Genomic DNA, 62,664 nt, shown 5'->3' on the forward strand with positions numbered 1-62,664 from the left:
AACTCGAGTAGGAAGCTGCTTCGAGAGAATTGTCCTCCTGTTTGTGTTTTCTACTGTTAACGTTAATTAAACTGTGAGAAATGTAGTGAACTCTGCTGGAAAATATAGAATCAGAAAAACGTGAGCAAGAAGCTGCTTAGAGAGAGAGGTCCCAGTCTGTGTTTCACAGGAAAGTGTTGACAGTCAAAAAAAACAAAACATGCTGCTGCTTTTCTTCTTGTAAACGGCCTGGTTTAGAAGGAAAGAAGGCTAGAGCATGTTGTGACTTTACACTTTTGAAACCAAATACCTATTAGTGCATTTATTTATTAATTAAAATTTATTTAATTACTATCACCTGAACCAATACACATGAAAGTTAGTATAAGTCAATACAGACTTATTTTGCATTGATCATTTAGCTTATCAATTAATTAGGTTCATATTCGTGAGAAATGTAGCCCTGACCCCCGTTCACCCAATCTGTTTGGTCTTATTAATGTCTCGTCCTCAGCAAAAAGTGTACATGCAGGTTATGCTGTTATATCGTCCCTACCAATGTTGAGACCAAACCTACACCCTTGCACCAGAATGTTATGGATGGTACTAAAAGTCTCCTGGAAATCACTCCTCACCACCTATAGGCCTCACATCCATGCTTGTCAACCATCATTAGGCAACTTGCACTTTCTGGACATGTGGTGAGACACAACGAAGCAGCTGATCGACTACTGTTATGAAAACCTGATACAGAAGGGTTGGCAGGTCTGGCACAACAATAACGAAAGTGCTAGAAGAAGACATGGGTCTAGAGGACAAAGAACTTTTGGCTGCAATGTTGGACAGTGAGAGCTGGAGGAAGAATTTTTTTTCATGTCACCGATTCCGTCGGATGCAACTGACTGTCTGATGTTGTCAAGGGTATTTTACCATCCCTTGACAACAAACACACTGTTGGGTAGTCTGTACATCTATTATTGTTAACAATATGGAGAATGAAATTGCTTCATTGAAATGGGGAAGACCAGACTCAACATCTCTCTAAAGACAAAAACCCGTTAGGGCTGTAAACATATGTTCTCTGTTTGGCCTCAAACCTCAACCTTTTTGAGCTGTTAGGTAACTCTTCTATAATTAGGCTACAGTACACTTACTCGACTAACATGAAATTTGTTCCCCAACAACAAAGACACATGACATAAGATGAACAAATACAGAATAAATGATGTCCTAAGAAAACATGGTTGATTTTACTTTCACAATGTCTGCCCACAGTAACAATCATCAAACACTTACATGTCCTCATTGCCTTTCTCTTTAATTTTAAGCCCTTTTTTGATATTTATTATCACTAGATCATAAAAATATATAAAAAGAAAACCATACAGCACTTCCAAAATTATGAAACAACACTCACGAGATAAATGAAACACAAAGCACTTTTGAAAACATTTGAAAATCATGTCAAGCACCTTTTCTGTCATCATTACAAATCTTAAAATCTCAAGATCTTCAACTTGCAGAGTTGCATTCTATGCTTGTAAAATTACATTTTTTTGGAATTTAAAAGGAAAATGATAAGAAACTTGCTTCTCCAAGAGGACTGATGGTCTCCCAAAGCCTCAGAGGCATAGGCGTTTCTAGCCCATTTTTGGGGGTGCTCAAGCACCCCCAAATTGAATCCCAGCACCCCTAAAGATTGACAGATTTTTGTTTTTGTTGTATCGCATGTCCTTTTCTTTTTAACAAACCAGAGAAGTATTAAAATCATACAGTACGTGGTTGATATGTAATGTTTTAACAACAAAAATACAACACCCAGCCTATCTTGCCTCAAAAATGGTTTGATCCAGCCCAACTTTCTCCCAACTCGGGCTCTGAGCCTCTACCTGCACAGAGCGAAGCGCTGTTTCACGGAGAAGCAAATGGGCAATAGTGGTGTGAGTACCTGGTTTAAACAAGGATATGTGGCACAATTCTTATCTTCTACCACTCAATACCAACACATTATTATCATTACAAGTCCTAATTTTTGCTGTATTTAATCATAGGTTACTGTTTATGTTGTTAGGTAGGAGTTAGCTTACGTTTTTTCTAGCTAGCAAACATTACAGGTGGTCAGTGTCTGTTTGAACTGGACTGAGAGAAGCTAGCTGTTGTGTCAGTGCATGTGTTAATATTCAAGCCAAGGTTCTACTGACAAGCTAACTGACTGGATGTCCATCAACATTATAACTCCTATTGTGTGTGTTTGTGTATGTTTATATGTATGTATGTATGTATGTATGTACAGACAGACAGCCTCATCATGGACATAAGATTATTGTCTTTTCGAAAAAAAGAGCCAGGTTCAGGTAAGAGTGTAAGATCAAATGGTCTATCTATCAAGGGTAATGTTGTAAGTTGGATCAATGTATCAGTGTTTATATCTGTTATCAGATATAAAACACATTGTTTGGTTATTTGCCTTTAGGTTGACAGTACAAAGAGAGAGAGGATGTTATTTGTTCATATTCTTATTGGTATTTTTTCATATTTATGTATTTATCCATCTAGTTGAATACAATCTATTTGTGTATGATTGTCAGTCCAAAGAGGGAGAGACGAAAAAGGGGAAGGAGAGAGTGTAAGGTCAGGAAGAACCAGGTAAGAACACAAACAGAATAGTGGCATGCAAAACAGCACCTGTTAAGATGACAAAAAAAACAACAACTTTCCATTCACAATATAATTTTACATATATGTCATGGAGGTTATGTGTTCTCCCCACAGTAAATGCTTTCCAGAAGCACACTTAACAGATATCAGTGGACTTCAATTTCATTACATTTTCCTAATTATCTGTATGCTTTACTATTTGCTTAATTTCACTATACGAGGAAGAGAAGAACAGGGAGAGACTCTGGAAGATGAGAGAGCAGCTGTGCATCGCATTTCAAATAAAAGTAAAAAATAAGTCCCAAGTTGTTGTTTTTTTACTCAGTATAGGGGGCTGGTTTACTCCAGAAACATGCATGCTGTTTATGTGTATGCTGAGGAGCTGCTGTATCTAAATGAGTCGTCTTTTCCCAGAAATTAGGGTTACAATATGTTTCTTTTAAGATTCCAGAGCATTCCTCCTTTGCTGTGACTCACCATTTAAATATCCTCTCAGACTGGATGGTTTGGTCACAGACTTTTTCTAAAAGTGTTATGCTTTTCTTTCACAAATGTGGGAATGAAATTGCGTTAAAATGTACAAAACACTGAAATTTATCTTGTCTGGCCGGGCACCTCTGGGTGCTCAGCACCCCTAAACCTCTGATCCTAGAATCGCCCCTGCTCAGAGGAACAGTTAAAGACACTTTTTCCAGTTAAATTAGTGACATTTACAAAGGGGTGACGTGAGAAAAATCCCTGGAAGAATAAACTGCAACATTGCAAAATCATTTATTCTCATCAACATTTGTTATTTCCTTGCTATTAACCTGCATCAATAAGCCTCGATGTGTTGCACAGAACTCTTTCAAGTAAGGTCTGGTATGACCCTGGAAAAAAACAGAAACTTCACTGGCGTATTTTCTTGGCACACTGAAAAACTATTTCAGAAATGCTTCAAGGAACTTCTCAAAGAGTTTACGGTTTCGGCTCGGATTCCGAAATTCCAGGATCTCAATCTGACAGAGCATCTGTGTGATGTTCTAGAAAACGTCTCAGTTCTTTTTAATGTCATGGCTGATGCGTCATATTTTTAAAGCCCATCGTGTGTTGTATTCAAATATTCATCTGTAAAATGCCAGTTACCAAAGCTGTAAATAAATGCAGAGCAGTTAGAAGTGCGGTTTTGCCTTTGAGGTGAATGAGGTAAAGTTTAACAAGGTATTTAATCAAGCAAATTAAATTGCTTCTTGCATCAATTTAGCATCTAGTTCCTGGTTTCATTGACCTTTAAAGCCAAGTTCTTCCTCATTGGCACTCAATGTCAGTTCCTGTAAGAGGCTTGTCTGGCTGTCATGTTGCTGAAACATGGGCAGCAGCTGTCATTGTGATTCACATGAATGCTATTCTGATTGACAGCTGCTGGTAGTAAATTAAGAAAGGCAGTAAACGCAGATGAGACAGATGACAAACACCGTAAACCATGTGACACATAAATCAACAGAAAATAAACTTTCATTGTGGAAGGGAAATGCACTCAACTCCATGGTGCACCTTTAAAGCCCAAACTAAGCAAATGGTAGATTAAATGATAGCCAATCTTTGTAGTTTTATCCAGCTCTTATGTAACCACATGTAGACATTTCAGACATCATGCAGACAGCGCAGATCTTTATCTGCAGAAACAGATTTCATTATCATCAAGAAAACATTTTTATGAACCGGACTGAGCCACCAAATCTCCTTATTGATCAGCTTTCTCATGTAAAAATTCAGTGATTTCTGCTCCTTTATATCCGCCTTCATGAATTCAGTTGATGAGAAAATACTGATCATCAGATGAGAGCTGGACTGCTCACTGACCCGCATATAACCAGGTAATCGCAGTGTTCAGTTTTCTCAGCCCTCCATGCCTGCAGATGGACACCTGATCGCCGTTAAGCTGATTGAACTCGGTGATACGTGCGCACGAACTTCCTTGTAGATTCAACAGGGTAAGCTTCACTGGAAGCTTTGTTGAAACTTTTACAATTTGCATTCAAAGACATTCAAAGCCCTGTAATGAATCCGTTTCAAAGAAGGGGGCGTGAAAAACACAAGCACGAAACAAAACCTCGACAAGATCCTGGTTAAGTTTCACCTGGTTTGTTCTGTCACCTGGAAAACTGTGAATACACAACAGGTCAAAAGTTTGGAAGCAAGATTAAATTTATATAAAACAAGGTTATAGTTTCATTGGTGGCATAAAGAGTCACTCATCAGAATACATTTTTACTTTGTCAAGTGTTTTTGTCTGTATTCTTGGTTCTTTACCCAGCTCTTTCTTTCTAGATATGTCCATGGTAGTTCCAGAGATATGGACATAGTTGAGATTTACTGGGATTTTTATATGAAAATTCTCAAAAGCCAAAGAGCTAAAGTGAATAATGCAAACTGTGAGTTGTGTTGTACTTTTGCACAAACCTTCTCAACTGTAAAACTAAGCCTTTCTTTACTTTTGTTAACATTTATTCAGCAATTTCCTGGTAACATCAATTATTCCTAAAGGTAAACTGAGGAAAATGGTGCATATCAATGAAAGCAAAGTCTGATCATGCAGTAAATACATCCCAAAATCCATAGAATTCATACTGGTTTTTAAGAAGGCATTCTGAAAAGAAACATGAAGTTGCTTCCAAGCGTTTGGCCTAGTTGAAAGAAAAACCTTTGAAAGTCTCTTTCACCTTTGTGTAACAAGCCCAAAAACATCATTCAAACTTTTTTTTTAATTAATCAGTTTTCTCTGAGATAAATCACAAGCACTTTGGAAAACAAACTATCGGAAAAAAATTCTGAAGGACCTGTCATGTCACTCCAGTTTGAGATTAACTGCAAATGTTGCCTACTGAGCTCCAAATACATCTAAAAAAAACTTAATTACATGTTTTTCTTTCTTACTGTGCAGCCAAAGACTTAGGATCATCTGATTAAAGCATTTTTGTCTTTAACTTTAGCTTAAAATTCACAGTTTCTTCTGCATTCATGCACCACATTTATAACTGGCTTTAATTTCATTCATTTTAAATTCATTCATTTTATTGGTCTTGTACGTTTCATTTCATTTTATTTCATTCTGTTGTCTCCTCTGTGAAAATACTGCCTTCAGTTCATCTGACAACTCTAAATCTCATTTCGCTGAAGAGTGCAGAATGTTTTGCTTTGTTTTGAACAGGATTTAGTACAAATGGTTCCTTTTTGGTAAATTTTTAAAATGGCGCAGATAGAAATGTTAAATTTTAAGCATGAAATTGCATATTTTTTAATGGAACCACAGTTTACACATTATACACTGAAGAAAATCCAACAACTCTTTCTGTTTTTAAAGTTTATGGTTGAATAACAGTTTAGTTTTTGCAGTTAAAAACGAAACAAAAGACACAGCACATCATGACTGACAGTGAACAACATTTCTCTTATTCATTCATGCACTAAATTTAGATTTCCTTTTGATTTTGCAGTGTTTCACGTATTTAAATGTTTTTGTCTTCAACATTACTGTGCTTTTATACGCACTTTCACATATTTGGAACTTTTATCTGTTTTCAATTTAAGAGCTGGTTCTATTATTAATATTCCATTAACTTTCTGTGACATAGTTTGCTTTCTAAGATTGAGGTTTAAGATAATGCACATACACACATATGGAATTTATTTCCTGTAGTTAATTTGACCTTGTTTTTACACAAGCTTGGCTCTTTTATGCGAAATGATCTCTTTTATCGTTCGGTTATGTGCAGGCCCACTACCGTTACTGTTCATGCTCTCATGTTGTTTGTTGTCAATGAGATTTTATTACTTCAATGCTGGATACCCTTTATCATGGAAAGCACATGGAAAACGTGAAAAGTGCTTTAGAAACAGTAATTTTACATGTAACATTAGACATGTTTACATATTAGGAGGCATCACTGTGAATGAAGTGTGTCACAGTTCTACTGCCAGACAATAAGTGTAACACTGGTAGAAGTTGTTCTCTGTAATGATTAGTGTAATTTTTGATACTTTGTATGTTTTGTTGCTCGTATTCTATTTTTTTAGAATTTGTTAATCAGGATTTTTGCTTGCTTGTTTTTACCCACATTAATGATGTCAGTAATTATTCTGAAGCATTTCTATAATTACATAAAAGAAATGCGATACTGACTTTGGTCGAACACTGAAAACTTGCACATGATCAGAAATTGGAGATTTCCCATATGTCATATCTGACATATGGGATTGAAATCTGGGGTAACAATTACAAAAGTTCTTTACATTCTTCATGCTCCAAAAACGAGCAATTAGAGTAATCAACAAGGCTGGATATTACGATCACTCGAATAAATTATTTATGCAATCGAATCTATTAAAACTTTTTGATTTAGTTGATTTGTATTCAGTACAACTATTATACAAAGCAAGTAGATCATTGTTCCCAGCTAAATTACAAAAACTATTTACATTAAGGGAAACGGTGTATAATCTGCGAGGATATCTTGAATTTAAAGTTCCGTTGGTGTGTTCAACTAGAAAATGTATGTGTGTGTCGGTGAAAGGGGTCAGGCTCTGGAATGGTATGAAGAAAGATTATAGGCAATGCCCTACTCTGCATAGTTTTAAAAAAAAGTATAAAGAGAGAATTTTTCTGCAATATTGTGTTGAGGAGGGGCATTAAAAGTTGTTTAGTTATATAATAACAGATCTGGATGTTGCTAATTGTCACTGTTGTCATTGTTAATTTTAGTTATAAACTGCATTGTATTGCATTTCTTTTTTTTCTTGTTTTTTCTGTTTTTTATATATGACTGCACTTTATAAAGCATCCTACACTGTATATGGGAAAAGGTGGTTTAATGTATGTACACTAATCAAGGTCAAGTTATTGACTGATGTTACAAGTCATTTTCGCCATTTGTAGGTGTTGTTATTGATTGATGACTTCACCTCTGGACTTCTTTCTTTTTCAAAAACTGGACTGGGAGGTGCTACGGGCAGCGGTTGGTTGTATGGGGGGTAGGCGTAGATAAGCTTTAGCTTCAGCCTACTCCTTTTTTTGAGCTAGATATGTATTGAAATGTTGTAAATCTTTAAACTGGCTAATGTAAATTGCTCAAATGAAATAAATCACATAATTCAGTTCAATTCAATTCAATTCAATTTACAGAGATGTGACCTCAATAAATTCTGCGCTGACAACAAGGATGTTGAACTGAGACGTGCAAATAACTCACTCAACAACTTCATTAGAAGTTGAAGGCCGACGTGTTTGTTGACAGGAGGAAGCAGCTTGAGAATTTTCAATCAAATGTCATGCTGATCAAACATGACCTAGATTTAAATCTGCAAACACAACATATGCTTTGTGGCTTCTAATGCTCTGGAAACTGCCTTTCAAATATTTTCACCATCTCCTTTTGTGTGGGTTGGTTTATTATTATCATATATTTTCTTCACGTGACAATAATTATGGAGAGGGTGCGACCTCAGTTATAAGAAGTGGAAGAAGATTAAGTTAAGAAGTCGGAGAATGTTTCCAACCCATGAAGGAGTGCTCAGTTTGTTGGAAAATGTCTGATTCAAGCTCAGCAAATTTGGAGATTTTTACTGGAAAGGATGGATATGAAAAATCTGACAAAAAACTAAAGCTGTCAGACAAATGTAGTGGAATGAAAAGTACAAAATCTGCCTCTGAGATTCAGTGCAGTGGAAGTATAACATAAGAGAAAATGGAAAAACTGAAGCAAAGTCCAAGTATCTCAAATTTGTACATAAGGACGATTACTGAGTAAATGTACTTTATGTTTCAGCAAGAAAAAATGATGTTGTATGCTGTATATATATTCTTTTCTGGTCTTTCCTGCTTTCCCTTATTTTTTCTAAAACAATTTGTGACTTTCTTGTGTAAATGTCTTTATTTATGTTACAAAAAGATCAATATCCAGACAAATGCAGACCTTGTAAATACTGAATGGGACATTTCCTCCATGTTCCTCCTGAATTCTATAACCAATCAGGAACTTAATGTACATCAAACATTAAAAATAATAAATGCAATCTTTTGTTGCACTTTTTTTTTTTTTTGACAAAATCATGAAGCTGTTGTGTGCTTTGAAGCTACATAAATCATAGCAGCTGTTGGTAAGTTAAGTTAAATGAAAGCCTTCCTCCTTAGACCTAAACCACAGAAGCACTTTCTCTTTGTTTCTTTGCTCCTGTCACATTTTCACTCACTGTGGTGTCATTTTTCACTGCGGCATGAAGTCCTGCACCTCTACGGAAATATATACATGCTCTATATATGGCAGTTATTCAGCTCTGCATCCTCTGCACGTCAACTCTAGGAAGATATTTCACCATGCTGAATGTATCTTCCAACAACATGCTCCTCGGTATGCCATTGTTTTTTAGTCAAACAGCTTTTTTGTTGATACAGTGTGTTTATTTCTCCTCTGTAAGGCAAATGTCTGAAATGGACATGCAGAATAAGATGATTTTGAAGAAATATTACATTTATAAGTTTGGATTTGGTTCATTATACTTAAATCATACATTCAAGAAGGCCCAACAATTCTTTCCTTTTTTACAGTTTTGGGTCAATAAATGATGTCATCTTGGTAATTTTCACAAACGAAACAAACCATTTAGATCTACAGTGGAGGTTCAGAAGGATTAATTAAGATTTAATTTTGCTCGATCATGTTGTATTCTTTGGATGTGTTGAGATAAAGCTTGCAGTTTGTCGACCTCACCTGTCACACAAGTTTTATTTCTGCTTTTATGTTGTGTGCAATTTAAAAACATTTGACTCTTTAGTGCCTTTGCTTATAAAGGAGGAATTCAAGATTCATAGCAGCATTAATGTCTACACCTCTGACTTCATGCATGTGATGTGAAGAATCAAAATCAAAATACCTGAACCTCAGTTGTCCAATGCTATTGTGTTGTACATCATAAAATAAGGGTGTCTTACTGTCAGGAATAGCACTTGACTCATGTAAAACCTAGGGAACATTCTGTTCATGAAAAGTTTCCTGCTTGAAGCTAATTATTCATTGCCATTCAGCAGATTTCACACTATGGCTGAAAAGATGCTGCAAAGTTTAAATCCATCAAAATAAAACTGCATTTTTGTAGATCAGAACCCTGTATTTTAAGCATTTTTTCTGCATTCAGTTCAGTGTTAAGTGATGGAAATAAATAAGTGCAATGATTGTGTTTATCTGTGTCTCTGTGCTGTCAGGAATGTTGAGTTTCATTATTATGCTGTGGCACAAGTTCAGATAAGGCATTTCCAGGAAAGAAATTTTTTTTTCTTTCAAACTCAAACCAGTTTTGCAGCCTCCCTATTGTTCTGCAGCATCGCATGCATGCCATTAAGGTTGGCAAAGGTGTCTGCAGGTGTATATAAGGATGCTGCAGGTGGATGTGAGCTGCAGAGGTTCTGGAGACAGAACTTGGGGCATCATGGTGTTCACAAAGGTCCTTCTGCTGCAGCTGCTCCTGGTCTCGGTGGTCTCAGCGTCGCATTACTGGGGGACGACCGCAACCTCCGCCTACAAAGGCATCAACTTCGATGGAACGTACAAGGTGAGACCCACAACTTTTAATGGCAGAATTACAGATGAAGTGCGAACATGATTTCCCTGGTGTAGTGTCGCATCTTATCAGAGATATTGGACTTTCCAAGTGGCTTAAAGAAATGATTTCCAAACTTGTTCAGAAAAAGATATGCTAGTTCAGAACATTAAAAGAATATAAAATAAACTTATTGAAGTTCTTTAGATGTGAGCGTGTTTGATATAGTGATTTCTTTTAATGGAATTGATTCAATTTTGTTGAATTCCATTTTTAAAAAAGTTCTTTTACAGTTATTATTTACATTATATTATATACTATTTGTACTTTAAAGGTTTATATTTTTTCTGTGATTTAAAAAAATGAATTTTTTGACTAAAACATAGTGTCTGACATCTGTTGTGCATCTTTGCATTAATTCAACTTCAGTTTGTGTTCACTTTCATTTTGCTTTTTTTTTTTTTTTTACTGTTTGCTGTGGGGGGTGGGGAGGATGTACATAACTTTCTGGTCTTTTTGTGTATTATAAGTTGTTTTACATTTATTTATGGTCAGGACTCATTTTTTATTCATTGTTTGCCTCTTTCTTATCTTTTTGTGTGTTTTGCAGTTATTTTACATCAATTATTTGCATCTATTTTCAAAGGTTTTTTTTCCTCTCTTTGTCCTTGTTGTCTGTCTCTTGGTGGTTGTTGGATTATATTGCAGCCAAATAACATTCACCATCACTTTACACGGAAGCTCTGGATCAGAACCTCCCGACTCTTTGGGTCTTTGGTCCAGTTCACTGATCTATCCATCCTAAATTTGATATTTTTCCACAGGTACGCTTTCGTTTCCGGGACACCTTCGATAGCTGTTTCAGCTCCCACACGTGGCGTTGCACCAGTGGCAACTGTGGCTACGTCTCTGGAAGTAATAAAACAACGATTGACAGCAGCAACAATGGACCACAATTTGACAGGCTGTTGTGTGAAACTGAAACAGTTGTCACAAGGAATGTTCCAAGCAACAAACCTTTTCAGCTGAGGTGGATAATCTTAACTTTAATAATCTAATTACCATTGAAGCTGTTCATAATGCATATCTTCTTACCTTCAAGTCATCATGTCATAAAGTTGTGGTTCTGCTAGATTTAATATTTAAAGAATCTTGTTTCCACGCATACCAGGGCAGATAGCTGTTGCTGGATTGCAACACGTAATAGGGTCAGAAGCTGGGATGTGCTCATCGGTGTGGATTTGGGGAATAGATCTGACACCAGAGAACCAAACAAATCACCTGATGTTACCATTCTGCCTTTCTTGAGGTAAGTTTCCTCAAATCTGCCTCTAACGTGCAGTAATGGAAAATTTCGATTGTAGAACAAATTTTCCTCTGCTCTTCATCTCTTCTGAGTCTGAATTACAATTAAAGTAGCTATTTGTGATTTTGCATATAAACTAATTGCATTCATTGTTGAGATGCTTTGCTTAAGTATTTCATTTTTCTGCTACTTTCTCCTTCCCCTAAATTGCAGTTCACAGGGAAATATTCTATTTTCTGCTTCACTACATTTGTCTACAATTAGCTTTTGCTTTGTTTTTATTTGTTGTCTTTTTGCATAGTTTGCATCACTTCTCCATTGGTTTGCTTCTCTTTATTTATTTGGGTCATCACTGTTGCTCTTTCCATTGATTTCTATCTCCTTTTTTAGGATGAAATCTCTACACAGTAGTTTATATAAGAAGCTTTAAAAAACAGATAATGGAATGGAACATTTTTTGGTGCATCTGCACTTTTACACCACTGCTCGCATTACTTCCTGCATTTGCTCTGCTCATTTTTCATTCTGATATGATGTGTTTCTAACTCATGTTTGTGTGTTTATTGAAGAATTCCTCAGAACTGCCCTCGGACATACAAGCTGATGACCTTCGATCCCGATGGTGACGATGTCAGATGCAGATATGGAAATCTGAGGAACGTAGAGTGCAGCAGATGTGACCGACCTGAAGGATTCCATTTAGACGAGGTCAGTTAAAAAAGTGAATCTCCTGTTACATTAATGCATTGATGCTTTGCCTGACTTAACCTCTAAATGTTGATACCGTTAGGACTCCTGCACGTTGCACTACAACTACTCCACTGCCAACCCCAGTGTTTATGGATTTGAGATGATGGTGGAGGACTACTCAAAGGGGCACATCGATCTATTCTACTCCGACGGATCCCGGTCCCACAGGCATCCATGGCCTAGGAGGAGGAATAAGAGAGCCATCACCTATCCTACCACAATGGCATGGCCCTGGTGGACCACAGCCAGACCCACCACAACTTCATGGCCCTGGTGGTACACAGCCAGACCCACCACAACTTCATGGCCCTGGTGGTACACAGCCAGACCCACCACAACTTCATGGCCCTGGTGGTACACAGCCAGACCCACCACTACCAGAACCACAACTGCATGGCCCTGGTGGATCACAACCAGACCCACCACAACCACAACTGCCTGGCCCACCACAACCCAAAGGCCCGTAACCCCATATGCTCCGACTCCACCCCTCAGCCAACTCCCTCTACAGTTCTCTTTTCTTGGCAAGTCAAATTTAACTTATACACATAAATACTACATTTTTTTTGTTTTTGCCTTTTTATTGTGATAGTCACAGTGAAGAGTGACAGGAGATGGGGAGAAGATATGCAGCAAAGGGCAGGACTCAAACCCGGGCCACTGCGTCAGAGACCAGCCTCTGTACATGGGTCACCTGCTTCCATCTGAACAAGAAAAGTTTGGAAAGACACATCTTATTTGTTCACATGACTACTGGCTTTGAGACGAAATAGATATTTTTAAAAGTGTATGTAGTCTTTACTCGACGAATGAATCAAAACAGAATAATTTGGTTTATCCTAAAACATGAATCCATACGGTGGGAGACACCCGTAGGAAGAAGTCAGTGGTGGAAGAAGTTAGATTTCAAGTGAAAGTGAAACTACAACTTTATATGAGAAATACATATGCAAAATAAATACTAAAAGATGGGAAACAACTGCAAAGACAACAAAAAATAACAGAAAAAGATGCAAACCAATGAAGAAGCAGTGAAAAAATATGTTATAGGAGCTTAAATGACTGCAAACACACAAAAAGACCAAAAAGAGATGCAAACCAGTGAAGCAAAATGAACACAGATTAATTCAAAACACCTCCAAATATCTAAATAAAACAGAAATAGATGCTAATTCGTACAAAAAGAGAATCAAAAGCAACACAAAAAGGCATAAATCACCAGAGGGAGCTAGAAACTAATGGAACAGAGAGACAAAAAGAGAGACCTGAAAGACATACCAAATCAATATAAATTCATGTACAATAACTGCAATGACACACAAGAAGGTCATAAACAGATGCAAACCTTTGAAAAACACATCCAAACCAATAAAAAAATGGCCAAATCAACACAAATTTATGTACAACAACTGCGAACACACTAAAAGACCATAAGAAGATGTAAAATGAATAGTAACAGATGTGAAATCACTGAAAAGACACATAAAAACACCACAATGAGATACAAAAGAAATGTAAATAGATGTAAAACAACTGCAAAGACACACAAGATGTAATAAAGAGATGCAAATCAATGAAAGAAATAAATGGACACAAATTGAATTAAAGTGACTCTAAACACCAGAAAGTTATGCAAAACTGTTTCTGTCAGTTTCTATCAGAGAAATATTGTACTTTCTAATACAGTATTTCTCTTTAAAAGATATAAAAGAATGCTCAAGTTAAGTACATACACCTCCAAATTGTTTTTTTCAGTAAATGCAGTTACTGTTTATTACTATAGGTGGTGCAGAAGAGAGCCAGGCAAGATTTAAACTTAGAACCTTTAAACAAACAGCAGCAAAGTTAGAGTTTCCTAAATTTATTCAAAAATCTACTTTAAATTACTATTTAAATGTACTGTTTTAATCCACCAGTGGACCCACCTGCACCATCATGTGTTGAAGGAGAGTACCTGCCCAAGTTTGTGCATCCAACACCTAGACATGAAGAGAGGATCCATGCAGAGATCGACTCATCCGTGGAGATCAGAGTCAAAGCTCAAGCTTCACTTTCAGTGTAAGTGAGATGAAGCCAAAAGTCATTTCAGTAAGAGAGCTAACATCAGTAATCATGAAAAATCCCTGTTTTCTTGTTCTTGTTTTCACACAGGATTCAAGGTATCATCATCAGCGGTCCTTCGAACGTCACCAAGCACAAGACCACCCACAACGAGTTCGTCATCAGATGGACGCCTACGGCCGACGACCTGGGGGAGTTCTTTCCAATCTGCTTTGCTGTTGAATCAGCAACAGGGTGAGCTCTGGCTTCAATTCTTTTAGGACACAACCAGTTTTGCCGTTTCTAAACCATGGTTTCCACCATTTCTGTGTTTTACAGGCCAGGTGTCACCAGACCTCCGGTCGCCACACATTCTCATTCTCACTCCCATTCTCACCCAACCCCAACTTCACGGTAAGTCATATTTCACTGCTGATTGCACGGCTCATGTTGTGTCTGAGGAATGAAAATAAGGAAAGAATATTGAACACATTAAGCTGCCAAGATCATCAGGAGGATAAAGAAAGAGGAAGAATTTTACTACACGATCACTGTAGCCAAAATAAACAGATGCAATCTCAATATCTGTACAGAATTGGGAGGAAAAAAGGCTCTCCTATGGAATTCATCTTGTGTGTTTTGTCTTCTCTTTTCAAATGAAATTAAATACTACAAATCTGTAATCATCCAAACTTGAATGTGTTATTCATTGCATTCCTTTTCTCAGTTAAAGTGCTAAATCAGTGCTCCTTAATGCCCTTTCAGGTCTGGCCTCTATCACTCTGAGATGAGGTGTGTCGTGGTGGAAGTCAAAAGACAGATAGGTGAGTCTACAGGGTGCTTTAATGTCAACATTTCCTTTATTTAACAGTCAAGTGTTGGTCATATTGACAACATTGCACATTGGAGAACAATTCTTTGAAGATGCTGTGTTTGGGTGAAAACTGCAGTTCTTCATACGTCCACTAGAGGCTGCCTCCAAAAATTAGGCAATTTCCTGAAGGAATTCTTGTGTCAGATACGGCTTAGAGAACAAAATTAGAACAACATTAGAATAAATGCAGTTCAGAAGTAGAAAAGCAATAAGATGTAAGTTCGATACATTATCAGTAATTAAATATAAGTTAGCTTAAATGAGACTAGAATAGAAAAGTAAGGAGTACTGCTGAAAACAATACCAAACTATGTTTCCAACATTTTTGAAGGAGTTCCCAGAAGTGCTGAGCACCCGTTGGCCTTTTTGCCTTCACTCTGTGGTCCAACTCATCCCAAACCATCTCAAATGGGTTTAGGTCAGGTGACTGTGGAGACCAGGTCATCTGACGCAGCACTCCATCACTCTCCTTCTTGGTCAAAGAGCCTGGAGGTGTGTTAGGGGTCATTGTCTTGTTGAAAAACAAATGACGGTTTCATTAAGTGCAAACTGGATGGGATGGTCTGTCGCTGCAGGATGCTGTGGATGCTGGTTCAGTGTGACTTCAATTTTGAATAAATCCCCAACAGTGTCACCAGCAAAGCACCCCCACACCATCACACCTCCTCCTCCATGCTTGATGGAGGGAACCATGCATGTAGAGACCGTCCATTCACCTTTTCTGCATCTCACAAAGACACAATGCTGGAAACAAAAATCTAAAATTTGGATTCATCAGATCAAAGTACAGGTTTCTACTGTTCTCATGGCCATTCCTTGTGTTTCTTGGCACAAACAGTTCTTGTTCTTCGTCCTCAGTAGTGGCTTTTATGCAGCAATTCTACCATGAAGGCCTGATTCACACAGTCTCCTCTGAACAGTTGATGTTGACTTTGTCTGCTACTTGAACTCTGTGAAAAAGTTATGTGGGCTTTCATCTGAGGTGCAGTTAACTTGCGATTTCTGAGGCTGCCTGGTCATAAAATGTAAATCATGAATACATATATATATATATATATATATATATATATATATATATATATATACACACACGTGGACAAAATTGTTGGTACCCCTCAGTTAAAGAAGGAAAAACCCACAATTCTCACTGAAATCACTTGAAACTCACAAAAGTAACAATAAATAAAAATTTATTGAAAATTAAATAATCAAAAACAGCCATTACTTTTGAATTGTTGATTAACATAATTATTTAAAAAAACAAACTAATGAAACAGGCCTGGACAAAAATGATGGTACCTCTATAAAAGATTGAAAACTATTTGACCAGAGTGACATGATTAACTCAGGTGTGTCATTTAATTGACATCACAGGTGTTTCCAAACTCATAATCAGTTAGTCTGCATATTTAAAGGGAGACAAGTAGTCACCCTGCTGTTTGGTGAAAAGGTGTGTACCACACTGAACATGGACAACAGAAAGCGAAGGAGAGAATTGTCCCAGGACATCCGAAAAAAAATTATAGACAAACATCTTAAAGGTAAAGGCTATAAGACCATCTCTAAACAGCTTGAAGTTCCTGTGACAACAGTGGCTCATATTATTCAGAAGTTCAAGACCCACGGGACAGTAGCCAACCTCCCTGGACGTGGCCGCAAGAGGAAAATTGATGACAAATTGAAGAGACGGATCGTTGGAATTGTATCCAGAGAGCCCAGAGCAACCTCCAAAGAAATTAAAGGTGAACTCCAAGGCCAAGGTACATCAGTGTCAGATCGCACCATTCGTCGTTGTTTGAGCCAAAGTGGACTTCATGGGAGACGACCAAGGAGGACACCACTGCTGAAAAAACTCATAAAAAAGCGAGACTGGAATTTGCAAAAATGCATGTTGACAAGCCACAAAGCTTCTGGGAGAATGTCCTTTGGACAGATGAGACCAAACTGGAGCTTTTTGGTAAGGCACATCAACTCTATGTTCATAGACTCAAAAACCAAGCATATGAAGAAAAGAACACTGTCCCTACAGTGAAACATGGAGGAGGCTCAGTAATGTTTTGGGGCTGCTTTGCTGCATCTGGCACAGGGTGTCTTGAAAGTGTGCAAGGTACGATGAAATCTGAAGACTATCAAGGCATTCTGGAGAGAAATGTGCTGCCTGGTGTCAGAAAGCTTGGTCTCAGTCGCAGGTCATGGGTCTTCCAACAGGACAACGATCCAAAACACACAGCCAAAAACACCCAAGAATGGCTGATAGAAAAGCGTTGGACTATTCTAAAGTGGCCTTCTATGAGCCCAGATCTGAATCCCATTGAACATATGTGGAAGGAGCTGAAACATGCCATTTGGAGAAGACACCCATCAAACCTGAGACAACTGGAGCTGTTTGCTCATGAGGAGTGGGCCAAAATACCTGTTGACAGCTGCAGAACGCTCATTGACTAATACAGAAATCGTTTAATTGCAGTGATTGCCTCAAAAGGTTGTGCAACAAAATATTAAGTTATGGGTACCATCATTTTTGTCCAGCCCTATTTCATTAGTTTGTTTTTTAAATAATTGTTAATCAACCATTCAAAAGTGATGGCTGATTTTGATTATTTAATTTTCAATAAATTTTTATTTATTGTTACTTTTGTGAGTTTCAAGTGATTTCAGTGAGAATTGTGGGTTTTTCCTTCTTTAACTGAGGGGTACCAACAATTTTGTCCACGTGTGTATATATATATATATATATCTGCTCCTACATAAAGCAATGCTTGTCACAGGTTTTATAGCACATACATGGTTTTGTTTGCATAATTGGTGTTTTTTATAATATATATCTCTCCTGTTAAAGTTAAATCCCATGTGATCTGCAATGAGTCCTCAATGACAATCCTGGTGGAGAAAGCTTCCTTCCCTCGACTCAGTGAGGATCATCTGCGGCTCAACGACCCCTCCAACACCATCTGCAATCTGACGTCTAACGGCACCCACGTCATCGGCCACATCGACCTCAACCAGTGTGGCACTCAGATCGAGGTAACCGGGGGTTGTCTGCTTGATCATTTCTTTATTTTTAACATTAAGCAGGAGACTTGATATCCTCCTGGATTTCAATTGCTAACATACTGGATGTTTCTGCACGTTCAGGACATGTCAAATCCAATTCCAAAATGTTATAATTGTTCTAAGACAGACATCAACAAAAATATGTGCAATAAGCACAACAGACGACAACGTAAAATTATAATATAAAATACAGGATAACAACCTGTAGGATCAACTTCTAACATATATGTCCCACATGTTGTTAATACTGAGGCTGAACATGGAATATTTTACTCTGCAGGAAGATGATGACTACCTCATTTTCAAGAATGAAATCACCACATATGAAGACCCGAGGAATGTGATCACCAGGAAGCACCTGCTGGAGGTGCAGTTCTACTGCCAGTACCCCAAACATGGCAACGTGTCGCAGAGCTTCTCGGTTCACAGGAAGAACGTCACCGTGTGGGAGAAGGGCATGGGCACATTCACCTATGGGTTTGAGTTCTACGAGGACAGCAGCTACCGAGCCATGATGAATCCAAACTCGTACCCTCTGGAGGTAGAGGTAGGGACCGAGCTTTACATGAAGATAGAGGCCACCTCTTCAATCAACAACACTGAGATGTTTGTGGAGTCCTGCAGGGCCGCACCGTACGACAACTCCAACTACCCCAATCCCTACAGCATCATTGCAAACGGGTAAGCATGACAACACACTGCAGTGGCAACAGAGGAAAACACAAAGTATTAGTAGGAATTTGTGAGAAGTTGTTGACTGTAGTTGAGGAAGGTCACTTGTATGATGTGTCAGAACTCATGACAATTTATATATAATGAATGTAAAACTTAAACTCATTGTCTGTCTCTGTCGTCCACTTGAGTGTTTCACCTTTTAGATAATAATAATAGTAAATTTTGATTCTTTAGCACCTTTCAGAACTGGAATGACAAGGTGCTTAACAAAGAAGAGAAACAAAAGAGTACCTATTCAATATGAAATGGACTTTCATTCACTAAACTCTTGACTAATTTCTTTTGGTTTTAATTTTGTGTTGTTTTTCTGTCCTCTAACTGATCAAAGGTCTTGAATATTTAGTATCTGCCAATATCTGTCACCATTTTCCAAGAAAATACACATTTCAAGTATTGCTGTCGTGCCTGGTTGCAACTCTGGGCGGAGCCTCTTGCTGTTTACATCTGTAGTGACCAGAGGAGGCGGGCACTCAGGCTCCACATAGTGCATGTTGCAAGCAGACGCATTATGGGGGTTAAACTAGCAACAATCCCCATGACAAAGACTTCTGTGATGCTTAAAGACCTCTGAGCAGCGCTCAAGGGTTTAAGACAAAATTGAATCAGCCAGAGCTGCATTTTAAAATCTTGATTTAACTTCAAGATGTATCCCTCATATCATGTCCATAGCCTCAAACAGTAAATCAACACAAGACAATTGTTAACTGTGCTCAGTGTTATCAGTTAATAAATTATTCATCTGGATAGTGTCCTGATGTAAATTATACTCTCTCTTTATGACAGAGATAAAAAAAAAAAAAAAAAACCTCTATACTGGCCAGTGTTGTGATACCTGGACTTACATTAGCAATGCCTCATCCTCTTGTTTTTCTCCAATTAGGTGTAAAGTGGACCCGACTGTTGACATCTATCCTCGTGCCCACAATAAGCAGTTCTTGTTCAGCATGGAGGCCTTCAAGTTCATCGGCTTGCATGACCAGGTGAAGAAAATGTAGCTACAAATGCATCTGCAAATGGGTTTAAATTCACAAGTTTCTGTGCATCTGAGGGGACTGACTTATGCAGGAAAATACTCTATTATTCTATTTTATTTTGTTTAAATTTATGTGAAACAAAAGACCTCTTCACACATTTCATGAGACAGGTGTGTCTAAAAGAAAATGAGCTCTTTAAATAGGTGCAAACAGTCTCATGCATACAGTTTATTGTTGCAACTAAATGTATATTTGTAAATTAGACAATCTGATTTTAAATGATTGTAAATGAAGCCTTACGGTCCTTTTAATTCCCAATTTAATTCCCTCGTTACATTCAGGTGTACATCAGCTGTTCAGTTATCATGTGTGAAGCTGGAAACCCCAACACCAGGTGCTCACAGGGATGCATAAACTCCACAAGCAGTCGTCGTCTCTACAAGAGAGAAGCAGCGATCCAGAGTGGAGCTCACTTCGTTTCCCAGGGTCCCCTGCGCCTGAAGAGGTCGGCCGAGAACAGCGACAGCTCAGGTATGGACACAGCGAATGTTTTCTTCACAGCAGCTACCTTGTCTGAGTAAAACATTGAAATGAAACTGTTCTTCTGTTGTTTTCAGCGATCGCCCTGAACCTGAACCTGGTGTTCATTGCTGGATGTGTCCTGGCTGCTGTTGGCATGATCTGTGGAGTGATCATGTACAAAACCAAGACGTCCAAGGTCAAGTACCAACCACTGCCTGCATCTGAGACCTTGTAAGACACCAGCAGAATTTATTCATTTCCTTTATGGGGGTTTTGTGTGTCTACTCATGTGCATTTTAAACCAATTAATTCAATTAACTTCTTGATAAATGTGTGCAATCTGTGTCTGGGCAAGTGAATCAACAGATATTTCTATGAAATGACACCAAAAGGATGATCAACTAGTGCTGCAGCTGCTGGTAATTGTTCTGTGTGTATTTAAACCTGCTTCTCCTAATGAATATCACTCTATGATTTAAATCAAATATCCTGAATGTTTTCTAAGTCATAACTGTCCCATTGTCAGAATTGGCTTCAAATGAATGGAAAAATCTTAAATCATTTATGATATACTTTTTAATGGATCAGTAAAAAAAAATACTCTTGCAATTGTCTGACAAAATGAGGTAAAAAATCACATCAGAGTTGTACTGGTTTCATATGTGACATGTATCCGCCTGAGATAAGGCGGAGAATGGATCAATAAATTTTTTCTTGCATCTGTTTCTTGCCTTTGTCCATTTTAGTTCTCATCTACTCTCAGACAAACAGGTCCTCATTCTAATCTAATAATGTATTATATTGTGTATTCTACTGTTTGTGTTTTAAATTATTACAGACATTAATTTACTACTGCACTGTAAAGAATAATAAGTAAATAAAAAGAAGATTTTTAAATGGAATGCCAAGAAAACAGTGGGGAATAACTATTAAAGATAAATGATGAAAACACATAAACTCAACATTTTTGTTGTAAAAACTAAAAGTAATTATACAAGATTTTTCTTTTCATTTAACAAGCAAATCTGTGTAATATTACTATGGCTGGGATTTTAACGTGTTTTTTCTGTAAATAATTACAGGAAAAAAATAACACGTTTTTAAAAAATAACACATTAAATTGCATCTTTCTCAGTTCCCTAAATTCTGGCACACTGGCAACACTGATGAACACTACAGCCCAGTAGGTGGCAGTAATGAACCTAAAGTCTGTTTAGCAACTATGAAGAAGATGCACAGAACCATAGACTGTATAATAAAAATGTAAATTTACAGAATGTTGTAAAGTGTTTTAGATGAGAATTGTCACAACCAAAGTCAAGTGCTTGTGAAGCACTTTAAACTATACCAAATGCTTTTGTAAAATACTATTTTAGTTATGATTGATTGATTACTTCTTGTGGCTGTACACTGCCTAACCATTTGTCAATATGTTTATAGGTTAACATAATAATTCTGCTCTTAAATGTGCTGAGGTTCAGCAGCAAGACAGTATTAAATGTCTGTAATATATAACAAAAAGAGCAGAATATACTATAAAAATACATAAAATTTGATTGAGTTTTGATTGGAAATGTTACAGAAAATCATTTCAGTTATAAAAGAGTTTTGGATAAACAACATTGCTGCACATTCAGTTTTAAAAGTATTGGAGGATACAGTGCACACCCCACTTTTCAGTTTTTTATTTGTTAAAAAAGTATAAAATATCCAATAAATTTCATTCCACTTCATGATTGTGTCCCAATTGTTGTTGATTCTTGACAAAAAATTACAATTTTATATCTTTATGTTTGAAGCCTGAAATGTGGCGAAAGGTTGAAAAGTTCAAGGGGGCTGAATACTTTCACAAGGCAATGTATGTCAATGTGGTGCAACTCCTCTTATTTTACAGCTGAATGTAGGCCACTCAGTGAAATGGAAAATTATTGAAATATTTACTAAAATCAATATTAGTTATTTGGAAGTTTGACACATCAGTCCCTTAGGTACGTTTTATCCGTTTGTTTCCTGGCTATAAAAGACACAAGCAGAAACAAAAAAATCAAGCCGTTTTTTCGTTTTTTCGTTTTGAGCAAAAAACAAAAAAACAGGAAACGGTTCGTTTTTTCGTTTTTTCGTTTTCACCCCAAAATGAAAATACGACTCAATATTCCGTTTCATTCATGGGCGGGGCTTCGGAGCCTGCCAGTGCACAATAAAGCTCCTGCCCATCACAATAAAGCTCTTGCGCTGGCATTCATAGACAGACTGACTTTCATTGTATTGCCTGCCCCCACTGCACTTCCCTAACTCTAAATCAAAGCAAGTCGTGTACACAGTAATGACAGTCATAACCAGTGGTGTAGTCTAGTTTTTTCTACTGGGTATACTCCAACCTCATAAACCAAAGCCAGGTCAGGTTCTCATATATGTGCGCGTGCACACACACACACACACACACACACACACACACACACACACACACACACACACACACACACACACACACACACACACACACACACACACACACACACACACACACACACACACACACACACACACACACACACACACACACAGCACCAGCTCCTTTATTTCAAACAACCAATTAGATACTTATAGAGATTATAGCGTCAGCAGCTCCTCCTCCTGCCATCAGGTAGACCTGATGTTTCCTCTTCATCAGGTAGAGCTGATGTTTCCTCTTCATCAGGCTCCCTTTCCTAAATGTTAACCTTAGCTCCAGCTGTAGTGTTCCCTAAAGTGGCAGTATTCACAGGACAAGCAACAGGCTTATTAAAACACTGAAATAGTTTCATTTAGCTTTGCTTTCTTTTTCTTATTTTTTCTCCACTGACTGATGTTGGGTCATTAGAAGTTCTAGACTCATGTCCCTCTTCTGCTAAGCCAGGGGTATTCAGCTAAAATTCAGAGAGGTCCAGTCAGCAAAGGTCCAGAACATCATAATGTCTAACTTGAGTTACTGTGATATATGCTGATGTAACCTGGTAGTTTTATTAGAGTCTGCCTGTAATCAAAAACTGACCGTCAAATAAATTCAGTACGGTTCAAAAACATTTTGACATTTATTAATAAATAACTTTTATGTAACTGTATATCTTAAAATAAAGTGCAGAACTTAAAAAAGCATGACTGAACAACCTGAATCAACTTCTATACATCTTTTATAATACCTAAATCTCATAAATGTAAACATTTGAACACTTTTACATTTTTGTCTCATATCACTCCCCTAATATCTCTGCAGCTTAATGGGAGAACTGAGCTGCTGCTTGTTTGAGCCGTTCTCAAAACATATTTTGATTATGTTCATAGTTGAGAAAGCTGCCTTACAGCTGTTTGCTGAGCCAAACATGTTCAGCATGTGACCACAGTCTGTCCTCTAGAGATGTATAAGGCACAAAAGATAGGACTCTCAGAGTCGATGCTTTGTAGTGAATCTGAAGAGCCGACTCCGAACGTATTTAATGGAGTATGGAGTTTAACACTGTCCTAGCAGAAAACATGTTACTGGATCCTAGATTAAAGAAGCTTGCCTTCAGTGACAACAGAGCTGTTGATGAGACACTTCAGAGAATATGAGCAGCAGCAGCAGTCTGACACCTCCACCATTAGAGGACCAAGTGGAGGAGGAACCTCAAACTTCTGCTGTGGAGGCTCTTTGATGGAAGAGCTACAGGAGATGATTCAGGAGAAATCCTCCAGCTGATGTGGTAATGGAGGATCATATCTAGAGGAAGCCCTCATCCAACCAGCAGACGACCCACTGAGCTGGAGCAGGACAAGGCCTCAGTCTGCCCCACCTGGTGAAGGTGATGGAGGAGAGACAACTTCTTCCATCTGAGAGAATCTTCTCAAAAACACGGCAGATATTCACTGAAAGAAGAAATGTATCAGCCCATCCAAGCTCAGCCATCTGATTTTTGTGAATGTCAGCCAGCTCTGAGGACATTTATACTGTTTGAATACTGAGTCTGGTTCTGGTTCTGTTCTGGTTCTGTGGGTTCATGTGCAGAGTTTTGTTCATTTATTTTTTGTGCAAAAAAGTTTGGTGGAAATAATAAACAAAAGCAAGAATACCTGTTTTTGTAACAGAGCAAATATACAAAATGAGTCAATTATAAGGCTTCTCATAAAAACACTGAGCGAAAAAGAGTTTGTCAAAACGATTCATATTTGCCAGGTTAGGCAAAAACGTGAGGCTACAAAGAATAATAAATTAGGAGCCATTTGAGAGCCGAAAGAACAGGCTTTTCTTTGGAAGCAGTGCCAAAAGCTCTCTGAAAAGAGCTGAACTTCCATCACTGCTGTCCTCTTTGTCCCTCATCTCTCAGCTGCTTTTTGAAGGCAGAGCTGCGATGCAATTCAGCGACGTCATTGGCTGAGTAGCGTCACGTGGGATGCCTGAACTCGTACATAATTGGTCTGTGCGTTTCTGAGCCGATAGACCAATGATAAACACTGGAAAGCTGCACCGGTAAAATAGAAGCGACCTGTCAAATTTACACCCGTATAGACGACGTCTGGGTCCGGATCCGGACCGCGGTCGGCCTTTAGTGAACCCTGTTCTCAGCCAGACACCTTCCCCTGTCCCATACAGCTTCACCGCTTCCTGACACAGAGAAAAATGAACGTTATGTCAAAAAAACATACTAATACATGTGTTTGCGCATTTTTAAGTGGTTATATGGAAATTCGGACCGTATGTTTTGTGTCTTGTGCTCTAGAGGACAGACTGTGGTCACATGCTGATCATGTTTGGCTCAACATACAGCTGTAAGGCAGCTTTCTCAACTATGAACATAATCAAAATATGTTTTGAGAACGGCTCAAACAAGCAGCAGCTCAGTTCTCCCATTAAGCTGCAGAGATATTAGGGGAGTGATATGAGACAGACAAAAATGTAAAAGTGTTCAAATGTTTACATTTATGAGATTTAGGTATTATAAAAGATGTATAGAAGTTGATTCAGGTTGTTCAGTCATGCTTTTTTTAAGTTCTGCACTTTATTTTAAGATATACAGTTATATATAAGTTATTTATTAATAAATGTCAAAATGTTTTTGAACCGTACTGAATTTATCTGACGGTCAGTTTTTGATTACAGGCAGACTCTAATAAAACTACCAGGTTACATCAGCATATATCACAGTAACTCAAGTTAGACATTATGATGTTCTGGACCTTTGCTGACTGGACCTCTCTGAATTTTAGCTGAATACCCCTGGCTTAGAAGAAGAGGGACATGAGTCTAGAACTTCTAATGACCCAACATCAGTCAGTGGAGAAAAAATAAGAAAAGAAAGCAAAGCTAAATGAAACTATTTCAGTGTTTTAATAAGCCTGTTGCTTGTCCTGTGAATACTGCCACTTTAGGGAACACTACAGCTGGAGCTAAGGTTAACGTTTAGGAAAGGGAGCCTGATGGCAGGAGGAGGAGCTGCTGACGCTATAATGTCTATAAGTATCTAATTGGTTGTTTGAAATAAAGGAGCTGCTGCTGCGTGTGTGTGTGTGTGTGTGTGTGTGTGTGTGTGTGTGTGCGCGCGCGCGCGTGGACATGTGAGTGCACGCGCACATATATGAGAACCTGACCTGGCTTTGGTTTATGAGGTTGGAGTATACCCAGTAGAAAAAACTAGACTACACCACTGGTTATGACTGTCATTACTGTGTACACGACTTGCTTTGATTTAGAGTTAGGGAAGTGCAGTGGGGGCAGGCAATACAATGAAAGTCAGTCTGTCTATGAATGCCAGCGCAAAAGCTTTATTGTGATGGGCAGGAGCTTTATTGTGCACTGGCAGGCTCCGAAGCCCCGCCCACCAATGAAACGGAATATTGAGTCGTATTTTCATTTTGGGGGTGAAAACGAAAAAACGAAAAAACGAACCGTTTCCTGTTTTGTTTGTTTTTTTGTTCAAAACGAAAAAACGAAAAAACGAACCGTTTCCTGTTTTTTTGTTTTTTGCTCAAAACGAAAAAACGAAAAAACGGCTTGATTTTTTGTTTCTGCTTGTGTGTTTTATAGCCAGGAATCAAACGGATAAAACGTACCTTGTCCCTTATTCCTCTACAATCCATTTCATATTATTTATCGAGATTCATTCAAATATATATTTGCAGATATTTAAATGAAAATATGAATTCACATTTGGATGTTTATTCAAATTTTACCTCTGGAAACAGATTTTGTAGGTAGGTGGACAAGGTACGTTTTATCCGTTTGATTCCCGGCTATAAAAGACACAAGCAGAAACAAAAAATCAAGCCGTTTTTTCATTTTTTCGTTTTGAGCAAAAACCAAAAAAAGCAGGAAACGGTTCGTTTTTTCGTTTTTTTCGTTTTGAACAAAAAACAAAAAAACAGGAAACGGTTCGTTTTTTCGTTTTTTCGTTTTCACCCCCAAAATGAAAATATGACTCCATATTTCGTTTCATTGGTGGGCGGGGCTTCGGAGCCTGCCAGTGCACAATAAAGCTCCTGCCCATCACAATAAAGCTCTTGCGCTGGCATTCATAGACAGACTGACTTTCATTGTATTGCCTGCCCCCACTGCACTTCCCCTAACTCTAAATCAAAGCAAGTCGTGTACACAGTAATGACAGTCATAACCAGTGGTGTAGTCTAGTTTTTTCTACTGGTTATACTCCAACCTCATAAACCAAAGCCAGGTCAGGTTCTCATATATGTGCGCGTGCACTCACATGTCCGCGCACACACACACACACACACACACACACACACACACACACACACACACACACACACACACACACACACACACACACACACACACACACACACACACACACACACACACACACACACACACACACACACACACACACACACACACACACACAGCAGCAGCAGCTCCTTTATTTCAAACTACCAATTAGATACTTATAGACATTATAGTCAGCAGCTCCTCCTCCTGCCATCAGGTAGACCTGATGTTTCCTCTTCATCAGGTAGAGCTGATGTTTCCTCTTCATCAGGTAGACCTGATGTTTCCTCTTCATCAGGTAGACCTGATGTTTCCTCTTCATCAGGCTCCCTTTCCTAAATGTTAACCTTAGCTCCAGCTGTAGTATTCCCTAAAGTGGCAATATTCACAGGACAAGCAACAGGCTTATTAAAACACTGAAATAGTTTCATTTAGCTTCGCTTTCTTATTCTTATTTTTTCTCCACTGACTGATGTTGGGTCATTAGAAGTTCTAGACTCATGTCCCTCTTCTTCTAAGCCAGGGGTATTCAGCTAAAATCCAGAGCGGTCCCGTCAGCAAAGGTCCAGAACATCATAATGTCTAACTTGAGTTACTGTGATATATGCTGATGTAACCTGGTAGTTTTATTAGAGTCTGCCTGTAATCAAAAACTGACCATCAAATAAATTCAGTACGGTTCAAAAACATTTTGACATTTATTAATAAATAACTTATATGTAACTGTATATCTTAGAATAAAGTGCAGAACTTAAAAAAGCATGACTGAACAACCTGAATCAACTTCTATACATCTTTAACAATAATTAAATCTCATAAATGTAAACATTTGAACACTTTTACATTTTTGTCTGTCTCATATCACTCCCCTAATATCTCTGCTGCTTAATGGGAGAACTGAGCTGCTGCTTGTTTGAGCCGTTCTCAAAACGTATTTTGATTATGTTCATAGTTGAGAAAGCTGCCTTACAGCTGTTTGCTGAGCCAAACATGGTCAGCATGTGACCACAGTCTGTCCTCTAGAGATGTATAAGGCACAAAAGATACGACTCTCAGAGCCGATGCTTTGTAGTGAATCTGAAGAGCCGACTCCTAACGTATTTAATGGAGTATGGAGTTTAAAACTGTCCTCATAGAAAACACGTTAATGGATCCTAGATTAAAGAAGCTTGCCTTCAGTGACAACAGAGCTGTTGATGAGACACTTCAGAGAATATGAGCAGCAGCAGTCTGACACCTCCACCATTAGAGGACCAAGTGGAGGAGGAACCTCAAACTTCTGCTGTGTGGAGGCTCTTTGATGGAAGAGCTACAGGAGATGATTCAGGAGAAATCCTACAGCTGATGTGGTAATGGAGGATCATATCTAGAGGAACCCCTCATCCAACCAGCAGACGACCCACTGAGCTGGAGCAGGACAAGGCCTCAGTCTGCCCCACCTGGTGAAGGTGATGGAGGAGAGACAACTTCTTCCATCTGAGAGAATCTTCTCAAAAACACAGCAGATATTCACTGAAAGAAGAAATGTATCAGCCCATCCAAGCTCAGCCATCAGATTTTTCTGAATGTCAGCCTGCTCTGAGGACATTTATACTGTTTGAATACTGAGTCTGGTTCTGTTTCTGTTCTGGTTCTGTGGGTTCATGTGCAGAGTTTTGTTCATTTATTTTTTGTGCCAAAAAGTTTGGTTGAAATAATAAACAAAAGCAAGAATACCTGTTTTTGTAACAGAGCAAATGTACAAAATGAGTCAATTATAAGGCTTCTCATAAAAACACTGAGCGAAAAAGAGTTTGTCAAAACACAAACGATTCATATTTGCCAGGTTAGGCAAAAACACGAGGCTACAAAGAATAATAAATTAGGAGCCGTTTGGGAGCCGAAAGAACCGGCTTTTCTTTGGAAGCAGTGCCAAAAGCTCTCTGAAAAGAGCTGAACTTCCATCACTACTGTCCTCTCTGTCCCTCATTTCTCAGCTGCTTTTTGAAGGCAGAGCCGCGATGCGATTCAGCGACGTCATTGGCTGAGTAGCGTCACGTGGGATGCCTGAACTCGTACATAATTGGTCTGTGCGTTTCTGAGCCGATAGACCAATGATAAACACTGGAAAGCTGCACCCTGCACCGGTAAAATAGAAGCGACCTGTCAAATTTACACCCGTATAGACGGCGTCTGGGTCCGGATCCGGACCGCGGTCGGCCTTTAGTGAGCCCTGTTCTCAGCCAGACACCTTCCCCTGTCCCATACAGCTTCACCGCTTCCTGACACAGAGAAAAGTGAACGTTATGTCAAAAAAACATACTAATACATGTGTTTGCGCATTTTTAAGTGGTTATATGGAAATTCGGGACCTTTTCTAGTGGGTATAAGGCGTATACCTGCGTGTTTACACCCCTGGGTATACGTATCTTTGCGCATTTTTAAGTGGGTAAACAGAAATTTGGAACATTTTCTAGTGGTGGGGTGTATACCTGCGTATCACGTAGACTACATCACTGATCATAGCTACATGTATGACGTTTGCAGCAAAAAAAATTAATAATAAAAAACGCGTGGAAATCATTTTAATTTTCAGAGTTAAGATGGATTAAATGCACTGTCAAACAGCGCTGAGTGGAGCGGCTGACCGGACCAAGACGGCGGATGTATTTCTCGCTGCACAATACCCCGAGCAGCGTTGACCTGACCTGGCTTTGGTTTATGAGGTTGGAGTATACACACTAGAAAAAACTAGACTACACCACTGGTTATGACTGTCATTACTGTGTACACGACTTGCTTTGATTTAGAGTTAGGGGAAGTGCAGTGGGGGCAGGCAATACAATGAAAGTCAGTCTGTCTATGAATGCCAGCGAGAGCTTTATTGTGATGGGCAGGAGCTTTATTGTGCACTGGCAGGCTCCGAAGCCCCGCCCACCAATGAAACGAAATATGGAGTCATATTTTCATTTTGGGGGTGAAAACGAAAAAACGAAAAAACGAACCGTTTCCTGTTTTTTTGTTTTTTGTTCAAAACGAAAAAACGAAAAAACGAACCGTTTCCTGCTTTTTTTGTTTTTTGCTCAAAACGAAAAAATGAAAAAACGGCTTGATTTTTTGTTTCTGCTTGTGTGTTTTATAGCCGGGAATCAAACGGATAAAACGTACCTTGTCCGTAGGTACCTTCAAATTTGCGACACAATAAAAATGAAATGAAAAAGGCGAAAAAAATACAATTTGAAATCAAATTTTGAAATTTTTGTTGTTTTTTTTGTTACACTTCAGCTCTATGCCGATTTATATGCGGCCATTGTACTGTACATATCAACATAAAATTATTCTGAACATTAAATTGTTCATTTTACTGTGGAGAACATTGCTCAGACAGCTCAAGTCAGGTCACTGTTATTTATACAGCACATTTACAACAAGAGCCGCTAAGCCAACGTGCTTTTCAGTACAGAAATAAGACTGCAGCTGTCAGTTTGATTAGTAAAATTAAGTATTAATGTTAAGACCCTAAAAAATTACTCATAATACAAATTCACCTGACTAAATTTACACTAAGATTAAAGCCCTACAATAATATTAATTGTGCAAATTTACTTGACAATACTAACTAGAAGAGCCCTCAGAAGAGGGCAGAACCACGCCCTCTGCTGGCGAAAACCCTGTCCTCCCTATACAACTGATGCAATATATATCAATTTTGATCATCGTACGTATCTCTCTCCCAGGCCCGGACTGGCAATTGGGAGAGGCGGGACTTTTCCCGGTGGCCTGCCTCCTTATTGGCCTGCCTGGACAGGCCAGCCACGGACTGGCAGACCAATGAAAAAAAGTTGATTGGCTTTTTGGCAGACAGGCCAGAGACAGCAGCGCTCGAAGCCTTACAGAGTACACGCCCACCCTCCTGTCACTCACACAAAGCACGTGCTCTGAGCTCTAAATAAGAAGGATAGGGATTGGTCAAAGTGACATTTTTTTAGAAGAAACGTGCCATGATTGGTTAGTTGCTTTATGGCCCGCCCCTTCATAGCGAGAACGGGGAAGCATGCACTGCAGAGCAGTGATTTGAGAGTGAGGCCAGAGAGTGGAAGGAGAGAAGATTATGGAGTACCCTGAGAAAAGGATGGCGGCCAATCTTCTCGGTGGGGGGAAGGGGGAAAAGCGGCGCGCGGCGGCGGGGGGTGGGGCGGCGATCGCGGAGCGGGAGGTCGCGGGATCGATCCCAGGCGACGGCCGGATTCCGCGCGGCCGGTTCGGCCGGCCCGGGCGAGTCGGGACCGACCGAAACGAAGCGGCGACGCGTACGGTACCGGTACCGTTACGTGCGAGCGGCGGCGGCGCCGCGTTCAAAACACTCTGCTGTTACACTGCACATGACGTTATGCTTTGTGCACAAACTGTTAAAACTAAATTAAAATCATACATAAATCACACATGTACTCTGTATATACTGATATACATGTACTGTGCTGCAAATGACATGTACTCTGTGTGTGTGCAGTAATATACATGTACTCTGTGTGTGTGCAGTAATATACATGTACTCTGTGTGTGTGCAGTAATATACATGTCCTCTGTGTGTGTGCAGTAATATACATGTACTCTGTGTGTGTGCAGTAATATACATGTCCTCTGTGTGTGTGCAGCAATGTGCATGTCCTCTGTGTGTGTGCAGCAATGTGCATGTACTCTGTGTGTGCAGTAATGCACATGTCCTCTGTGTGTGTGTGCAGCAATGCACATGTCCTCTGTGTGTGTGTGCAGCAATGCACATGTCCTCTGTGTGTGTGCGCGCAGTAATGCACATGTCCTCTGTGTGTGTGCAGCAATGCACATGTCCTCTGTGTGTGTGTGCAGCAATGCACATGTCCTCTGTGTGTGTGTGCAGCAATGCACATGTCCTCTGTGTGTGTGCGCGCAGTAATGCACATGTCCTCTGTGTGTGTGCGCGCAGTAATGCACATGTCCTCTGTGCGTGCAGCAATGTGCATGTACTCTGATTTATTACTCTATTAACTGACTGTTTCCCTCCAGGAGACTGTGCAGAACCAGAACCAGAACCTCTAGACTCCATCTGCCTCTCAATGAACATCAGCTTTTACTAGAACTCTTATTCCATGTCAGGAATTTAACTTTTACATTTATACAGTCTGATGTCCTCACCTTCTCCTCAGTTATAATACTTATTTTTAACTTTTACTACTACTGCTACCAGTACTATTAATACTACTTTAAATGTACCACTCCTCTCTCAGTAACCCACTTTACACAGACACCGTAAATGCTGCTGTTTATGTGTTTATATTGTGGTACTTTCTTTCTTTTCTCCTTTATTTGCAGTTCTTAGTTTATTTCTCTGATTACTGCACTCAGAGCTGAGACTCACCAGAGTCAGATTTGTCATTTGTGTGTGAAACTGGGCCTGCAGAGTTGATTCTGATTTCATTCATTTCTTTCTTCTATTATTCTATTTCTTCTTTCTTCTATTTCATGCTGTGTTTTTAATTTATTCCTGCTGGAACCAGAACTGGGACCTGTCTAACATGTTCTACGCTGACCTTCAGACCTCAGGATCCAACTGATAGATCCTGATGATCAGGTTGACCTCTGACCTTTGTGTTAACGTGTTTTACTGAGCTGCAAAAAGATGCAGAGTTTTCTTTCATTCATGATCATGTCAGACAGAGGAACCAAACAACAAACTGTCATAAATCAGAATCTGTCTTCAGCCTTCAACATCTGAACTGAAAGGCCAACAGGGTGGTTTTAATCCAGAAGGTTCCAGCAGCTTCATGGAGATCTGTATACCGGGACACAACCAGAAGGAATGCAGTGGTATCAACAAGAATTCAACTACTGGATGCATCAGTGATTTCTGGATGTTCTGATGGTTCTGATGGACCCAGCAGAACATCTGCTTGAAGTGCTTCATAATAAATACACATAAAATCAGTTCTAATGATAAAGCACAGCATATTTTTGACACCAGCAATTTAATTAAAGCAGAAGAAGACAGATCAATAGATCAGTGATTAGGTTTTTAGCTGCACATGAACTGATCCTGATCAGAAAGGATATAAGTATTAATATTAACAATAATATTAATGTCAAGTGGTGCATTAAGATGTAATCAGACGCTGAATTCAAGTGTTTAACAGCTTTAATCCATCTGGTTTAAACAATACAGTGTCTATGTATATTATTGTACATTGGCACATTCATAAAACTGCAATTAATATTAATTTATGAACTCCACTGCGATTTTTAACATTATTTTTGCATCTTTACTCCATTAATTCACCACAGCGGGTTAAAAACACACAGCAGGAAAGTCATTCTGACTGTTGTCTGTCATAAACTTTGATTCTGCGCGGTTATTTCCTTTAAAAGAGAGAAATAAATGAGTTTAAACGGGTAAAGTAGCGTCAGCGGGCCGATTTGAACTGCCGCGGTGGTGTTAGGGAAATCCCGAGTCATGTGACCAAATTGGAACAATCGGGGCTCTCCCATTGGTTGCCAAAAACTCGACAGAAGAATTCGGAACAAGCGAGCGACGTGATTGGCCGAGCGACCGCAGCATTACGGCACCATGACAGAGGAGAGGAGGACCGGGGGCCAGGAGGGAAATTGGAACAATTGGAACAGAGAAGATTGGGAATTCATAGGAGAAAGCTGGTGGCAAAAAACGAGAAAAGACGAAGAGAAAAGGTGGACATGAGAGGGAGATGGAGAAGAAAAAAAGGTTGCTCGAGGAGGAAGGGGCAAAGTGTTATAAAATAACACACATGTTTCATCAACCCCCGCCCAGGTCCAGCAGTGTACAGTTGAAAATAAATGATGCTGCTGCTTCAAGTAAGTTTACAAACGGTCGGTTCTTCTCACAAATGCATCATCAGACTTCAAAGGCCAAAATATAATATAAAATGATTGGTATAAGGCAGTGCTTTAATAACTGTGAGTCCTAATACTAACCCATACAAAAGTGAGTCACAGCAAGTGGCCAGTTGCCATAAGAAAAAAAAATGCATGCATGCATTTAGGGTTGAGTTAAGTTGCATTTATATATTTTAAATACAAGTCACAGCTGGTTCCTGACCCAGTGAGTGACATCAGGGAGGGCATGTGCCAAACTAAGTAATTGTATTTTTATTGAGAATATTGGATGTATACTGTACCTTTCTTGTTAATATTTTAAGGCTGTTTTTGTTGAGGCCATGTCTACTTTAAAATAAGTAACAGCACTTTATTTTTGGGGCCCAAGTCCAACCCATAAGTAAGTGACTACAGGGATGGATGTGCAAAACTAAATAATTGTATTTTTATTGAGGATTGAGGATGTATACTGTATTGCTTGTTGTCTACTTAAGATTGTTTCTCTCGAAGCCATGTTTATTTTAAATACTATCACTTTATTTTTTTTCTATATTATTATTTCCAATTCTTTTAGTTTGGCTATGTTTAGCTGAAATGTGCCACCTGCTGAACTTATTTATTTGGATCACAGCAGGGGGCCTGATCTCACTAAAGTTTGTGTGATTTTGATCCACCTTGTCTGCTTCATTTGATCATTATTGCAGTGTTTTTGAAAACTGATAAATACTTAGTGCAAAATTGATGACCATTAAACAATATTTGTAGAGAAATTAATCAAATAATTATTACACCTTTGTTCTTACATGGTGATGGAAATGTAATGCTAATTTTAATGCACAAAATATGGTGAGTCTGGCCCAGATAAGCTCCACAGGTGTCAGGTGGGTTGCAGGAAGCCTGAAAATGTTTGAGACCCCCTCTTCAGGTAGGATAGGCAGTTGACTTACAATTTTCAGTTATAAAATAAACATTGGTGTTTGCATATACTATTAGCTATGACCAGCTGACATCTAAATGATTTGCTGACAAAATAATATATTTTTTTTTAATTCGCCATGTTATATAAATAATAGGAAAAGGAAAACATTGGAAAAATTGGTGAGGGTAGTGAAGAGATTACAGAAGAGAAAAGTACTGGACTGTATGGAGCTGTCGTTATGGTTGTGTTTAATAGACTTACTGTCTGTTTAGTAGTGTTGTAATTGCTATAACATAACTGTAAAAGGCATATTTTTGGAAGGAAAAAAAACAACATTTTGGTGCATTATCCCACGTGACACAACCCTTGCGGTGGTGGAAGTGGCCTGACTGATTGGAAATCTCCCGGCCTGAATTTCTTTCCCAGTCCGGCCCTGCTCTCTCCCTACTTGATCTGCTGACCTGTAACTCCACAACTGAGCAGGGGACCTTAGACTGATCTTATGTGCCAAGTTTGATTATCCTGACTTCAGCGGTTGCAGAGATATCGGACCATCCATCCATCCATCCATCCATACATCCATCCATACATCCATACATCCATACATCCCCAGCCAGATACCGCACCCGTCGGGCGTGGTTAAATATTAGGATTAAGACAGTACAGTGTCATTTATTATTGGAATTTATATGACTGATTTAAATATCAAATCTAAGGCCATACAACATCACAAATCTTTACAAATTTATCTGACTAAGCTAGATAATAAGGTTAAAGATTACATGAAATAATGTGTAATGATATTTGAGGATAACATGAGGGTTAAGGAATGTGGTGAACGCAGATGAGACAGAAGAAAAATAAATAAGCGTGACATATAAAACATTTCAAAACTTGAAAACTTTCATTGCAGAATCAACTTCATAATATACCTTTAAAGACACTTCACCCGCCTTGCCTCCAGTGCTGCTCTCACACTGGTGTATGAATGCGTGTGAATGTTGGTGGTGGTCGGAGGGGCCATAGGCGCGGATTGGCAGCCACGCTTCTGTCAGTCTGCCCCAGGGCAGCTGTGGCTACAAATGTAGCTTACCACCACCAGAGTGAGAATGTGTGAGTGAATGAATAATGGGTCCATTGTGAAGCGCTTTGTGGCCAAAAAAGCGCTATATAAATCTAATCCATTATTAAAGCTCAAGCTAAACAAATGACAGGCTGAGCCACCAAATCTCCTTATTGATCAGCTTTCTCATGTAAAATTCAGAGAATTCTGCTCCTTTATATCCGCCTTCATGAATTCAATTGATGAGAAAATACTGTACTGATCATCAGATGAGAGCTGGACTGTTCACTGACCCGCTCAGAACCAGGTAATCGCAGTGTTCAGTTTTGTCAGCCCTCGATGCCTGCAGATGGACACCTGATCGCCGTTAAGCTGATTGAACTCGGTGATACGTGCGCACGGACTTCCTTGTAGATTCAGCTGGGTAAGCTTCACTGGAAGCTTTGTTGAAACTTTTACATTTTGCATTCAAAGACATTCAAAGCCCTGTAATGAATCCGTTTCAAAGAAGGGGGCGTGAAAAACACAAGCACAAAACAAAACCTCGGCAAGATCCTGGTTAAGTTTCACCTGGGGCCTGTTTCATGAAGCAGGTTCACTGAAAACTCTGAGTTTCTTAACCCTGAAATGAGGGAAACTCAGAGTTTTCCATTTCACGAAGCGGGGTAACTTAACCCTGAGACAGAGGGGTACCTCGAGCCTGTTTCACAAAGAGGGGTAACTTAAACTCTCGGTCAGTTACCGCAGTAACAGACTCTATAAGTCTAACCTGGTCGGCAGCAGGTTTCTGAGAAAACCTCGAGTTTCTCTCCGTCTCCGCCCTCTTTCAGCCACACACGCTGTTTCATTTCCTCATTCATTCAGTCAGTAAGCGAGCGAGTTTTGGCATAGAACAGCTTTTATTAACGATCCAGTGGATAAAGGAGCAGCATTACTGCACAGATAATTAAATGTTCGTCGGTAGATTGTTATCAGACCAAGCATAAATGTTCTCGCATTTCCGGACAATTATCGGTTTGAGCGGTACCGTTTCGTAATCGTTTCAAGTCCATAATCTACATAAACAACCTAATCTGTCCTTACATTTACATTACCAGCCGCAGTCATGCTCTCACATCCAGCAGATATTGTGTGTTGCGCTGCGGTTCTTTGCAAATGAAAGGTTTTATATGATGTCAGAGATGCAGAGCACTACAGTAAGACAACTGTATGCAGGACAGTCAGAAAAGTGTTCCTGGCCCTGAAACGGCTTTTACTCATCCTTGTGGTTTTCCTGGACACAAACCTGTCAGAGCATCAAGGAGGAATTCCAAGGGATTGCAGGTGAATGATGTAGAGATCTGTTAAATTCATTTTAAATCATATTCTGTTAATGACATTGTGCTGCAGCCTCAGACTGGGATTAGTCATTTTAATTTCTTTTAGGATTTCCCAGTGTGATTGGCTGCATAGATGCACACACATCCCCATCACAGCTCCCTCATATCATGAACAGGAAGTCCATTCACAGCATAAACGTGCAGGTAGGCTACAGGTAGACTGACTACTGTTTCTAAATGTTAAAGACTGCATCATAGTTCAACATCTGTCATTCTCTGCACTGTCCAGATCATATGTGATGCTGCATACATCATTTCTAATGTGGAGGCCAAGTGGTCTGGGTCTGTTCATGACTCCAGGATTTATGGAGAGTCTAACCTGAGCAACAGACTGCAGTGTGGTCAGCAGCCTAAAGATTTTCACAATAGAATTCTCTTGTCTCCCTCCTTTAATATACTCTGATGTATCCACTATACATTACAGGAGAGTTTGATGGCCTTCTGCTGGGTGACAGGGGTTACCATGCCAACCCAGGCTGATGACCTCATACCCTGACCCTCAACCAGTCCCCCAACAGAACTTCAACTGGACTCACTGCAGGACCAGGGCCTGGGTGGAGATGACCATAGGCCTGCTGAAAGCCCGTTTCCAGAGCCTACGTCTCCTCAGGGTGACCCCTGAGAGGACCTGTGATATTACTGTGGCATGTGATGTTCTTCATAATATTGCCACTATTAGAGGAGAGCAACACACTGCCCTACAAACTGAAGACCCAGATGATGAGCCCATCCACCTGCAGCTATCCAGGACAGCAGAGCAGTCAGAGACACCGTATGCAATAATCACTTTAGAGTTTAAGTCACCATCATCACCACCACAGCAAATAAAGACATGATACACATTTCATTTGCTCTTCTTTATTTCCTACAAATAAAAGATAGTTCAGTTCATGTTCCAATAGTTAACATAATTCACCTGTGACCATCACCACCTCTAACTTGCGCTCCAGTATTTCAATTTCCAGATCTACCCTCCTAATCTGTTTTTTTTATTTTTCTCAGCAAATGCAGTTTGTAAATCTGTTTTACTGATAACTGGGAATACATAGAGGACATTAAATTATACAGTTGCACTTGAATTCCACAGAATGAAGCTCTGGTGTTTCCTGAACATCCATCTCACTGTGTCAGTCTGTGCAGTGGAAGCTGAGGAACCATCCTGCTGCTGTCCAGCCATGCTCTGTTAAAAAGGATGAGAATGTGCGATACTTCAGTGTAAGCTAAATGTCACACTCTATATTCCACCCAAAATGTGAATGGGAAGAGAACTATCAGTAACATACCTCTGTATAAAACTTAAACTACCATTTGGATAAATCTTTGGAGTATTGCCTACTTACAGTTACAAGGTCTTTTGTGGTGTGAAGGGGCCAAAAGACAAAAAAAGACACAAAGAGAACTAAATAATCATATATATATATATTTATGTATGTATATATGTATATATATATCTATATATGCATCCACGACCTTTTATACCACCGTTTTACAGGCATCTGCTTTCTTTCTGTTGGCTGAGCAGAAGTCTATGTTAGTTTACCGTATTGGCCCGAATATAAGACGATATTTTATTCTAGAAATCGTATTCTCAAAAATGGGGTCGAATTATAATCGAGGCCTAGATTGTCATTACACATCCGCGCCGCTAGATGGAGCTGGTGTTCTGCCGAAAAAAGCACCCCTGCCGTAGAATGGTAATTTACTCTAATCCTAACACACACATTACTTTTAAATGGCATCACAGTGAACGCATGCGAGCAGGATCTGGTGTAAAATGGAGGAACAACGCGACTGTCTTGAAAAAAGGGGCTCTACAGCTGGACAAGTGAGCAAACAACAGAGGCGAAGTTATGATGCCAACTGTAACTGTCCAGGGGACAGTAATTTAATTGTGGTCTCAATTTATTGTTTTGTAATTGTTTTTATAAATAATACGTAAAATTATTAAAATTGACTCAAAGGTAAAATAAATAAGGTTCATATGTTCAAGGTTAAAAATGCGACACTATTTTTTAAATGTTTATTTGATAGACATAAATAAGTCACATGACCACGGTTTAGTACAGGGTTCAACGTGAAGGATTGTGGGAAATGCAACATGGCTGCAGAGTAGTACGCCATTACAACGTGCTACAGAGAAGAAGACAAACTAACAAGCGAACTATTCCGATGGTCCGAGAGGCGCGCACGGTAACTGTGACTTATTTATTTCATGTTTTTCATATTTATTTCATATTATTTGTAAAAGTCCTTTGTGTAAACAGTTTTTATAAGCAAGTGTATGTGATGAGAGATACTTTTCATTTAAGTTTGTGTAATTTAAAGGTTTCTGTGTCTTTCATTTTGTAGTTTTCACGGTGTCTGCTGACTGGAGAGAGATAATAAAACGTTAAAAGACATCTGTATGATTCGTGGCCTTCATAACATCAGACCTGAGTAGTTACACCAACTTTAAATTGATGGTAATCAATGCGGCAGAGTCAGCAAACAACTGCCAAGCGGCCAAGAAATATGGTGTGACAGAGTGCCACGTTCGACAATGGCGAGCACAAAAAGAACGCCTAAAGAATGCCAACACTATGAGAAAAGCTTTTCGCGGTCCCAAGAGTGGACGCTTTAAAGAGATTGATAGAAAGGTGTGTGAATACATTACTGAAAAACGGAATGACGGAATGCCCATCACCAGAGCCGTGATTCAGCTAAAGGCACGGGAAATAGCTAACGAACTAAACATCCCTCCCACCGAGTTCAACGCGAGTCTCGGCTGGTGTAAGAGAATGATGCGGCGAAATGGATTAGCGTCACGACGCAGGACAGGACTTGCCCAGCGCTTGCCCTCTGACTTCAGAGAAAAGCTACTGTCATATCAACGGTATGTGCTTGGGTTAAGGAAGAAACATGACTATCCCTTGGATCAGATGGGTAACGCTGACCAAACACCTGTTTATTTTGACATGCCATCATCTGTCACTGTGGAAAAGAAACGAGAGAAATCCGTCCTTGTCAAGTCGACTGGTAATGAGAAAAGCAGGATTACAGTGATGTTGACGTGCCTTGCTGATGGTACAAAACTGCCCCCATATGTGATTTTAAGAAGAAAGACAATACCCAAAGAGCCCACGCCACCTGGTATTATTGTTCGTGCTCAGGAAAAGGGCTGGATGGAGACAGAGCTCGTGGTGGACTGGCTCAAGGTTGTGTGGGGCCGACGGCGGGGGGGGCTCAGAAAAACAAGAAGCATGCTGGTGCTGGACGCTTTTCGTGGACACTTGACTGAGCCTGTCAAAAAGCAACTCCGCTCTATGAACAGTGACCTGGTGATCATCCCAGGGGGGATGACAAGCCAGCTACAGGTGCTTGACGTTGTTGTCAACAAGCCATTTAAGGATAGCCTGCGCAAGAGACACACAGAGTGGCTCCTGTCTGCAGATCACGCACTGACGCCGACTGGAAGGATCCAGACGCCTGCTGTACATTTGCTCTGTGAATGGATCCTACAGGCTTGGGATGCTGTTTCCTCAGAGAGCATCATCAACGGCTTCAAGAAGTGCTGCGTTTCCAACGCAATGGATGGCAGCGAGGATGATGTGCTGTGGGAGGAGGCGGGGCCCGCGAATGAGGAGGGGAGTGATGAGAGTGACAGTGAGCCCAGCGAGGCAGAAGACCTCTGTGAGTAATGGACTGTAGTCTATTCTGATCAACTTATGATGAGCCAAAGGACACTTTGCACTGCTGTTTTTTCACAGTCTGACTTGTTAATGTTCTTGAATAGCACTTGACATTGATGGTTAATGCAATTTTTTGCACTATTATTACATCAACGATGTATTGCACAGTTTTGTTGCTGTCTAGTATGTTTTTTTATACTGAATTGTTAATGTTCTTGAAATCGAATAGAACTTGAAAATGATGGTTATGTAGTTATTTACATCATTAATGCAGTTATTAAACTTTTGAGGCTACTTATTTGCTGCTTATTCACTGATTCATAGCCTCAGATTTTCAGAAAAAGAATACAGTTCTTATTAAATACTGTAGTACTGCCGTATTTCTTGATCTTAAATACCGGTAACATTGAATGTTATCTCTGTGTGAGTTTTCTACAATAATTGTACAATAAAAAGTTGTTTTATGAGTTACCTTATTGTCTTCAACATATTTTTATTTTTCCAAAACAATATTTGAAAAATAGGGGTCGTTTTATAATCAGAGTCGTCTTATATTCGGGCCAATACGGTAAATAGGCTTAATTATTTACAGGACATGATATGGATGCAGACATTTAGGCTATGTGTGGATAAAACAACTGCACAGTCAAACAGTCACTTAATATTTAGGCTACTTTACAATGTAAAACATGATCAACATGAAGTACCTCCATGAGATAATGCCGAGGTCTGACCTGTTTGAACAATGTTTTTATATTTCATCTGCCCCGTCGGGATTTCACCTAAATGAAATAACTTAATATTCTACCATTCAAACAGTTTTTCCCTGTAATATTATTACGATTACAAAGGACTGCATTTAAACTTACGCATTGATCCGGGCAGCAGTGTTCTCCACGCCGTCTCTCTCTCTTTTGCAGCTGCAGCGGTGTTGCACTTCTTTCTAAAAACGTGTTCAAACTCGCCATACGAGCGCGTTAAAAACTTCCAGTTCAAAAACACAGCCTTTCACTTCCCCGTTTCCATGGTGACTCGTCGAATCGGGGTTCCATTGATGCTGTCTTTTCAGACTTGCGGTGCACGCGCGTAACTCCGGGTCAAATTACTCCGAGTTGATTAACCCAACTCAAATCAGCCGTTGTGAAACCGAAAACTCTAGAGTTTTCTATCTCAGAGTAGATCAACTCAGAGTTGTGGAAGAAACTCAGAGTTTGTAAAACCTGCTTCGTGAAATAGGCCCCTGGACACACCTCACAGAGGTTTAAAAGCTGAGGCAACACCAACCACCACCAGAACTGAAGAAACCTCTTGGATGAGAGGTGAAACGTCTTCAAGGAACTTTCTTAAAGTCCAGTGGATTGATTTAAACTACTTTGGATTATGACTGACTCAGCCACATCACAAAAACTCTGGGATTATTCGGATAAACTGCAGGCAGTGTTTACACAGAGCAGTCAGGAGATGCTTAGGGAGATTTAGAGGAAAATAAAACATACTGTGCTGTGAAAAATGTGCTATGCTAGTGCAAAAAACAGCACACAGAAGAGCAAATTTTCAAGTTGTTGACATACAGTCATCATGGTGAAACATCTTTCTAGAGTTGATGTGCAGAGGAGTGTAAATAAATGTGAGTTTGTAGAGGATGTAAAAATTGAAATAGTAAAATGTCTGTAGTTGTTACGGGGGGGGGGGGGGGGGGGGGGGGGGCTCTGGAGAACCCAGGCGCAGACAAAGAGACTGACAGATAAGTAAATAATTGAAGGGGTTTTATTAAACAGGAAATTAAACTAGCACATAAATGGAGAACTGAACTGGGGAAACAAGCTAAATCTAACTACTCTAAACCAAACACGACAAATACAAAACTGCAGATCACAAAACTAAACTGAATTACAAGACCAAGCTAAGAGGGTGACTTACAGGAAGGGGGAACTGACAACGGGGAAGGCAGGCTTAGGAAATCAAGGGCAAACAGAGGCCGAACAGGAAAACAGGCTGGGGAAAATCCAAAAGCAGACAGGGGCACAACAGAATCCAAGAGGGGGAAATCCAGGAGGGGGGGAAGCAGAAAAGTCTATGAGCTGAAGCAGTCCAGAGATGGCATTTTTGGTGGGGAACAGCATCTATGATCTGACAGAGACTGAGTGACTGAGCGGGGTTTAAATAGTGAGGAGAGCTTGTGGACAGGTGAGCTGAGTTTACTGATTGCTGCAGCTGACAGTCATTGGGGTAAGAGCAGGAGGGCGAGTGGCAGGGAGAGAGAGAGACATGAGGGAGAGGTGACAGACAGGGAACCAAAAAGGCAGGACAAAACCAAAGCAGATCAGGAAAAAAGAAAGGAGGAAAAAGAGGAAGAAAGGGGGAAGAAGGACAGGGACCAGAGCAAGATCCTAACAACAGTATGTGGAGCCATCCATTCTTGGTAACAGCTGTGGGCACTTGAATAAATGTTGCACATGTTTGAGATTTTTAAATTTCGCGAAGTAAATAATCAATAATCTATTTTTTCTTGCTTTTTAATTTTTTTATAGCATTATAACTATGTTCCCTCTACTTTTATCCACAACCCAGATAGCAAACTATGGGTGAATCAATGTTGAATCTATGTTGAGACCTAATGTCGAAATTATACAGAAAGTGCAAGGTTGATCAAATGTTGAGTCAACGTTTGCTTTTCAACCATAAGTCACACTTTACCCAGATAGTAAAAGATGTTAAATCAATGTTGAATTAGGGTTATGAAGGTTGAATAGTGGTTACGGTTGAAGACTGATGGTTGGATCAACATTGATTCAACAACATTTTGTCAACATTGAAGTTTGTGTTTAAAAGATACCATTGAATCTACATTGTATTTTGGTTTAATTAAAATGTTTGACAGGTCAATGTTTAATTAATGTTGAATCTATGTTTGCAAACATGTAATCTATGTAAGCAAACGTTGACTCAACATTTTATCAACCTTGCGCTTTCTGTATAATTTCGACGTTAGGTCTCAACATAGATTCAACATTGATTCACCCATAGTTTGCTATCTGGAAATTGTTTCCATAGAGGAATAAGACTTTATTTTTCAGTGTAAACTGAGCCCACATGAGTAAAAATGTGACAAGAGCAAAAAACATATAGAAGCTACTCAAAGTTCAGACAGTGAGTCAGTAGTTTAGGTGTTCAGGCGGTTACTGTAGCAATGTCTAAGACTTGTACCACCATTATAGCCCTGAGAATCAGGGTAAAACATCAAGTTATCTCGCTAACGTTAAATCGAACTTTACAGCAGAGGGCTCAGTTCTTTTAACAGAGTTGTTGTACCTCATAAACATCGCTGAGTTGCAGCTAGTACAGGTTCAGCGACATCAGGCACTGATTCATTGATATAAGGCTGATACTTACCCTTTAATCTACAGTTTCCTTTCAGGCGGATGTGAAAACATGTTTTCACTGATCTCATCATGACTTGGCTTTGACTAAATTCTCAGTTTTCAAGGGGAAATTCGGTGGTTAACAGTAGCTGCTGTGAACACATGGGAATACAAACAAGCCAAAGCTCTCCCCCTCCTCATATCAGAATATAATGAGGTGCAATTAGATCATTCTACACAGCGATGTGTCAACACTGGAGAATGGTCTGCCTATGTATTAAAACATATTCTTCAGAAAACCTGTATTACAGGAAAATTTACTATCCTAATGCAAGTAATCAGCTGGGTAAGTTTCATTTTGATATCTATTAGGTAAAAATGTTGATAGCAATACATGGTAGAGGACATAAATATCTGTAATAGAGCTAAAAAAAAAATATACACGTGGCATTTTCCCATGACTTGTGTGGTTGCAACAGAACACATACCATACATTTGAACTCAAAAACATCCAATCAACATTTATTATTATATATAAAACAACATAGATAATGTATTGAGCCACCTAAAGTCATTCACTATTTCAAGCTAAAGGACAAAATACAACACAAGTTTAGGAATATTGTCCTTCATTATCATCTCATTTATATATCCTATCATATTATAATATATTGCATTGTATCATACTGCACTGTACCATATTGTATGATACTGGAATATCCCTCTCTCTGTTTGTTGCATTGTTTATATCATACTGTATTGTATTGCATTGTAGTGTATTGTTCCGTATTGTATCATACTCTATTGTGTAATACTGTATTGTATTATAATACACTATAGTGTGTTATACTCTGCTGTATTGTACTATATCATACTGTACTGCATTGTACCATACTATGCTGTATATTGTTGCATATATATCATACTGTTCTGTACTGTATTGTACTGTCTTGTATCATACTGTGCTATATTGCATTGTATCACACTGTAGTGCATCCTGCTGTACAGTGTTGTATGATGTTGTATCATCCTGTATCACACTGTACCACATCGTACTGCAATGTACCACAAAGTACTGTATCATGGATATTCAAGATTTGTTCTGCCACACGCTCATACACTAGGTGCAAATGCAAAATCATACTGCATCCAATGGAAATGTGTGGTCCCATGTTATACCATTGTGTTATACTGTAGTGTGCTATATTGTGATGTTATTGCATTGTGCAGGTCTGTACCATACTGTGTTCTATTAAGTTGTATTGGAAAGCAGTGCATTACATCATAATGTATTTACCGTATCATATCATGCCATTGCAAAGCACACGAAGATAAAGGCTGCACATGTGAATGGAAAGAGTGACATTTAATAGCAGCTTTAACCACAGAGGTGCTCATCAAATAAACTGGTCCGGTGAGCATGCATTGGGTTTTTTTGTTGTTATTTTTGGCTTCACTGCAACTAATTAAGTATGTGGGTAGTGATGATGCAAGAAATAACACCACTAGTATTCCTTTCACATAGTTAAATACTGTCATAAAGAGTGCTTGCGGGTTTTTTTATGTGAAAATGAATTGACTAGCATGCATCCATTGTCATTTGTTTTTAACAAACTGGAATGAGTTCAGCAAAAAGAAAGAGCCAAAGGTTGGCACTGCCCTTCCTTTGATTCACCCACATAAACTGTTGCTTCTGTTATGATTTAGGGTGTTATAACTGCAAAGAAGACATTTATTAATTCTCTCCTGTCTGTTTGTTAACACATTCTGGTTCATCAGCTGCTAACAAACATACAATTAGACAAACAAAAACCTTACCTCTAGGCTCTAGTTAATAAAGTCATTGATGCTCACAGTTGCCACTATTTGGGTGGTTATGTTTTTGAGAAACAGAATGAGAGTATTTGAGGCATCAGTGGAATCATCTTGCTCTATGGATCTGACTCCTGGTCACTAGCAAAGACACTCTCAAAAAGAATTGATGGGACTTACACCGGAATGTTATGGATGGTACTAAAAGTCTCCTGGAAATCACACCTCACCACCTATTGTTGGAAATCAGCCTATTCTAGAATTAAACAAACCAACAGAATATGTGTAAGGCTATTTCTGCCCAGTTCTTTTGATGGAGTAGTCAGGAGACTTCTTCTTAAAATCAAAAGTATTTATTACCGTCAAATCACACCTAGAACCTAATGAATGACTCAGTAACCTACTTCAACTGACAACAGCTTTATGTTTACACCGGTAGGTTTCAGGCTGTCTGCTGATTCAGTTACTTTTCATTCCATTTATACATGAGCTCCTCATTCACACTCTCATTCGCACTCTCTGAGACGCAGTTACACTAGGCAGTACCGTTCACTTTATCTCAGTGAGGTTCCACAAGACACGAAGACTTTATTACATAAAAACCGGTTGTCAACTTCATTCACATTTTTTAGTCACTGGCTTTCATCACTAACCTGGCAATAGCCAGATTAATAATTGTGTAGTACTTGATAGTACTCCACAATATCAATCTGGGACCGCTCCATGTAAATCCGTTCGGAGGAAAGAGGCACGGATTGGACAATGCAACAGTATGTCCCGCCTCTGACAGGTTTGTTTTTAGCCAATCGCGGGATCTTCACAACGAGCGGAGCCAATTGGTAGATTAAACTCTTACCAAAACCCGTAGGTAAAAAAGCACAAACATCTTTACCATCCAGAAATGTGCAAAGCGCCTCTCGTTGTTCTTCCTTCAAAGAAGCGAAAGGAGATTCAGCTAAAACTGACTTAATAGCAGCATCTATGTTATGGGCCCCAAGTTAGGCTGGGTACCGCATAGCCATAAGATAGATTAAGGTGTTAGGTTCAATGCCTGAAAAACAGAGGAAAAGTGCATAGGAATGAGGCACATTGAACCGTGTTGTTCTGCTGCAAAACTCATCTGATTTATTCATAAAACAATAAATCAATCAACTTATCATTCAATCATTCAACATACACAACAATAAACATTTCCCTAATACTGCAACTGTGTCTCTTCCATTCATCAGTCCTTTTTCAGGTTCAAGGTAGGTGTGGATGTGTGTGTGTGTGCGTGAATGTACAGGCAAGTATGACGTGTATGTGTAAGGTTAAATGTTTACAGTGTGCAGGTGAGTATGAAATGTATAGGTACTTGTCATTATGTCTCAGGCAGGTATGGTTGGTGTGTCAGCGTGCATGTAAACCAGGTGCAGTAGATACAGTACAGGATGTGTGCTGTGAGTGCACTGTATGTGTCCAAAGTGCTGTCCAGGTGACTATGGTAAGTAGGTATAGTGTGGGTGTGTGTTTTTCACAGTCCTTAAGCATCTCTACATTACCATTCAACATGGCTAACCATAAACATCACTTTAAAATACATTCAAGGCCATTTACATAGTTATACTGGTCCCATGTAGCTGCCATTAAGCAATGAAAGTGACTGACTGTGCAACTGATGTACTGTAATACTGTTAATCACAATCACAGTGCAGCATGAATCTGTATTCACTAATTTACTTTACTGTAGCTTAGAGCTATTTTTAGTGAAAGGTTTTAACTGTCTGTCCAAAACATATGAAAACACCATCACATTATAGGGAAATAACAATAACAATACAGTAGACCCAACAGGACTCAGGCACTTTAAACCCAAATAAATGCACTAAGGTAATAACCTATTAATGGTAACTTCTCCACATGAACAGCACAGTGCATCAAACATATAAAGACTTCCAGTCGAAAAATACTATAAGATGGAATCATGAATGTCCCGCTGCTCATCACACGATAATTGAAGAAAGCCCTGAACGGCCGCTCTACCAGCTCAACAAACTCTTCAACAACACTGTAGCTGTCAAGTGCTCAGGAAACAACATTAATAATGTCAGGGATTAATTGTAAATTGGCACATTTTTGTGTGTAGTAGTGCTACACGAGGCATAGCATCACTATTTCATCCCGTGCATCTGGCCGGCGCCATTACTGACAGTCACAAAATGGCGATAATGCACGGACTTTTTCGTACTCCTAAAACTCATCATAAAACACTCAAAACCATATTTCAATCGCAACACAGCATGCTCAAATCATCACTAAGTCTTAGGGCATCAGTTATTGTGTTTTTTGTGGCGTACTGACCTGAAAAACAGAGGAAAAGTGCATAGGAATGAGGCACATTGAACCGTGTTGTTCTGCTGCAAAACTCATCTGAGGATGGAGGGGCAGTCTCACACCCTAAGAGGAGCGTCCAGATTCTGGAAACAATGACCACACACAAAGGTTCCTACCCTCATTCTAAATACTACAGTGGCTCTCACTGTTATCCTTCTGGTTTTTAACCTTTGGAAAAATGACAGACCACTAACACTCTTGTCAGTACTGACAGCAATAAGTGCAAATAATAAAGCTAATAAGGTAGATACCTATTTAGGTATCTACCTTAGATCAGATACCTGATCTACTGGCGCTTGGTGTCGTCTTCACACCTGGATATCCCGCCCCACACACGAATACTGCTGCGTGGTTGGCCCGTGCCAACTTGGCTCTGTATGAACAGTGAAAGCGGGAGCAGAGCAAGATGGTTTCTTGAGAGATTTGTGAACTCACAAATATCGCGAGAAATCAACTTGCTGGCAAGGTTATTTCATCACTGTTTTTTGTCTTTTTATATTTTTATTTAGCAAGCTTTTAGAGGGGAACTCCGTCCTCAGGGCTTCTAAACCCAGTATTTTCAACCACTCATCAGTGATCTAGGCTTATACCAAACCGTCCAGTCTATTTGCCAGCCTAAGAAACTGTTGCCTAACAGGGATTACATTACACTTAGGGTTGCAGAATAAACTCTCTGCTCTATTCACCTTTTGGAGGGACTCCTAAACCCCCCGGGTCTTCTAACCCAGAACAGAGTATAAAGCCAGAGATTCTATCCTCTGTGGATCAGTGACTTTTTCATTCCATTAACCTTAGTACTTCTTCATCATTTTCATTTCTTCCAGAAGCACATTCAATTTTGTATACTAGGACAGACAGTTGGAGATTTGACAACAGTATTTTAGAATGTCCAATAGCAGAACTTTGATATTAACAGGTCTCTGCTTACCTTTTTATTGGGGCTCCGTGTTGTCAAAAATCCTCTGGAAGTCCGTTAGTTATTCAGAGTCTTTGTTCTGGTCAGTTCTCCTTCTCCATCCGGGTCACGGCACCAAATTATTGGAAATCAGCCTATTCTACAATTAAACAAACCAACAGAATATGTGTAAGGCTATTTCCACCCAGTTCTTTTGATGGAGTAGTCAGGAGACTTCTTCTTAAAATCAAAAGTATTTATTACAGCAAAATTGAATGTGCAATACAGAGCTCTGGGCCTGAATCCTCTGTCCCTAACCAACAACAAATGTTTGGTCAGTTCGGATGGAATCAGACTGCTAACTGTTCCTGACCCAGTCTTCTTATACTCTAACAGTGTGTATAGCTATCTATCTAGGCTGGCCGCCCCCTCCGGTGCTGCGTTGGTGCCCTCTCTTCTGTCACAGCTGATGTTTTGTCATTATTGCTCTCGTAGGAATAACTTCAACCCTGCAAAGTAAGATTAGAGACTGCACACACAACAAGCTCATGTTCTTTACTGATTATGGCTTACGTCAAAAACTATCTGTACCTTTATTATCAAAAACTGTCTGTACTTTGATTATCAGTCACTTTATGTCTCGATCATCATTGCATTCAATCACATGAGTAATAAGTAAAATAAAGAATAAGCGCCTTCTTATTGATTCTGGACTTTTCTACTCTTTGTTTCATTACAGTCACACCGTGGTAATGATGCTCTTGACCTTCCTATTCCTCAGAACAAATACAACTCTTTAATATGCACTCTTAGCAAATTATAAAACACACCATTTCTCACACTATAGGCCTCACATCCATGCTTGTCAACCATCATTAGGCAACTTGCGCTTTCTGGACATGTGGTGAGACACAACGAAGCAGCCGATCGACTACTGTTATGAAAACCTGATACAGAAGGGTTGGCAGGTCTGGCACAACAATAACGAAAGTGCTAGAAGAAGACACGGGTCTAGAGGACAAAGAACTTTTGGCTGCAATGTTGGACAGTGAGAGCTGGAGGAAGAATTTTTTTCATGTCACCGATTCCGTCGGATAAAACTGATTGATTGATGTTGTCAAGGGTATTTTACCATCCCTTGACAACAAACACACTGTTGGGTAGTCTGTACATCCATTATTGTTAACAATATGGAGAATGAAATTGCTTCATTGAAATGGGGAAGACCAGACTCAACATCTCTCTAAAGACAAAAACCCGTTAGGGCTGTAAACATATGTTCTCTGTTTGGCCTCAAACCTCAACCTTTTTGAGCTGTTAGGTAACTCTTCTATAATTAGGCTACAGCACACTTACTCGACTAACATGAAATTTGTTCCCCAACAACAAAGACACATGACATAAGATGAACAAATACAGAATAAATGATGTCCTAAGAAAACATGGTTGATTTTACTTTCACAATGTCTGCCCACAGTAACAATCATCAAACACTTACATGTCCTCATTGCCTTTCTCTTTAATTTTAAACCCTTTTTTGGTATTTATTATCACTAGATCATAAAAATATTCAAAAAGAAAACCATACAGCCCTTTCAAAATTATGAAACAACACTCGCAAGATAAATGAAATAAAAAGCACTTTTGAAAACATTTGAAAACCATGTCAAGCACCTTTCTGTCATCATTACAAATCTTAAAATCTCAAGATCTTCAACTTGCAGAGTTGCATTCTATGCTTGTAAAATTACACTTTTTGTATTTAAAAGGAAAATGATAAGAAACTTGCTTCTCCAAGAGGACTGATGGTCTCCCAAAGCCTCACAGGAACAATTAAAGACACTTTTTCCAGTTAAATTAGTGACATTTACAAAGGGGTGACATGTGAGAAAAATCATATATTCTCATCAACATTTGTTATTTCCTTGCTATTAACCTGCATCAATAAGCCTCGATGTGTTGCACAGAACTCTTTCAAGTAAGGTCTGGTATGACCCTGGAAAAAAACAGAAACTTCACTGGCGTATTTTCTTGGCACACTGAAAAACTATTTCAGAAATGCTTCAAGGAACTTCTCAAAGAGTTTACGGTGTTGGCTCGGCCTCCGAAATTCCCAGATCTCAATCTGACAGAGCATCTGTGTGATGTTCTAGAAAACGTCTCAGTTCTTTTTAATGTCATGGCTGATGCGTCATATTTTTAAAGCCCATCATGTGTTGTATTCAAATATTCATCTGTAAAATACCAGTTACCAAAGCTGTAAATAAATGCAGAGCAGTTAGAAGTGCGGTTTTGCCTTTGAGGTGAATGAGGTAAAGTTTAACAAGGTATTTAATCAATTTAGCATCTAGTTCCTGGTTTCATTGACCTTTAAAGCCAAGTTCTTCGTCATTGGCACTCAATGTCAGTTCCTGTAAGAGGCTTGTCTGGCTGTCATGTTGCTGAAACATGGGCAGCAGCTGTCATTGTGATTCATATGAATGCTGTTCTGATTGACAGCTGCTGGTAGTAAATTAAGAAATGCAGTAAACGCAGATGAGACAGATGACAAACACTGTAAACCATGTGACACATAAATCAACAGAAAATAAACTTTATCCATCTCTTATGTAACCACATGTAGACATTCCAGACACCATGCAGGCAGTACAGCTCTTTATCAGGTGAAACAGATTTCATTATCATCAAGAAAACATTTTTATGAACCGGACTGAGCCACCAAATCTCCTTATTGATCAGCGTTCTCAAGTAAAAATTCAGTTCAATTCAATTCAATTCAATTTTATTTATATAGCGTCAATTACAGTCAAATCGTCTCAAGACGCTTTACAGAACCCATATGCCTGACCCCCAGAGCAAGCCCAAAGGCGACAGTGGCAAGGAAAAACACCCTTTTAACAGGGAAGAAACCTCGAGCAGAACCCGGCTCTAAATAGGGGGTACCCATCTGCCTGCTGGCCGGGCGGGTTGAGAAGGACAGAAGAGGGCAAGGGGGAGGGATGGGAGAAGAGGGAGGGGTGAGAAAGCAAGGAAAACACAACACACATTTGAATACATGCATGACAGGATATGTGACACAGACAAAGTATAAGCTAACATTGAAAACTGACTCATAGTTTACTCTTATGATGTACGGCTCTGACATTAAACATACTCCTTATATAGCTAGCAGTAAAATTCAAACAGTATGTAAGTTAGCATAACAGTATATTGAAGGCGATGCAGAGTTGACTCGTGGAAAAAGGGAATTGGAAGCAGAGGGCTGGTGGAAGGTCAGTAGCAGCATCCCCCAGTGGACATGGTGGAGACTGGACCAGCTGGTGGAACATCGACCGCAGATCTGAAGCATCCAGCTCTGGGACCAGGGACACTCGGAGAAATAGCACAGGGGGAAACAGAGTGAATGTACTGCAATAACGGTATACATATTAAATGTAAAGGTAGATAGAGAAGGGCTCAGTGCGTCAAGAAAAGTCCCCCAGCAGCCTAGGCCTATAGCAGCATGACTAGGGGCAGAACGAAGGGACGTCCAAGAAGGAGTCAGCTGTACAATGAAGACACAAGCCGAACCTCTGTGGGTCACCCAGTCAGCCCCAACTATAAGATTTGTCAAAAAGGAACGCTTTAAGCCTGGTCTTAAAAATAGAGAGGGTGTCTGCCTCCCGAACCCAAACTGGGAGCAGGTTCCACAGGAGAGGCGCCTGATAACTGAAGGCTCTGCCTCCCATTCTACTTTTAGAAATTCTAGGAACAACAAGTAAGCCTGCAGTTTGAGAGCGAAGAGTTCTACTAGGATAATAAGGTACTATCAGATCTTTAAGATATGATGGAGATTGGTTATTAAGAGCTTTATATGTCAGAAGAAGGATTTTAAATTCTATTCTGGATTTAACAGGAAGCCAGTGAAGAGAAGCAAGTATAGGGGAAATATGATCTCTTTTGCTAACTCCTGTCAGTACTCTCGCAGCAGCGTTTTGGATCAACTGTAGATGTTTGAGAGAGCTATTTGGACAACCCGATAATAAGGAATTGCAATAGTCAAGCCTGGAAGTAACAAAAGCATGAACTAATTTTTCTGCATCACTCTGAGACAGAATGTTCCTGATTTTTACAATATTACGCAGGTGAAAAAAGGAAGTCCTACAGACTTGCTTTATGTGTGAGTTAAAGGACATGTCCTGGTCAAAAATAACTCCAAGATTCCTCACAGTAGTACTGGAGGCCAATGTGATGCCATCCAGAGTAACTATTTGCTTTGAAAGCGAGTTTCTAAGATGTTTGGGGCCAAATACAATGACTTCAGTTTTGTCTGAATTTAGCAGTAGGAAGTTAAAAGTCATCCAGGTTTTAATGTCCTTAAGACAATCTTGCAGTCTAGCTAACTGATCAGTTTCATCTGGCTTCATAGATAAATACAATTGTGTGTCATCTGCATAACAATGGAAGTTAATACAATGCTTCCTAATAATATTGCCTAAAGGAAGCATGTATAATGTGAAAAGTATCGGTCGTAAGACAGAACCCTGAGGAACTCCGTGATTAACTTTAGTCTGCTCAGAAGAGTTATTGTTGACATGCACAAACTGGAACCTATCTGATAAGTAGGATTTAAACCAATCCAGTGCTGTCCCTTTAATGCCAATTGAATATTCTAGACGCTGTAATAAAATTTTGTGGTCGATTGTGTCAAACGCTGCACTAAGATCTAACAAAACAAGTATAGAGACTAGTCCATTATCTGATGCTATGAGAAGGTCATTAGTAACTTTCACTAGAGCTGTTTCTGTGCTATGATGCACTCTGAAGCCTGACTGAAACATTTCAAACAAATTATTCCTTTGTAAGTGTTCACACAATTGATTTGCAACTGTTCTTTCCAGAATTTTAGAGAGAAATGGTAGGTTGGATATCGGTCTATAGTTAGCTAACACATCTGGATCTAAAGTGGGCTTTTTAAGCAAAGGTTTGATGACAGCAACCTTAAAAGCCTGTGGTACATAGCCTGTTACTAGAGAGAGATTAATCAGATCTAACATTGAAGAATTAATTAAAGGTAAAATCTCCTTGAAGAGTCTAGTTGGGATAGGATCTAAAAGACATGTTGATGGTTTGGATGTAGAAACTGTTGAAATTAGTTCAGAGAGACATATAGGAGTGAAGAATTCTAAAGATTCATCAGGTCTAACAGCCAATTCAAAAGCATCTGTGACATTTGTAGGAAGGGCCAGATTAATTTTATCTCTAATCATAACTATTTTCTGTGTAAAGAAGCTCATGAAGTCGTTACTGGTTAAAGCTAAAGGAATACAAGGTTCAACAGAGCTCTGACTCTTTGTCAGCCTGGCTACAGTGCTAAAGAGAAACCTAGGGTTGTTCTTGTTCTCATCTATTAAAGATGAATAATAAGTTGTCCTGGCATTATGAAGAGCTTTTTTATAGATTACTAGACTATTTTTCCAAGCCACATACACTACCTCTGAATTAGTGGAATACCACTTTCTTTCCAGCTTTCGGGATGCCTGCTTTAAAGTCCGCAGCTGGGAATTATACCAAGGAGCAAGTCTTCTCTGAGATATAACTTTCTTTTTTACAGGTGCAACACTATCAAGAGTTGTACGCAGTGAGGCTGAAGCATTATTAACATAATAATCCACTTCTGTGGGGGTAAAATAATAATATTTGCCTTCTGATTTATCAGTAAATGTTGCTGAAGTAAACAGTGAGGGTATTATTTCCTTAAATTTAGATACTGAATTGTCAGACAAACACCTACTGTAATGATATTTGTTCTCAGCTGCTAAACAATCCTTTACTTTAAATTGAAATGTTATCATAAAATGGTCAGAAAGAAGAGGGTTCTGGGGAAATACTGTTAACTCTTCAATTTCTAAGCCATAAGTCAGGACAAGGTCAAGAGTGTGATTAAAACTATGAGTTGGTTTATTTACATGTTGAGAAAACCCAATTGAGTCTAATAATGAATTAAAAGCTGTTGTAAGGCTGTCGCTGTCTACGTCAACATGAATGTTAAAGTCACCCACAATAATAACTTTGTCTGAACTGAGCACTAATTCAGATAAAAAGTCTGAGAATTGAGATAAAAACTCAGAATAAGGAGCAGGAGGACGATATATAACAACAAATAAAACTGGTTTCTGAGCTTTCAAATTTGGATGAGAGAGACTAAGAGTGAGATTTTCAAATGAGCTGTAATCAGGTTTAGGCCTCTGGTTCAATTTTAAACTAGAATGGTAGATTGCTGCTACTCCTCCTCCTCGGCCTGTGATTCGAGGAATATGACAGTTAATATGACTAGGGGGAGTTGATTCGTTTAGGCTAACAAATTCTTCCTGCTGCAACCAGGTTTCAGTCAAACAGAACAAATCAATCTGGTGATCAGTTATCAACTCATTTACTAGCAGAGATTTAGACAAGAGAGATCTAATATTTAACAGACCACATTTAATTTTCCTGTCTCTTTGCTCTGTTGAAATAGAGGTATTAATTTTTATTAAATTTTTGTGGTTACTATTTCTTTTGTATATTTTTGATTTGATTAATTTATTGAATTTTGGTGGTCGGGGGACAGACACAGTCTCAATAAAATTAACTGAATTAACTGAATTACTGGAGGGTGACAGCTGTGAGGAAACTGCAGAGAGGTGTGTAAGACTACAGCTCTGCATCCTGGTCTTAACTCTGGGTTGTCATGCTTTAGGAGTACTAATAAAATCAGCCATATTCCTAGAAATGAGAGCTGCACCAGCCAAAGTGGGATGGATGCCGTCTCTCCTAATCAGACCAGGTTTTCCCCAAAAAGAGCTCCAATTATCAATAAAGCCCACGTCGTTTGATGGACACCACATAGACAACCAGCGGCGAAACGACGACATGCGGCTAAACATGTCATCGCTGGTCAGATCAGGCAAGGGTCCAGAGAAAACTACAGAGTCCGACATGGTTTTGGCGAAAGTACACACCGATGCCACGCTAATTTTGGTGACCTCCGATTGGCGTAACCGGGTGTCGTTACCGCCGACGTGAATAACAATCTTACTATATTTACGATTATCTTTAGCCAGCAGTTTCAAATTTGCTTCTATGTCGCCCGCTCTGGCCCCTGGGAGGCATTTAACTATGGTCGCTGGTGTCGCTAGCTTCACGTTTCTGACTATGGAGCTGCCAATGATCAGAGTTGGTTTCTCAGCGGGTGTGTCGCTGAGCGGGGAAAAACGATTAGAAACATGAAGCGGTTTGTGGTGAGCCGGGACAGCAGGCTTGAGTTTAGGACTGTTTTTCCTACGAACTGTCACCCATCCACCCGGCTGTTCGGGCGCTGCTAAGGGACGGCTAACAGATGCTACACAAGCTAAGCTATTGCGGTCCGCACCGGCTAAGGGGGCCTGGCTAGCTGCTAGCGGGTTATTTTCCATGGTGCGGAGCCGCGATTCCAATTCGGAGAGCCTCGCCTCCAGAACTACAAAAAGGCTGCACTTATTACATATATCGTTATCACTAAAGGAGGCAGAGGAATAACTAAACATGTGGCACACTGAGCAGGAGAAAGAGAGAGAGGGAGAGGGAGAGGAAGAAGCAGAAGCCATGCTAACACCACAACACAGTGCTGAAACAGGAACAGGAAATGACGCAATACGCTCACCGTAACGTCAGACGTCCAGGGAAGGACGTCAGTGAATTCTGCTCCTTTATATCCGCCTTCATGAATTCAATTGATGAGAAAATACTGATCATCAGATGAGAGCTGGACTGCTCACTGACCCGCATATAACCAGGTAATCGCAGTGTTCAATTTTCTCAGCCCTCGATCCCTGCAGATGGACACCTGATAGCCGTTAAGCTGATTGAACTCGGTGATACGTGCGCTCGAACTTCCTTGTAGATTCAACAGGGTAAGCTTCACTGGAAGCTGTAATGTTTTATACCGTTTTATTTTGAAATGCTCAGGCACTGGAAATGTTATAGCTGCAGGAAGTAACTGGACATGCGAGCAACGGTAAATAAAGAGCAGATTCAAGATCCCTGGAACTGTGTGTATCTGATGTTTATTTGGGATTAGACAGACAGTCACAACAGAAGCTTTGTTGAAACTTTTACATTTTGCATTCAAAGACATTCAAAGCCCTGTAATGAATCCATTTCAAAGAAGGGGGCTTGAAAAACACAAGCACAAAACAAAAACTCGGTGTTACATGCCCTGTGTGTTGGTGTGCTGCTTTGTGTTCTCTCTCTCTCCCTCTCTCTCTCCAGGCTCCTCTGCTGCTGTGAAGGTGTGGCAGGTGCTGGTGTTTAGTCAGATTGAGCAGGAGAGTACATGTAGCAGGAGAGAGCTGTGGTCTCTTGCGCTCTGGCCTCTTCTCTCAGCAGTCCTGTGTGGAGCAGTGGTGACCTGTCGGCTTTGTGGAGCTGTTTGTGAGAGTTTGTGAGCTTTGCAGGCCCCCAGTGGCTGAGGAGCCTGCTGTATTTGGTAGTTTCCTTTGTTCTTTGACATTTTAGGTTTACCAGGTGGTACATGGCCTTCCATGTTACTTTAAGTTGTTATCAAGTTGTGTAAATAAACATTCATCACCTTTTTCTTTTCATAATTTGCCTCAATTTTCTTTATTTTACCTGGGTTTCAAATTATTGCTACTTTCTTCATACCCCTTAACATCTTTTAGATCGTAACAATTTGGGGGCTCGTCCGGGATTCATTTAAAGTTAAGTTGAGCTTATATGAAATAGGTGAATTTGTTTTTGTATTGTGGTTTATTTTCCCATGTGTCTAATATGTAAGTATTGATGTTTGCATGCCAATCTGACTAACCTTAATTCTTGTGTTAACAGCTTCCTGAGATTAGTTAGGGGAGTGTCTAGCTGGGCTGTTTCAGCCTTTCCAACAGACACTCATTTATTGTTTTGCCTTTTTTATTTTCGGAGTAACCCTGGGCGGAGATTTAAGTCTCCAAAGGGGGCTGGCATTTCAGGGTCTCGGCCGCTGATGTGTTGCCTTTAAGTTGCCTCGAGCACGGCACACTCCAGAAGATACGTAGGTAAAGTCATATTAGGCAGGTTCTGGGGAAGTTTATTTGATAAGGTTAGATTGTGTCCTTTAACTTGGTTGGCATCTGACATTAATCTTATGTGCGTCACAGGTGGGTGTGTTTTCCATTAGTGATGGATTTGGTTTATCATGCTTAGCATTGCTAGGTCACCTTTTGTTGTGCTGCACTTTTTTTGACAATGGCAGCTTTTGATGCAAATGAGTTTGTTACAAATCCAATGTTTACACAGTTCGATAAATATAAGAAGAGTGATCTGCGTGAGATTGCAGAGTATTTTTGTATCCCTGTGTCCAGCTCTCTTGTTAAAGCTGAGTTAAAGGCTGTTCTTTTGGAAGGCCTAATTAATAAAGGTATTTTCAGTTTTCCTGTATCTAAAGCTCCTGAGTTAGCAGGTGTGTCCAAAGGTAACTCTGACTCTCCAGTGGAGGAGGTGAGTGAGCAACCTGTTGGTTTGACTCCTACTGTAGAGAGTGGTAGGGCTGAAGTAGAGCCAGTAACTTTACTGCAGTTTATTCCATTTTCAATTGAGTCAGCTCCTGGTTCTAAGCTTGATGCCTGATTGAAGGAGCGGTTAGCACACCTTCAGTTGGAGATGGAGGAGCGGGAGTTTTAGCTCCGCAAAGAGTTAAAATTTAAGAAGTTAGAAGCAGAAACTGCCATTAAATCGTGGCAATTAGAGTTACAGGCCAGCTCAATAACTACTGTTGCCAGTACTGTGCCCCTTCTGGTTCTTCTACTGCTTTTGATGTGAGTAAACGCATTTCTTTGGTTCTTGTTTTTCGTGAGTCTGAGGTAGAATCCTACTTTGGTGCATTTGAGTGAATTGCTGCTGCTTTGCATTGGCCTGAAGATGTGTGGGCTATACTGTTGCAGTGTAAGTTAACAGGTAAAGCTCAAGAAGCTTGTGCTTGCTTGTCAGTAGAAGATGGTTTGATTTACGATAAGGTTAAGAACGCTATTCTGCGAGATTATGAGCTAGTGCCAGAAGCATATAGACAGCGTTTCCGTGGCCTTAAGAAACCATCAAATCAGATTTATGTTGACTTGGCCAGAGAGAAGAATATTCTTTTTGACAGATGGTGTGCAGCATTTAAAACCGCTGTTTTTTTTTGTGATTTAAGTTTTTATTGATTTTCAAAAAACTTTTTCTAAAATTTACAAAACAGGGAAAAACACAAAACAAAACAAAACAGAACAAACAAACAAAAAAAAAACACAAAATTTGGTTGGCGCACCCCCACCCCTTTCCCTTTAGAGTCACACATATTGCAAATGCAAGTACAAAGAAGTTGCATTGTTTCCTGCAACCAAAACAGAAGCAAATCCAGACAGCTATTATTTAAAAACAAAAACAAACAAACCAAAAAAGTATTATTTTATACATCAGTATAAATCAGATTTTGTTTGAGAAAACTCCAGAATGAGTCCCATTTAGTGTCTTCGTCCTCCATGGTGGCTTTTAATTTGTAAAGCATAGATTCATAAGAGGCTGTCTCTGCCATGGTTTTAATCCAGTCTTTCACTTCCGGACGCACAGTGGTTTTCCAATGTCTCAAAATTATTCTGGATGCTGTCACCAGTCCAGTCATAACAATACTGAAAACATTCTTTGAAACATTAGGCATTTGACATCTTTCACCAAGTAAGCACAGCTCTGGGATCAAGGGCATCTGTGAACCAGCCCAGTGACTTAAAACTTCAATGACCTTTGTCCAAAAAGGTGATATTAGAGCGCATTCCCACATACAATGTAAGAATGTTCCCACCTCAACTTTACATTTCCAGCACAGGTTGTCTGATGCAAGTTTCATACCGTGTAGTCTGACCGGGGTATGATAATATCTGTGCAATAGTTTATACTGTATACATTTACTTCTTGCTTCCTTCACGTATTTCCCATTATCTGATAAAATATCTGACCACCTCTCATTTGAAAAATCTACCTTTAGATCTCTCTGCCATAAAAGTTTGATATTAACAGATTCACTATTGCGGGTGTTATTCAAGAGCCTGTAAAACTGTGAAGCTGTATGACGTTCCCGTGGCATCTGGATATACTCAGAAATTACATTATCACCACCCTCTTTGAATTTTGTAGACACGCAATGTCTCATTTGCAAATATTTCCAAAAATTGTCTTTCCTTTCTAATTTAAATCTTTCAATGAGATCTGTGTAAGACACAAATTGCCCATCATTATATAAATTTTCAATAGTATATATGCCACAGGAATGCCACTGCCTCCAGAATACTGGTGTTTTACCAATGCATATTGCTGTGTTATTCCAAAGAGATGAATACTTTTGTACTTGATGTGATATCTTAATCATTTTATGTGCCTTCAGCCATACTTGGCAAGAATGAGTAAGCACTGGGTTAGTATTATCAAATTTCTGAGACAGTATATTTTTGGGATCAAATGGTGAACAGATTTCTGTTTCTATATTTATCCATTCTTGTCCCTGCTTTGATTTCTCCCAGTATTTAACCAATTTGGCCATTTCAAAAGACAGACAATACAAATTTGCATCAGGCAATCCTAAACCACCTTTTTCCCTAGGTGCATACAATTTACTCAGTTTTATTCTTGCTCTTTTTCCTTCCCATAGAAACTGTTTGATCAGACTTTCATACTGTTTAAAGAAGATAGGCGGAATTTCCATTGGTATCATCATTAATAAATACTGAAATTGTGGAGCTATAACCATTTTTATAACATTGATCTTACCCCACAGTGACAATTTTAGCTTTTCCCATTTCTCCAAATTTGTTTTAATTTTTAACAGAACTGGAGTAAAATTTAGCTGAGGTATCTCCTCCAAATCTTGACTAAGTTTGATCCCCAAATATTTCATCCCCTTGGGCACCCATTTAAATTTAAATTTCTCTACCATGTTGGAAGAACGATGAAATGATAAAGGCATAGCTTCAGATTTTCCCCAATTTACAGTATACCCCGACATTTTTGAAAATAAGTCTATAGTACCCAAAAGATGTGGTAAAGAAGATTGTGGATCAGTAATAATAGCTAAAATGTCATCAGCATATAGAAGTAATTTGTTTTCATGCTGGCCAATTGACACTCCTTTAATTCCTTCATTTGATCGGATGCTCGCTGCTAATGTTTCAATAAAAATGAGAAATAACAGGGGGCTCAGTGAGCACCCTTGTCGGGCCCCACGTGATATACCAAAAAATTGTGAAATTATCCCATTGGAAATAACTGCCGCCTTTGGTTCCTTATATAGTATTTTGACCCATTTAATAAAGTGCGATCCAAAGCCAAATCGAGATAAAGCCAGGAAAAGGAAACTCCATTCAACTTTATCAAACGCCTTCTCCGCATCTAAGGAGAAGGCTGCTACTGGTGCATCACTAGATTGACTCGACCACATTAAATGCAATAATATTCGAATATGGTCAGAGGAAGACCGAGTTTTCATAAAGCCCGTCTGGTTAAGATGTATAATAGTACTTAAAATTTTTTGTAATCGCAGGGCCAGCACTTTAGTGAGTATTTTACAGTCCAAGTTCAGCAGGCTAATTGGCCTGAAATTTGATGGGTCTGTATTATCTTTGTCCTTTTTTGGTATCAGAGATATTAGTGCTTCATTAAAAGTTGGGGGAATTTGTTCTCTTTGAAAAGCTTCCTCATATACTTTTTGTAAGACAGGAGCGAGGACATCTATATAGATTTTATAATACTCTGCAGGGAATCCGTCATAACCTGGAGATTTTCCAGCTTTCATCAGTGAGATTGCCTTTCTGATTTCCACTTCGGTTATCGGAGAATCGAGCATTTCAACATGTTCCTGAGACACTTTTGGCAAGTTAAATTTAGAAAAGAAAGTTTCACTATTATTTTCAAAATTACTTTTAGACACTTTAGAGGTATATAAAGTCTCATAATACTGTTTAAATACTTTATTTATGTCCGTAACAGATGTAACCAGTTTACTTCCCTGTTTAATAGCAGGGATAGAATTTAGAAAATCCTGTTTTTTAACTTGTCTGGCTAACACTTTTCCAGTCTTTTCACCTCCCTCGTAAAAAGTTGTTTTTAGGCGAAA

At 39.4% G+C, this 62,664-nt stretch overlaps 2 protein-coding genes and 1 long non-coding RNA gene across 3 annotated transcripts; all 3 read left to right on the top strand.

Annotated features, from left to right (window-relative positions):
* Positions 1 to 10,098: 10,098 nt before the first annotated feature.
* LOC110972377 (uncharacterized) lies at positions 10,099 to 21,187 on the top strand. The gene is made up of 14 exons (XM_051944885.1): positions 10,099 to 10,221; positions 11,034 to 11,239; positions 11,381 to 11,518; positions 12,085 to 12,223; positions 12,306 to 12,789; positions 14,182 to 14,323; positions 14,417 to 14,560; positions 14,645 to 14,719; positions 15,071 to 15,129; positions 18,019 to 18,203; positions 18,514 to 18,914; positions 19,849 to 19,948; positions 20,284 to 20,473; positions 20,560 to 21,187. The coding sequence occupies exons 1-14, from the start codon at positions 10,099 to 10,101 to the stop codon at positions 20,697 to 20,699; spliced, it is 2,526 nt and encodes an 841-aa protein (XP_051800845.1). The 3' UTR covers positions 20,700 to 21,187.
* An 11,039-nt stretch (positions 21,188 to 32,226) lies between these two features.
* LOC127530612 (uncharacterized) lies at positions 32,227 to 38,269 on the top strand. Its single transcript, XR_007937259.1, has 2 exons — positions 32,227 to 34,040; positions 37,847 to 38,269. It is a non-coding gene; the product is annotated as an uncharacterized LOC127530612 (long non-coding RNA).
* An 802-nt stretch (positions 38,270 to 39,071) lies between these two features.
* Positions 39,072 to 41,485, top strand: LOC110972378 (pogo transposable element with KRAB domain). The gene is made up of 2 exons (XM_051944886.1): positions 39,072 to 39,108; positions 39,853 to 41,485. Exons 1-2 carry the CDS (start codon positions 39,072 to 39,074, stop codon positions 41,097 to 41,099), a joined length of 1,284 nt encoding a protein of 427 aa, XP_051800846.1. The 3' UTR covers positions 41,100 to 41,485.
* Positions 41,486 to 62,664: the final 21,179 nt, after the last annotated feature.

The sequence above is a fragment of the Acanthochromis polyacanthus genome, chromosome 2, assembly GCF_021347895.1.
Source record: "Acanthochromis polyacanthus isolate Apoly-LR-REF ecotype Palm Island chromosome 2, KAUST_Apoly_ChrSc, whole genome shotgun sequence".
NCBI classification, from domain to species: domain Eukaryota; kingdom Metazoa; phylum Chordata; class Actinopteri; family Pomacentridae; genus Acanthochromis; species Acanthochromis polyacanthus.

What these genes read in the sequence shown, in the direction of transcription:
- LOC110972377 (XM_051944885.1), top strand. Translation starts at nt 10,099, where the DNA reads ATGGTGTTCACAAAGGTCCTTCTGCTGCAGCTGCTCCTGGTCTCGGTG. An exon ending in GGAAGTCAAAAGACAGATAG is followed by an intron (nt 15,130 to 18,018) that starts GTGAGTCTACAG and finishes CTCCTGTTAAAG; the next exon opens with TTAAATCCCATGTGATCTGC. An exon ending in AGTGTGGCACTCAGATCGAG is followed by an intron (nt 18,204 to 18,513) that starts GTAACCGGGGGT and finishes TTTACTCTGCAG; the next exon opens with GAAGATGATGACTACCTCAT.
- LOC110972378 (XM_051944886.1), top strand. Translation starts at nt 39,072, where the DNA reads ATGGAGCTGGTGTTCTGCCGAAAAAAGCACCCCTGCC. An exon ending in CCGAAAAAAGCACCCCTGCC is followed by an intron (nt 39,109 to 39,852) that starts GTAGAATGGTAA and finishes TCATAACATCAG; the next exon opens with ACCTGAGTAGTTACACCAAC.